The sequence below is a fragment of the Scyliorhinus torazame genome, chromosome 18 (genome assembly GCF_047496885.1).
Source record: "Scyliorhinus torazame isolate Kashiwa2021f chromosome 18, sScyTor2.1, whole genome shotgun sequence".
NCBI classification, from domain to species: Eukaryota; Metazoa; Chordata; class Chondrichthyes; order Carcharhiniformes; family Scyliorhinidae; genus Scyliorhinus; species Scyliorhinus torazame.
This window is the reverse complement of record NC_092724.1, coordinates 12,655,549-12,727,207: the sequence shown is the minus strand read 5'-3', so window position 1 is coordinate 12,727,207 and position 71,659 is coordinate 12,655,549. Positions and strand designations below refer to the sequence as shown.

At 51.1% G+C, this 71,659-nt stretch overlaps 2 protein-coding genes across 2 annotated transcripts; both read left to right on the top strand.

The window, feature by feature from the left end:
- Positions 1 to 1,303: 1,303 nt before the first annotated feature.
- On the top strand, positions 1,304 to 10,255 carry LOC140394948 (WAP, Kazal, immunoglobulin, Kunitz and NTR domain-containing protein 1-like). Its single transcript, XM_072482165.1, has 2 exons — positions 1,304 to 1,578; positions 7,716 to 10,255. Exons 1-2 carry the CDS (start codon positions 1,324 to 1,326, stop codon positions 9,204 to 9,206), a joined length of 1,746 nt encoding a protein of 581 aa, XP_072338266.1. The 5' UTR covers positions 1,304 to 1,323; the 3' UTR covers positions 9,207 to 10,255.
- A 15,411-nt stretch (positions 10,256 to 25,666) lies between these two features.
- On the top strand, positions 25,667 to 47,926 carry LOC140394947 (protein FAM174C-like). The gene is given in 3 exon segments (XM_072482164.1): positions 25,667 to 25,901; positions 25,903 to 26,004; positions 47,800 to 47,926. Coding segments are annotated over 3 exon segments (414 nt in total). The 5' UTR covers positions 25,667 to 25,716.
- The last annotated feature ends 23,733 nt before the right edge of the window (positions 47,927 to 71,659 follow it).

The following is a 71,659-nucleotide window of genomic DNA, read 5'->3' as shown; positions in this document are numbered from 1 at the left end:
CATTGGATTTCCCCCATTTACAGTAACCCCCCATATAACAGTAAAAAACACAAATAGGGAAACCCCCCACCTTAACCCAAACGCCACCCCAACCCCCCCCCCCCCCCCCCCGCCCCTGGGCTGCTGCTGCTGCTGACCTCCTCCTAACCTCCTAACGCTCCGCGAGATAGTCTAGGAACGGTTGCCACCGCCTGAGGAACCCTTGCACAGACCCTCGCAAGGCAAACAATATCCTCTCCAGCTTGATGAACCCTGCCATGTCATTGATCCAAGCTTCCACACTAGGAGGCTTCGCATCCTTCCATAGTAGCAAAATCCTCCGCCGGGCTACTAGGGATGCAAAGGCCAGAATACCGGCCTCTTTCGCCTCCTGCACTCCCAGCTCGTCCGATACCCCAAATAATGCTACTCCCCAGCTCGGCTTGATCCGGGCGTTCACCACCTTGGACATAGTCCTCGCAAAACCCCTCCAAAACCCACCCAGTGCCAGGCACGACCAGAACATATGGACGTGATTTGCCGGGCTCCCCAAGCACCTCCCACATCTGTCCCCCACTCCAAAGAACCTCCAACCTAACCTTTTGGACACTAAGGGGCTATGCCGCTCGGTCAATCCACCTAACCTGCACATCTGTGGACTGTGGGAGGAAACCGGAGCACCCGGAGGAAACCCACGGGGAGAACGCGCAAACTCCACACAGAGAGTCACCAGAGGCTGGAATTGAACCCGGGAACCTGGAGCTGTGAGGCAGCAGTGCTAACCGCTGTGCCACCGTCTTTGGGACGGAGTCAATACCACGGGAACTCTTAACTGGCAGCTCGGTAAGGAATGATGGTGAGGAAAGAACGTTCATAGGGCGAGATGGTGCAAAGGATGCTCATGTGGAACTGAACCATCAGCACAAACCAATCGGGTTGAATGGCCTGTTGCTGCTGTACATTCTGTGCAGTTCAGGGTAAACCCTCAAATCTTACTTTTAGGCAGCAGTAAAAAGTCAGGGAAACATGAAATTTGCTGTTGTATTTCTGGGTGGTGTATCTCATTGTTTATTATTTGAAGGGAATGCTAGGTATGTTTCATTTACCAGCTCCCTGGCTGTGCTGTTCCTAGTTTCACTGACCAGGGCTGAAAGGATGGGCCATAAGGGTTTTTGCTGGGACACTTCCAGTTCATACCGTTTCAATGGACTCTTCTCGGGTTACAATCCTTTATGCTTCATTACCCAATGATCAGCCTTTTTTAAACTGCCCGATTGCTGACTTTCCCCTCACTCTGTCAACTTTAGCAAAGTTTGGGCAACCGTCCTTGCCTTGGGTGTCAACATGCCGGGGTTTGTGCGCAGAGACGCTTCTTGTTTCCCGCTGTGGGGCAGCAGCGGATGGGGCAGTGCTCTGAGCAGGGAGCTCGGAGGTGGCATGCAGCCCAGGGCCCTGCTGATTGCGCTGGGGTTCTTCCCTCTGCTCAGCCTGACACAGGACACCGGGCTCCCCCCAGCCAGCGCCTGCCCAAACCACCTCAACCCAGGGCTGTGGGTGGATGCACAGAGCACCTGCCAGAGGGAGTGCAGCGTGGACGAGGTATGATGGACAAACCCTGTATGTTAGCAGATGCCTGTCTAACAGGTCACTGTGTTGTGAGCAGGGCTGGGTAGGGCACTGCAGGGCTGGAGAATCTGCTCCTGAACTGGTCATTCTCCAGCATTAATCAGTCAGCTATTGTATCCATAGTTTAGCTTTCCTCAGATGTCGGTGGAGAAGCGGTTTGTTTATAATTTGCCATTTGTTATTTTTCACTATTGTAAAACTCACTCTGACTGAGGACACACAGATATGGGGCGCGATTCTCCGCTCCCGCGCCGGTTGGCAGAATCGCCTGGGTCGCCAAATTTTCCCGCGACGCCGGTCCGACGCCCTCCCGCGATTCAGGGAGGCGGCCTGATCGGAACAATCGCGTTTTGCGCGGCGCGGTACAGTGAATCGCCCGAGACAGCCAAAATGCCGATTCACCAGTAACCCCGCGATTCTCCGGCCCGGCTGGGCCGAGCGGCCTGCCCAAAACGGCGGGTTCCCCCCGGCGCCGTCCACACCTGGTCGCTGCCGGCGGGAACAGCGTGGGAACGCTTGGGGGGGGCGGCCTGCGGGGGGGCGAGGAGGGGTCCTGCACCGGGGGGAGGGGCCTCAAATGGGGTCTGGCCCGCGATCGGTGCCCACCGATCGCCGGGCCGGCCTCTCTGAAGGAGGACCTCCTTTCTTCCGCAGCCCCGCAAGATCCGTCAGACATCTTCTTGCGGGGCGGACTCGGAGCGGACGGCAACCACGCATGCGTGGGTGACGCCAGTTATGCGGCGCCAGCCGCGTCATGTATGCGGCGCCGCCTTTACGCAGCGCCAAGGCCTGGTGCGCGTAAATGACGCGGCGCCGCTCCTAGCCCATTATCGGGCCCTGATTCAGTCGGGATAGGGGCCGTTTTGCGCCGTCGTGAACCTCAACGGCGTTCACGACGGCCCGAACACTCTGCCTCCATTTCGGAGAATCCCGCCCCTTCTCTGTCAAAACAGAACAGTTGTTTCAATCTGATGGTACTTTAGCACAGTGGTTATCACTGTTGCTTCACAGCGCCAGGGTCCCGGGTTCGATTCCCGGCTTGGGTCACTGTCTGTGCAGAGTCTGCACGTTCTCCCCGTGTCTGCGTGGGTTTCCTCCGGGTGTTCCGGTTTCCTCCCTCAAGTCCCGAAAGATGTGAGCTGTTAGGTAATTTGGACATTCTGAATTCTCCCTCTGTGTACCCGAACAGGCGCCGGAATGTGGCGACTAGGGATTTTTCACAGTAACTTCATTGCAGCCTACTTGTAACAATAATAAAGATTAATTAAAACCTGCCAGACAGCTCTTCAGTGAGAGAGTGACTGATTTGGAGCTCTATGTTGTCCAGGGAAATTACTGATTAAACTAACATTCCCGAGCAGTGCGATCTATCCAAACTGTCCAGTTTGGGTCTGAGGGATTTATTGGTACTTTTTAATTACAGAGCTTGTTTATTTCCCCTGAACGTTGTTGCTGGTCTTGTGTTTAGCATATGGATAAAGCACTAGAAAGAAAGCGCATTTATATAGCGTCTGTCACAATATGCCAAAGCACTTTACAAAAATAAAGTAATCTTCGAGCACAGTGCCTGTAGGAAATGTGGCAGTAAATTTGCAAACAATGTCCCACAAACCACTGATTTAATCATCAGCTAATCTGTGTTTGTGATGTTGATTGAGAGATAAGCATTAATCATGACACCAGGGATAACACCCTTGCATAAATAGTGTCACGATATCTATTACATCCACCTCAGAGGACAGGTAAGGCCCCGGTTTAAGGTCTTACCCAAGATCAGCCCATCTAACAGTATAGAATCATAGAATTGAATGAAATGAAATGAAAACCGCTTATTGTCACAAGTAGGCTTCAAATGAAGTTACTGTGAAAAGCCCCTAGTCGCCACATTCCGGCGCCTGTTCGGGGAGGCTGGTACGGGAATTGAACCATGCTGCTGGCCTGCCTTGGTCTGCTTTCAAAGCCAGCGATTTAGCCCAGTGTTACAGTGCAGAAGGAGACCATTCAGCCCATCGAGTCTGCACCGGCCCTTGGAAAGAACACCCAACTTAAGCCCACGCCTCCACCCTATCCCCGTAACCCAGTAACCCACTTAACCCTTTTGGACACTAAGGGCAATTAAGCGTGGCCAATCCACCTAACCTGCACATCTTTGGGCTGTGGGAGGAAATCGGGACACCCGGAGGAAATCCACACGGACATGGGGAGAAAGTGCAAACTCCACACAGACAGTCACCCGAGGCCGGAATTAAACTCAGGTCCCTGGAGCTATGAGGCAGCAGTGCTAACCACTGTGTCACCGTGCCACCTTCACTACGGCATTGGATAGTCAACCTGGATTCATGCGCTCAATTCTCTGGGCCAGGAGTTGAGCTCTTAATCTTCTGACTTGGAGATGAGAATGCTAACCACAAAGCCCCACCTGGAGATCTACTCCAATGAAAGAGTTACCATATGAACTCTGTTAGATACAAAGACAATCTGACAGTAGCTGAGGAGAGAGAACGGAACCAATGTTTTGAGCCTGGGTGACCCTTTGTACAAAGACAGGTTGTCAGCATCTGGAAAGAGTAAAACCATCAATTTGAAATGAAATGAAAATCGCTTATTGTCACAAGTAGGCTTCAGATGAAGTTACTGTGAAAAGCCCCTAGTCGCCACATTCCGGCGCCTGTTCGGGGAGGCTGGTACGGGAATTGAACCGTGCTGCTGGCCTGCCTTGGTCTGCTTTAAAAGCCAGCGATTTAGCCCAGTGTGCGGAGTGGCCTTCAAAACTGAAGGCAGAAATAGACACTTTCTCGCATCCGAGTTAGACTGCCAGCTTCATATCACTCTGCGGGCTAATTAGAATTTAATATCAGCAAAGCGTTAGTTAATGGAGCAACACATTTAAAGATTTGTCAATCCCCACCTATGGCTGGCCCTCTCTCCAGCCCCACTGCTTCATACCACACACCCCTCCACAACAATATAAATCTGGTCCTATTTCCAGTGTTCTCCAGCTTTGACAAAGAGTCACCCTGACTGGAAACGTTAGCTCCCTTCTCTCTCCACAGATGCTGTCAGACCTGCTGAGATTGCCCAGTATTTTCTGTTTTTGTTTTAAATTTAAAGGTTTAATCTGTGTCGATTTTTTTTCTGGTTGTGGGCCTGGGAAACACCTTGGGAAGTTTTAAAGCGTGAAATGTGTTTTTGTATGCCATACTTTTAAAAAATAAATTTGGAGTACCCAATTCTTTTTTTCCAATGAAGAGACAATTTAGTGTGGCCAATCCACCTTACCCAGCACATCTTTTTGGGGTGAGACCCACGCAGACATGGGGAGGATGTGTAAACAGTGACCCGGGGCCGGGATTGAACCTGGGCCCTCAGCGCCGTGAGGCAGCAGTGCTAACCACTGCGCCACCGTGCCACCCTATTGTATGCCATATCTACAAATTCTTGAACGCATTGAGGGTGATTTTCATGTTAGCTCTCTGCCTGAACATTTCTCCTTTCCAAGCATATGTCCGGTTCGCTTTCGAAGATTACTATCGAATCTATTTCCACCATCTTTTCTGGCAGTGCATTTCAGATCATTGGGCATGAGTCTGTTTTGTAATCTACTTGAATTTTAATGGATGAACTTAATTAAAAAGCAATATAGGCACATTCTATTGGCCAATATGTGTAAAAAGGCTGCTACATTAACCTACAAAATACGTTAAAAGTGATACATGGGGCGGGGGGGGGGGTACGGCGACACAGTGGTTAGCACTGCTGCCTCATGGCGCTGAGGACCCGGGTTTGATCCCAGCCCCGGGTCACTGTCCGTGTGGCGTTTGCACATTCTCGCCGTGTCTGTGTGGGTCTCATCTCCACGACCCAAAGATGTGCAGGTAGGTGGATTGACCACGCTAAATTGCCCCTTAATTGGAAAAAAAAGAATTGGGTACTCGAAATTTATATTTAAAAAATTTAAATGAGGCTCTTTGTGTGAAAAACCAGGAAGTCCTTTTTCTCACGAGGACGAATAAAAATTTGGGAATGTATTCCCCAGGAGCCCATGGGTGTCGGGTGAACTGAAACTTTTGGAACTGAGATTGATATAATATTATTAATTAAGAAAATCTATGGTGCAAAGACAGAAAATGTAGTGAATTACAGGTGAACCAGGATCCAAATGAATTGTGGAGCAGGTTAGAGGGGCTGAATTACTTTGTGCTGTTTCTCTATTCCAATCGTTCTTTCCCCCTTCCTAACTAACCTGTGCTGAAGCCAGGCATATTCGCCCAATTAGTCTGTTGATCAACTAACTCACCATGCAGACTGAGAATCTAATCTATAAGATTAGGGGGAGCTGGTGATGTAATGGTATTATCACTGGACTAGTAATATAGAGGCCTTTAGGGCAACATGGTGGCACAGTGGTTAGCACTTCTGCTTCACAGTGCCAGGGACCTGGATTCACCCTGTGTCCATGTGGGCTTATAGAATCGTAGACGTTACAATGCAGAAGGAGGCCATTCAGCCCATTGAGTCTGTACCGGCCATTGGAATGAGCACCCTACGTAAACCCCACGCCTCTACCCTATCTCCGTTATCCCCATAACCCAGTAACCCTACCTCCGGGTGCTCTGGTTTCCTCCACAGTCCAAAGGTGTGCGGGGGAGGGGGGGGGGGGGGGGCTAGGTGCAGTGTACTTTCAGAGGGTCATAGAACATAGAACATTATAGCGCAGTACAGGCCCTTCGGCCCTCGATGTTGCGCCGACCTGTGAAACCACTCTAAAGCCCATTTACACTATTCCCTTATCGTCCATATGTCTATCCAATGACCATTTGAATACCCTTAGTGTTGGCGAGTCCACTACTGTTGCAGGCAGGGCATTCCACACCCTTACTACTCTCTGAGTAAAGAACCTACCTCTGACATCTGTCCTATATCTATCTCCCCTCAATTTAAAGGTTTGTCCCCTCGTGCTAGACATCACCATCTGAGGAAAAAGGCTCTCACTGTCCACCCTATCCAATCCTCTGATCATCTTGTGTGCCTCAATTAAGTCACCTCTTAACCTATTTCTCTCTAACGTAAACAGCCTCAAGTCCCTCAGCCTTTCCTCATAAGATCTTTCCTCCATACCAGGCAACATTCTGGTAAATCTCCTCTGCACCCTTTCCAATGCTTCCACCTTCTTAACAATCCTATCAACCTGGGTGGCAACTTTCAGGGATCTATGTACATGGACACCGAGATCTCTCTGCTCATCCACACTGCCAAGAATCTTACCATTAGCCCAGTGTCGGTGCAGTCTTGATGGGCCGTATGGCCTCCTTTTGTACTGTGAGGATTCTATTGTTCTGCGTACCTGAACCCACCACAGCAGATGGTGGGCGTTGCATTCGTTAAAAAAATCTGGAATTAAAAGTCTATTGATGACCATGAAACAATTGCTGCAAAAATACCCATCTGGTTCAGTAATGTCCATTAGGGAAGGAGAATTGCCATCCTTACCTGGTCTGGCCTAGATGTGTTTGACTCTTATTTGCCCTCTGAAACTGTCACCCAGTTCAAGGGCAATTAGAGATAGACAACAAATTGACATCCACATTCAGGGAAAGACTAAAACATTCCTTCTCCTGTGCTTCAAGATCTCACGGGGTCATATTGAACGCACAGGATGATTAAAATAGTGCTGGGTGAACCAGTGTCCTCGGAGGCTATCCACATGCACATTGCTTTGCCCATTATAATAAGCTGAGATGCATTTGGACGCAGGAGCCGGTAGATTTGCACAAAAATGCAAGGGAATTCAGTAGTTATCGAATGATATGTTTTCCACCTGCTTCCAAGTTTCCTTGCTATTATACTCTGCATGTTATGCCTCAATTTCACTGGTCGCAAGATGCACATTTGGAGGAAGTTCCATCCTTTTGGGCTTTACATGATGTTGACAGAGTCTATGAAACTGTTGTAGATATTTAAAGAATGTGTGATGCCTTTGTTTAGTTCTGCTGGATGGTCTCAGTAGATCTATGAAGTGCATCATGAAAAATCACCAATGAGTTTCCATCCAGGGGGAGTATTCAGTCCATTGCTGTTGAAGTAACTGTTGTGTCCATTGCTGATTTCAGAATTGTCAGAATTTTGAGAAGTGCTGCACAAACGTGTGTGGCCTGAAGAGCTGTGTGGCAGCAAGGTTTGCAGACGGCAGCTTAGCGGCCTTGGACATTCCCAAAGAGGCGACGTGTGAGAGGATCGTGTGCACTCAGCAAGGTTCGGAGTGTGATATCTGGGATGGGCAGCCCATCTGTAAGTGCAAGGACAGGTGTGAGAAGGAACCCAATTTCACCTGCGCCTCGGATGGTTTGACCTACTACAATAAATGTTACCTGGATGCGGAGGCGTGCATCCGGGGCATCAGCCTGACCGTGGTGACCTGCAGGTACCACATCATCTGGCCCAACACCAGCCCCCAGCCTTTAGAAACCACAGTGAACCCAACATCAACAACCTCCTTGGAAGATTCCATCCCTCCAGCTCTTTACACCAACCCATTCCACCAGTCTGTCTACATTGGAGGCACCGTGAGCTTTCACTGTGATGTTAGTGGGCGTCCCAGGCCGGACATCACCTGGGAGAAGCAGAGCGACTACCGGGAAAATATCATCATGAGACCTGACCAAATGTACGCCAATGTGGTGGTCACCAATATCGGCCAGCTAGTTATTTACAACACCCAGCAGGAGGATGCCGGGATCTATACGTGCACTGCAAGGAATGCTGCTGGCCTCTTGAGAGCAGACTTCCCGTTATCAGTCATCAGACGAGAGCATTCAGGAGAGAGCACGCCCAGGAAAATCCAGCCTTTCCCATCTGGAGAGTGCTTTAAAGATCCAGACAAGAGAGAATGTGGCCGCCAACACGTTAGATGGTTCTATGACCACAAGAAGGGCAGGTGCTCAACTTTCATGTTTGGTGGGTGTGACGGGAGCAGGAACCAGTTTGAAACATATGAAGAGTGCAGATTGGCTTGTATCAATGAGTCGGTCAATATCTGCACCTTTCCTGCTGTGCAGGGTCCCTGCAAGATGTGGGAGGCTCGCTGGGCCTACAACTCGCTGATGAAGCAGTGTCATGCTTTTGTTTTCGGTGGCTGCGAGGGCAACAAGAACAATTTTGAGAGCAAGGAGGTTTGTGAGGAAACCTGCCCCTTTCCCAAGAGCCAACAGTGCAAAGTGTGCAAGCCCCGTCACAAGATAGTCCCCAGCTTCTGCAGAAGTGACTATGCCATCGTGGGGAGGGTGACGGAGGTTGTTGAGGAGCAAGACTCTGGAGTTGCCAGGTTTACACTGGACGAGGTGCTGAAGGACGAGAAAATGGGACTCACCTTCTTTGACTTCAAACACTTGGAGGTGATAATGATAAACATGGACTGGAACTGCCCCTGTCCAAACATCAACCTGACAGATGGACCCCTCCTGATAATGGGTGATGTCCATGATGGCATGGCAATACTGGATGCTGAGAGCTATGTGCGGACTGTAAGTGACAAACGCATTAAAAAAATGTACGAAATAATTGAGAAAAAGACTTGTGACCTGTTACATCGCTTTCAGGATTAGGTTCAATCACGAAAGCTCCAGATAGGACATCATTTTACAACTAGATTTGGATAGAGAGTTGGGCTTGGTTTTGGGAATTCTTCTGTTTATACGGACATCGTGGTGCTGTGTCCCTGCAAACGTACAAACAGTTCAATCCATACCTGCAATGCCAGTTTTATACTTGTGTGACATAAAAATTTGTTTTTTTAAGCCTGGCACATCTCTGTGTAACTGATACATAGAGCTCGGGGTCATCTGGCTTTTATTGTACACCATAGCAGGGGTGGCTCGGTGGCACAGTGGTTAGCACCGCTGCCTCATAGCGCCAGCGACCCTGGTTCGATTCCGACCTCGGGTGACTGTCTGTGTGGAGTTTGCACATCCCGTGTCTGCGTGGGTTTCCTCCGGGTGCTCCGGTTTCTTCCCACAGTCCAAAGATTGGGTGGATTGGCCATGGTAAAATTGCCCCTCAGTGTCACAAAGGATGGTGCGGGTTGGGATGAGGTTACGGCGATGGGGTTGGCGTGGACCTAGGTAGGGCGCTCTTTCAGAGGGTCGGTGCTGACTCGATTGGCCAAATGGCCTCCTTCTGCACCATAGGGATTCTATCAAAATATATGAAGAATGGACAAGGAGAGATTGTCATTTGCAGAGTAGCTCAGCGAGCGGGAGAATGTTGATATGTGATTTACAGAATCGCTCAGTCGTATTTGTTGCCTTTTTGAAATATAAATCAATTCAACTATCTTCCTCCTCCTGATAAACCAAGTCTCATTGGGTTCGATATCTTATAGACAACCGTCGCCACCCAGTACCTCATCTCAATGGCCATTCTTCACATGTGACAGCCAGCTATCTGGGCTCTCTTATTCTCTCCATTGCAACCTTTCTCACCCCTCTCAATAATCAAGTGGCTGACCTTCCCTCTCTTGGTCCTCCGCGTCTCTACTTGACCCTCGTCTTCCACAATCTGCCTCCTCCCTGTATCCTCGTGGTACCGAAACAGAAAACAAATGTAGTCAATTCTTTTCCAGACCCTCAGAACTGTGTGACTCCCTCCCCCCCCCCCTCCCCCCCCCCCCCAATAATCCTTCCTTCCACTTTCAGGCTCGGAAAACTCTGGTTGGCATCAGCTAATCACTGCTTTCTGTGATTTATCTCAAGTTCCTTTCATTCTCGTCAACCTTGGTAGCATCCTGTCATGGAAAATTTGCGAGCGACAAATGATTTGACTTGGGACATTCAGATGTGGCCTTTGAAGTACAATCTGAAGGACTGAAACATATGCTCTTAAGAACCTTAAAAACACTTAGTTGACTGCGACGCTGTCACATGTGAATACAGAAATGTCCCCCTGCCGCTGAACACAGTTTGAATGAAATGGTCCTTGATATTCCTGAAAAGAAAATCCGAAGTTTAATATTGTGCTCGCTGCAATTATTAAATATATTGCCTTCTTTTAATCTTATAACTGATATGGCACAATGATCCGATTCCATATTCTGTATCGACGCACTATAACATTTTAATCCATTTCATGTTTTGTTTGACGCTTGACGTAACACAATGATCCACTCCATGGTTTGTATCAGTCTTAGTGCAGGTGGTGGGAATTAACGAGGGATTAATTTGAGCTCCTATGAATAGCAACAGACTGACAGCGGAGTTGGGGAGATGTATATTTGCATTGTGTATCTCTGTCTGAATAAAAGAAAAAAAAAAATGCTTATAAAATTGTGTGAGGGTTGCATCTTTTTTTGTCTTTTACCACCTGACTTTCTGGGGACTAATATCAAATGCTTTCAGCAGTGTAATAATACCCGGTGATCCATTCCATGTTTTGTGTAGGACATTTGATGTAACCAATTGATCCAGTCCGTGTTTTATGCACAACACTCATTGGAGTACACTGACCCAGTCCCTGTTTTACATATGACAAGTTTCAGAGACTGAGCAAGGTCTCCAATGATGTTTTGGGGACTACAAAAAAAAAATTTGGACTGTCTGTGCAACAAGTCAGAGGTCAGCCATGCAGGAGATTAACTAGGTCACTCAATGCATCAATTTCCATATATCATACTCGCCTACATGTCCCTTTATGACTATCCCTCCCCCCGGCCACCCTATCCTCCCTCAGCGCTGCCTCTGTGACCTCCTCTGCATTTCCTCTGTCCCGAGTTCACACTCCGGTGTCTACACAACCCTCCCTTTTTTGACCATCTGTGAGCGAGCTTTCTGTGCGCCTCACCCTCACTGGAGCACACAGGCTTGTTCTCTCTCTATCCCTGGCTTTTAAAGATTTTGTTTCAAAACCGACCTATTGGACTATACCTGGTCACCTCTTCATATCTAATATCTTCCGATGCGACTTGATGTTGAATTCTGTTCGATCATCACTCAAGTGAGATGGCTTGGGTCACTTTCCTACATTAAAGATGCTATGTAAATCCAAATTGTTGATGATGTCTCACCTACTTATTTGAAACATTCATACTTCCATCTGTAGGATGTTATTTCTATATTAAAGATGCTATATAAATGAAAGTTTGTTCTCATTTTCGACTGCATTTGAACTGTTCTGGATTGCTTGATCTGAGCCCTTTGTCATAAACCTGCACGGAGACAGCAGCAGACAGTATTCAAAGGACCGCAATTGGTCTGCATCTCTCCCAGTAGCGTCTTTAGAACAGCAGTTTAGATAATAATTTAGTGTGAACAGTTTATGGAGGAGAGACAGATTATAGACGATTGCGAAGATCCCTGAGATATACATATGTTAATGGATATACAGAGAAGTTGATAGGGGCAGACAACCGGATACACACAAGGCATAATCAAAGAAAAACAAAGGTTTAATTGCCCAGACTAGGTGAAAGAAGGGAGGCAGTTACCATCTAGCAGTCTCAGAAAGCGGACAGGTCAGTTTCCAGCCACCAGGCCTGAAGGCCAAGTTTACAGCAAACAAACGTCTAAGTCTGAGAGCCAAGGCAGTACAGTACACCTTCATAACAGCAGATTTAAAATATCTTTGCTGGACCAGGAAAATTTGGTTCCCAGATTTGAGTATCAAATTGTATTGTGTGATAATTCTAGCTGGTTACTCAATTTGGATGTTGTTTGGGGAACAGAGGAAATCTTACAGAGTTCAGGGATCATAGATGTATGTTGTAACAAGGGGTACGTTCTACAGAAACTGTGTGTGTTTAATAATACATACATCTTAATTGTGTGAGAGTATAGTTGTCCAGTTTGCGTATATTTGCCTTTTCTTTACTTTGATAAATAGTCTTTAGTAATGGTGACCCAACGACTGGGATATTTATTCCCACTGGGGCTTCTCTTGTCTTGTCCCACCACTGAAACAAAATAAAACTATACACCCCTGCGAACCAGTGCTCCGAGTTGGGATAACCTCGCAAATAACATTGGTGTGCTTCATGACAGAAAATTGGGGACTCGTGTCCGGAATCTTCAAAAGGCTTCATTCCTTGGGTGCAGGGAATTTGTGATTACTGAACATAACAAGAGTGAGAAACAAGTGGAACCAAGTAAGAATACGCTATATTAAGTAAGAAGGCCGCAGAAAATGGCTCTTGATCTAACTCGATCTGGATGTGGACAATGTGACCATAGCAAGTTTGAAAAATGTGCCTAAAGCCAAACTGATGGAAGAAGCAGAAAAATTGGAAGTAATCCTATCTACAGGAGCTAAGAATGTTCCCAATGGGTAACAATTATTATGTACTATTTATTAAAGTAAAGAAAAGACAAATACACACAAACCAGACTATTCTACTCTCACACAAGAGTAGAGTATTGACCAGAAAAGGTACAGCAACTAAGCCCACCCAAGATGGCCACCGAGCTAAATCACAAAGAAAACAAAGAAAAACCTGCAGGCACCATTAGAAAACTACCCCCCCCCCCTTGCCCTAAGATACTGGCACACCCAAAGACGCATACAAATAGAAGCAAGCAAACACAAACACCAACAACTAAAATCTACTTCGAACCAACCTACTCTTAAACAAAACAAGAAATCTAAGCTCATTACCTAAAAAATTACAACGAGCTGCAGTCAACCCTTCAACACTGCTGCCGTTAGCTAACTCTTACATCAGCAGGGAGACTCCCAACTAAAGTAAAGAAAAATGGTTACAAACACCATAATGCTAAAACCAATAAACCATTGTGCTCCATCAGGGAGCTATATATTGTCAAACCAATCGGAACAGAACTCCACATAAAACTAAACCCCATACCTAAGCCCAAATTTAAAATTCAACCCCAAAAGTAAACAGGGAACCCCGACAATGTAACAAATCAACATGCCTGTCCCCAACACCCCAAAATAACAATCACACCATGCCCAATTCATTTTTCTTTTCTTTTTTAAATTTAGAGTACCCAATTATTTTTTTCCAATTAAGGGGCAATTTAGCGTGGCCAATCCACCTAACCTACACATCTTTAGGGTGTGGGGGCGAAACCCACGCAGATACGGGGAGAATGTGCAAACTCCACGCGGACAGTGACCCAGGGCCGGGATTCGAATCCGGGTCCTCAGCGCCGTAGGCAGCAGTGCTAACCATTGCTCCACCGTGTCGCCCCAACTAATTTTTCTTAACAAATCAGTCAACCTCTCCCAGCACATCAAATAAATAGTCCATTTCCTCGAAAGTCACTCCAAGCCGCCCCGGGTACACTACACCGAACTGGACTCCACTTTTGTACAGGGCGGCATTGGTTTTGTTGAACGTAGTGCTCGTCTTTGCCAGCTCCACTCTCACGTCTTGGTAATACCTGATGGCGTGGCCTTCCCGTTTGAAGTCACGACGTTCCTTCACCCATCTCGGAACCCGCTCTTTCTCTTCGAAGCTATGGAACTTCACTTCACTATGGATTCTCAGGACAAGGCCTCTGCCGGAATATACAGTGGGCTCGGCCAGCTCAGGTGGGGGCGTGAATCCACCCTCCCCCACCATCCTCCCGAACATCTCTGCAAAGTACTCTGTGGGTGTTGGACCTTCCATGCCCTCTGGTTGCCCTATAATTCTAAAATTTTGGCTCCTGAACTGATTCTCTGAAACATTTACCTTGGCCGCCAATGATTTATTCGCTTCTGACACCAAATACATCACTGCTTCCAACGCAGCAATCTGATCACCGTTTCTCGAGAGGGCCACCTCCATCTCTTTCATCGTGGGTCCATGGGCTTTCACAGTTTCATTGGTCTTCTCCAGAGCTACTCGAATGGGGGCCAAGGCATCCTCCATCGATTTCCAGAGCTCCTCCCACACCACCCGCCAGTGTTTGGCAAATTCCTTCGCCAAGGTACCTGAAAGCATCTCGGCTGTCAGTGGAGTGGCTGGAGCCCCAGGGGCTGCCTCCGCCATTTTATCTGTCGTTGAGCTTTGTGAGGCCTCTGACTTCGTCGACAAACTTTCACTGTCCGTCTTTTTATCCCTGACCTTTCTGGTCATTCCACTCCTAGAGGATCCTTATCCCATTAATTCTGTGGGTTTTCAAAAGAAAATACCCCCTAAGACTGAGAGAAACGGTTAAAAAGTGTAGTACCGTCATGGTGGCTGTGTCGTGCGCGTCTTCCCCCTACATAAGTCCACCCTTGGAGGAGAAGGTTGAGAGGAAATGTTTTTTTCTTAAATATTTTTATTCTCCTCTTTTTTCACATTTTCTCCCAGATTTGCACCCACCAACAATAAACAATAAGCAGTAACGGATACAATGTCAATCCCCATGTCAACGACAACAATCCCATCCCCCCCCACCAAACCTCCAAACAGCAGCCCGCATGTTAACATAAACAAATAACAAAAATAAATCAGGAATCACCCATAACCACCATTAACACATACAGTTCCCCTCCCCCCAACCCTCCCAACGCCCCCCCCCCCCCCCCCCCCGCTAATGTTCGATGTTATCCAATTCTTGAAAGTGCATAATGAATAATGCCCATGAATTGTAGAAACCTCCATCCTTCCCCTTAGTTCAAACTTAACCTTCTTAATAGTTAAGAATTCCAATAGGTACCCCCGCCACGAGAGGTTGCTCTCCATCCCAACAGGATCCGCATTTGGGCGATCAACGAGGCGAAGGCTACAACATCTGCCTCCGCATTGTTTCCAACCCCAGCTGATCTGCCATCCCGAATATGGCCACCCGGGGGCCCAGGTCCAGTTTCACTTGCACCACTTTAGAGATTATCCTAAAATTCTCCTTCCAGTAATCCTCCATCTTTGGACAGGACCAAAACATATGAATGTGATTCGCGGGGGCCCCCTCGCAACGCTCACACACATCTTCTATCCCCTCAAAGAGCCGGCTCATCCTTGCCCTTGTGAGGTGTGCTCTGTATACCACCTTCAGCTGTATCAGCCCCAACCTCGCGCACAAGGTGGAGGCATTTACTCTCCGGAGCACCTCACACCAGAACCCCTCCTCCATAACCTCTCCCAACTCTTCCTCCCACTTTGCTTTGATCCCTTCCCGTGGTGCCTTCTCCTCTTCCAAAATAGCCCCGTAAACCGCCGACACTACCCCCTTCTCCAGTCCCCCTGTCGCCAGCACCTCTTCCAGTAATGTGGGTTGAGAGGAAATTTGATGGAGGTGTTCAAATTCATGAGGGGCCTGGACAGATTGGAAAGGGAGAAATTGTTTCCATTGTGAAAGAATCAAGAAGACCCAAAGGGCACAGATTTAAGGCACGTGGTCAAGCCATTGGTTAGCACCTAGAATGCACTGTCTGCATGTGTGGTGGAGGTTGGTGCAGTTGGGGCATTCAGGAGGGAATTGGATTTATGTCTGGAAAAGAAAAGTGCAGGGTTGGGGAGAATGTGCAAACTCCACATGGACAGTGACCCAGAGCCGGGATCGAACCTGGGACCTCGGCGCCGTGAGGCAGCAATGCTAGCCACTGCGCCACCGTGCTGCCCTTCAAGATATTTGATCATGGGAAGGAAGGAACGTTATAACTTTGTCCAAACTAATCTCTTCATCTTCATCACCTGGCATCCACATGTAGACACTTGCTAGCATGGATGGCAATTAAGATTAGGAATCACAGTTGGCATTTGAACCCAGGGGCACTGAAGGCGTTACCTACTGGATGTCAGGTGAGAACAGGATCAGTTCTGGCAGTGATTCCCTCCCCATTGTTGTAGGTGTTCCTCAGGAGGCCTCACTAAGAGGTTAACAGGCTCGTAAGGTTGAACGGTACAGTTTATTGATAACACCAACTGTAAATATATGGACAAAGAATAGCCCAAACTAGTAACTAACTCCATGTTCTCCTCGACTCTCTCCATGCAACTCTGTTGCCTGTCACGTATCTTTCTACATCATACTGTGGACTGTACTGTTTCGATTTGATTGATTATTGTCACATGTATTAGTATACAGTGAAAAGTATTGTTTCTTGCATGCTGTACAAACAATGCAGACCGTACATAGGGAAGGAAGGAGAGGCTGCAGAATGTGATGTTACAGTCATAGCTAGGGTGTAGAGAAAAGATCAACTTAATGTGAGGTAAGTCCATTCAAAATTCTGATGGCAGCACGGTGGCACAGTGGTTAGCGCTGCTGCCTCATGACGCTGAGGTCCCTGGTTCGATCCCGGCTCTGGGTCACTGTCCATGTGGAGTTTGCACATTCTCCCCGTGTTTGTGTGGGTTTCGCCCCCACAACCCAAAAGATGTGCAGGCTAGGTCGATTGGCCACTCTAAATTGCCCCTTAATTGGAAAAATGAATTGGGTGCTCTAAATTTATTTTTAAATATAAATAAAAATCTGATGGCAGCAGGGAAGAAGCTGTTCTTGAGTCGGTTGGTACGTGACCTCAAACTTTTTTATCTTTCTCCTGGCGGAAGAAGGTGGAAGAGAGTATGTCCGGGGTGCGTGCTGGCTGCCTTTCCGAGGTAGCGGGAATTGTAGACAGAGTCAATGGACGGGAGGCTGGTTTGTGTGATGGACTGGGCTACATTCACGACCTTTTGTAGTTTCCTGCGGTCTTGGGCAGACCCATACTAACCTTTCTTTTCCAGTTCCACACTAACTCTTGCTCTGCCGAACACCCTTATACTTCACCCCCCCCCCCCCACTCCTCATCACTCCCACAGACAAATATCCCACCTAGAAGGGGAATCATAGAATCATGCAGCCCAAGCCATTCATCCCACTACTTCTGTGCTAGCTCTTTGAAATAGCGATTCAAATTTCCCACTCTCCTGCTCTCTCTCCTTACAGCCTTTCAACTTTTCTTGCCCTTTTAAAAATAATTTTTCCAATTAAGGGGCAATTTGGCGTGGCCAATCCACCAACCCTGCACATCTCTTGCCCTTTATTTAAGTATTTATCCACATCTCTTTTGAAAGTCACTATCCCAACAATCTTTCAGGATGTGCATTTCCAGATCATCATAACTCAGGGTTAAAAAAAATTACTCCATCTGGGTCCCGAATGACTTTGAACAGAGGCGGCCTCGCAACATTAAGGAAAATACAAAGTCACGTCCAGAGTGTCGTGCCACCCTGTGGCAGGGTGCGGGATTACACCACTGAATTACGCTGAGCTCGCAGGGTGAGGATCTTGACAGCTAGAGGGCAGTCCAATCCAGGTTAAGGATGGTCCTTGACTGTCGTGGAGTATGTTAACTGCCTGTCCTGTGTTGGAGAGGCCACAGATAAAATAAATGGGGCAATGCGTTTGTGTCTGAGTGTATTTGCAGTGGAGAATGGAGGAAATATTAGACACTGCATTACAATTACAGAATTACAGGATTATAACGATACCGAGATTTATGATCGATATTTCTTCAGTCAATGGCATCTCAAACTTCCTGAATATTTTTGAATCCATCCACTCTGTGCCAATCCACCTAACCTGCACATCTTTGGGTTATGGGGGCGAAACCCACGCAGACACGGGGAGAATGTGCAAACTCCACACGGACAGTGACCCAGGGGCCGGGATTCGAACCCCGGTCTTCAGCGACGCAGTCCCAGTGCTAACCACTGCGTCACATGCCACCCTGTCGGCAATATTTTTAACTGCCCACTCCTTCCCCTCTCCATGGCAACTGTCCGAGCCTGGACCAGTCTGCCCACATACTAGCCGCCAGGCTTGGAGCCTGAGGTGGGCTTCCAACCACAATAATAATAATCTTTATTGTCACAAATAGGCTTACATTAACACTGCAATATTGTGAAAAGCCCCTAGTCGCCACATGCCGGCGCCTGTTCGGGTACACAGAGGGAGAAGTCAGAATGTCCAAATGACCTAACAGCACGTCTTTCGGGGCTTGTGGGAGGAAACCGGAGCGCCCGGAGGAAACCCACGCAGACACGGGGAGAACGTGCGGACTCCGCACAGACAGCGACTCAAGCCACGAATCGAACCGGGGACCGCTGTGAAGCAACAGTGCTAACCACTGTGCTACCGTGCCGCCATGAGTCTGTGCCATCCCCACTTGTAACATCGCCCGCCCTTGCCCCTGTCTCAGTTCATCTGTTGCTGGAATCCTCATTGCTGCCTTTGTTTTCCCTGAATCTGAGTATTGCCCGTGCTTGGCTGGGGTTTTCCGTCCCGTGGCAGAGACGGCTCGTCATTGGACGCTGGTGGGGTCTGCCAGTCTCGCCGAAGTCAATGACCATTTGCATTGCTCATCGGCCGTGCCACGGGGGGGGGGGGGGGAGTTGCATTCGGAGGGACCAGAGTATCCCACGAATGGGAAAGGCTGGGAAAATCCCGCACCTTGCCATCCCATGTCCTATCCTCTATGAACCCGACACTCACCAAACTCCGCTGCCTGTATCCTAACTTGGGCGGGTTTAGCTCAGGGCGGGTTTAGCTCAGTGGGCTAGACAGCTGGTCTGTGATGCGGAACAAGGCCAACAGCGCGGGTTCAATTCCCGTGCCAGCTGAGAATTCTGAATTCTCCCTCTGTGTACCCGAACAGGTGCCGGAATGTGGCGACTGGTGGCTTTTCACAGTAACTCCATTGCAGTGTTAATGTAAGCCTACTTGTGACAATAAAGGTTATTTTTTTTTTTAACAAACAATTTTATTGAGGTATTTTTTGGCATTGTAAACAGTTACAGATTACAGAAATATGCAAACATCAGCGGAAAACTAACAGTTCAACCAAACCATAATGCACATGCCCGCTCCTCTCCCACCTACACTCCCCGCCTGTTTATCCCTCCTACTCTACCCTAATCTCCCCCACCCCCCCTGCTGACGCTCACTCTCCCCGCGAAGAAGTCGATGAATGGTTGCCACCTTCGGGCGAACCCCAGTACAGATCCCCTCAAGGCGAACTTGATTTTTTTCCATACCCAGAAAACTTGACATGTCCGAAAGCCATAGTCCGGTCATCGGAGGTTTTGAGTCCCTCCATGCCAGCAGTATTCGCCGCCGGGCTATTAGGGAAGCAAAGATTCGGTGGGGGGGGGGGGGGGAGGAGATTCGGTGGGGTGGGAGGAGATTCGGTGGGGTGGGAGGAGATTTGGTGGGGGGGGGGGGGGGAGAGATTCGGTGGGGGGGGGAGATTGGTGGGGGGGGGAGAGATTCGGTGGGGGGGGGGAGGGAGATTCGGTGGGGGGGGGGAGGGAGATTCGGTGGGGGGGGGGAGATTCGGTGGGGGGAGAGATTGGGCGGGAGAAGATTGGGGGGAGAAGATTGGGGGGAGAAGACTGGGGGGGGAGATGATTGGGGGGGAGATTGCGGGGGAGATTGCGGGGGGGGGGAGATTGCGGGGGGGGGGAGATTGCGGGGGGTGAGATTGCGGGGGGTGAGATTGCGGGGGGTGAGATTGCGGGGGGTGAGATTGCGGGGGGGAGAGATTGGGGGGGAGAAGATTGGGGGAGAGATTGGGGGGGAAGAAGATTGGGGGGAGAAGATTGGGGGGGAGATTGGGGGGGAAGATTGGGGGGGAAGATTGGGGGGGGAGAGATCGGGGGGGAGATTGGGGGGGAAGAGATTGAGGGGGGGAGAGATTGGGGGGGGAGATTGGGGGGGGAGAGATTGGGGGGGAGAGATTGGGGGGGAGAGATTGGGGGGAGATTGGAGGGGAGATTGGGCGGGGGAGATTGGGGGGGGCAGAGGTTGGGGGGGAGAGGTTGGGGGGGGGGAGAGGTTGGGGGGGAGAGGTTGGGGGGAGAGATTGGGGGAGAGACTGGGGGAGAGACTGGGGGGAGAGACTGGGGGGGAGAGATTGTGGGTGGAGAGATTGGAGGGGAGATTGTGGGGAGGGGAGATTGTGTGGGGGGAGATTGTGGGGGGGAGAGTGTGGGTGGGGGAGATTGTGGGGGGGGAGAGATTGGGGGGAGAGATTGGGGGGGGAGAGATTGGTGGGGAGAGATTGGTGGGGGAGAGATTGGTGGGGGGAGATTGGTGGGGGGGAGATTGGCGGGGGGAGATTGGGGGGAAGAGATTGGGGGGGAGTGAGATGGGGGGAGATGGGGGAGGAGATTGGGGGGGAGATTGGTGGGGGGGAGATTGGGGGGGAGAGATTGGGGGGAGATGGGGGGGAGAGATTGGGGGGGAGAGATTGGGGGAAAGAGATTGAGGGGGGAGAGATTGGGGGGGTGAGATTGGGGGGAGAGATTGGGGGGGAGATTATAGGGAGATTGGGCGAGGGGGAGATTGGGGGGGGCGGAGGTTGGGGGGAGAGGTTGGGGGGAGAGATTGGGGGGAGAGACGGGGGGGAGAGATTGGGGGGGAGATTGCGGAGGGGGAGATTGTGGGGGGGGGAGATTGTGTGTGGGGGAGATTGTGGGGGGGGAGAGTGTGGGTGGGGGAGTTTGTGAGGGGGAGATTGTGGGGGGGGAGAGATTGGGGGGAGAGATTGTGGGGGGGGGAGATTGTGTGGGAGGGAGATTGTGGGGGGAGAGTGTAGGTGGGGGAGATTGTGGGGGGGAGATTGTGTGGGGGGGAGATTGTGGGGGGACAGTGTAGGTGGGGGAGATTGTGAGGGGGGGAGATTGTGCGGGGGAGAGATTGGGGGGGAGAGATTGGTGGGGGGAGATTGGTGGGGTAGATTGGTGGGGGGGAAGAGATTGGGGGGGAGATTGTTGGGTGAGATTGGGGGGAGATTGGGGCGGAGATTGGGGGCGGGCGATTGGGGGGAGCGATTGGGGCGTGAATGGGGGGGGAGAGATTGTGGGGGGAGATTGGGGGGGCGATTGGGGGGGGTTGAGAGATTTGGGGGTGAGAAGATTGGGGGGGAGATTGTGGGGGGGAGAGATTGGGGGGACAGATTGGGGGGGAGACATTGGGGGAGAAGATTGGGGGGAGAAGATTGGGGGAGAAGGTTGGGGGGAGAAAGTTGGGGGGGAGAGATTGGGGAGGGGAGAGAGATTGGGGGGAGATTGGGGAGAGAGATTGGGGGGAGAGATTGGGGGAGAGAGATTGGGGGGAAGATTGGGGGGAAGATTGGGGGAGATTGGGGGGGAGATTGGCGGGAGAGATTGGGGGGGGGAGATTGGGGGGGAGAGATTGGGGGGGGAGAGATTGGGGGTGGAGAGATTGGGGGGAGAGATTGGGGGGAGAGATTGGGGGGAGAGATTGGGGGAGAGATTGGGGGGGAGAGATTGGGGGGGAGATTGGGGGGGGAGAGATTTGGGGGGGGAGAGAGATTTTGGGGAGGAGATTGGGAGCGGGGGATTGGGGGGAGAGATTGGGGGGGAGATTGGGGGCGCGATTCGGGGGGAGATTGCGGGGGGAGATTGCGGGGGGGAGATTGCGGGGGTGAGAGATTGGGGGAAGAGATTGGGGGGAGAGATTGGGGGGGGAGAGAGTTTGGGGGAGAAGATTGGGGGGGAAGAAGATGGGGGGAGAAGATTGGGGGGAAGATTACGGGGGGAGATTTGGGGGAAGATTGGGGGGGAGAGATTGGGGGGGGAGATTGGGGGGGAAGAAGATGGGGGGAGAAGATTGGGGGGGAAGATGGGGGGAAGATTACGGGGGGAGATTGGGGGGGAGATTGGGGGGAAAGATTGGGGGGGAGATTGGGGGGGGGGGGAAGAGATTGAGGGGGGGGAGAGATTGGGGGGGAGATTGGGCGGGGGGAGATTGGAGGGGAGATTGGGCGGGCAAGGTTGGGGGGGAGAGGTTTGGGGGAGAGATTGGGGGGAGAGACTGGGGGGGGAGAGATTGTGGGGGGAGAGATTGGGGGGGAGATTGGGGAGGGGGAGTATGTGGGGAGGGGAGATTGTGTGGGGGGAGATTGTGGGGGGAGATTGTGGGGGGGGAGAGTGTGGGTGGGGGGAGATTGTGGGTGGGGGAGATTGTGGGGGGGGAGATTGTGGGGGGGGAGATTGGGGGGAGAGATTGGTGTGGGGGAGATTGGTGGGGGGGAGATTGGCGGGGGGAGACTGGGGGGGGAAGAGATTGGGGGGAAGAGATTGGGGGGGAGATGGGGGGAGATTGGTGGGGGGTGCGATTGGGGGGGAGAGATTGGGGGGGAGAGATTGGGGGGGAAATTGGGGGGGGGAAAGAGATTGAGGGGGGGAGAGATTGGGGGGGTGAGATTGGGGGTGAGATTGGGGGGGGGGAGATTATAGGGAGATTGGGCGGGGGGTGTTTGGGGGGCAGAGGTTGGGGTGGAGAGATTGGGGGGGAGATTGGGGGGGAGAGATTGGGGGGGAGATTGCGGAGGGGGGAGATTGTGGGGGGGAGATTGTGTGTGGGGGAGATTGTGAGGGGAGAGAGTGGGGGGGGGAGAGATTGGGGACGGGGAGATTGTGGGTGGAGGTTATGTGGGGGGGGAGATTGTGGGGGAGAGTGTGGGTGGGGCAGATTGTGGGGGGGGGGAGAGATTGGTGGGGGGAGATTGGCGGGGGAGATTGGGAGGGGAGATTGGGGGGGGGAGAGATTGGGGGAGATTGTTGGGTGAAATTGGGGGGGTGATTGGGGGGGAGATGGGGTGGAGATTGGGGGGTGGGCGATTGGGGGGAGAGATTGGGGGGAGAGATTGGGGGGGTGAATGGGGGGGGGGAGAGATTGTGGGGGGGAGAGATTGTGGGGGGAGATTGGGGGGGTAATGGGGGGAGAGGATTGTGGGGAGAGATGGGGGGTAGAGATTTGGGGGGTGAGAGATTGGGGGAGAGAAGACTGGGGGGAGATTGTGGGGGGGGGGGAGATTGTGGGAGGGAGACTGTGGGGGGGGGGGGAGATTGTGGGGGGAGAGATTGGGGGGACAGATGGGGGGGAGAGATTGGGGGGAGAGATTGGGGGGAGAGATTGGGGTGTGAGATTGGGGTGAGAGATTGGGGAGAAGATTGGGGGGAGAAAGTTGGGGGGGAGAGATTGGGGAGGGGTGAGAGATTGGGGGGAGAGAGATGGGGGGGGTGAGTGATGGGGGGGAGAGATTGGGGGGTGATTGGGGTGGGGGCAATTGGGGGGGAAAGATTTTTTTTGCGGGGGAGAGATTTTGGGGAGGAGATTTGGGGGCGGGGGATTGGGGGGGAGAGATTGGGGGGGAGAGATTGGGGGGGCGATTGGGGGGCTGGGGAGAGATGGGGGGAGAGATGGGGGGAGATTGGGGGGGAGAGAATGGGGGGGTGAATGGAGGGGAGAGATTGTGGGGGGGCGAGATGGGGGGAGAGAGATTTGGGGTGTTGAGAGAGTGGGGGGGAGAAGATTGGGGTGAGAAGATTGGGGGTGAGAAGATCGGGGGGAGAAGACTGGGGGGGGGGAGAAGATTGCGGTGGGAGAGATTGGGGGAAGAGATTGGGGGGAGATATTGGGGGGAGATATTGGAGGAGAAGATTGGGGGGAGAAGATTGGGGGGGGAGAGATTGGGGGGGGAGAGATTGGGGGGGAGAGATTGGGGGGCGAGATTGGGGGGGCGAGATTGGGGGGGAGAGATTGGGGGGGCGAGATTGGGGGGGAGAGGTTGGGGGGAGAGATTGGGGGGGGACAGATGGGGGGAGAAGATTGGGGGGAGAAAGTTGGGGGGAGAAAGTTGGGGGGGAGAGATTGGGGAGGGGAGAGAGATTGGGGGGAGAGAGATTGGGGGGAAGATTGGGGGAGATTGTGGGGATAGATTGGAGGGGGAGATGGGGGAGAGATTGGGGGGGAGAGTGATTGGGGGGGAGATTGGGGTGGGGGAAATTGGGGGGGAGAGATTTGTGGGGGGAAGATTTTTTTTTTGGGGGGGAGAGATTTTGGGGAGGAGATTGGGGCGGGGGATTGGGGGGAGAGATTGGGGGGAGAGATTGGGGGCGATTGCGGGGGGGGGAGATTGGGGGCTGGGGAGAGATTGGGGGGGAGAGATGGGGGAGATTGGGAGGGAGAGAATGGGGGGGAGGAGATTGGGGGGTGAATGGGGGGAGATATTGTGGGGGGGTGAGATGGGTGGGGGAGAGAGATTGGGGGGCGATTGGGGGGTTGAGAGATTGGGGGGGAGAGAATGGGGGGGAGGAGATTGGGGGGTAAATGGGGGGGAGATTGTGGGGGGGGAGAGATGGGGGGGAGAGAGATTGGGGGGGGGCGATTGGGGGGTTGAGAGATTGGGGGAGAAGATTGGGGTGAGAAGATTGGGGGTGAGAAGATTGGGGGGGGAGAAGATTGGGGGGGAGAGATTGGGGGGGGAGATTGGGGGGTGCGAGATTGGGGGGGGCAAGGTTGGGGGGGAGATTGGGGGGGGATGGGGGATGATGCGGGGTGATGGGGGGGAGAGATTTGGGGGGGAGAGATTTGGGGGGGGATGGGGGGAGAGATTGGGGGGGGAGAGTTTGGGGGGGTGGGGGGGGGATGGGGGGGAGAGATTTGGGGTGGGGGTGGGGGGAGAGATTTGGGGGGGGATGGGGGGGGGGGAGAGATTTTGGGGGGATGGGGGGGGAAGAGATTTGGGGGGGGATGGGGGGGGAGATTTGGGGGGGATGGGAGGGGATGATGGGGGGGGGATGATGGGGAGGGGATGATGGGGGGGGGATGATGGGGAGGGGATGATGTGGGGGGGGGATGATATGGGGGGGGGTGTGTTGGGGGGGAATGATGGGAGGGGGAATGATGGGGGGGGTGATGGGGGGGGTGTGATGATGGGGGGGGGGATGATGATGGGGGGGGGTGATGGGGGGGGATGATGGGGGGGGGGATGATGGGGGTGGGGGGGATGTGGGGGGGGGTGATGGGGGGGGGGATGATGGGGTGGGGGGGGGGATGATGGGGGTGGGGGGGGGGGGTGATGATGGGGGGGGGTGATGATGGGGGGGTGATGATGGGGGGGGGATGATGGGGGGGGGGGTGATGGGGGGGGGGGGTGATGGGGGGGGTGGGTGATGGGGGGGGGGTGATGGGGGGGGGGGTGATGGGGGGGGGGGGGGGTGATGGGGGGGGGGGGGGTGATGGGGGGGGGGGGGGTGATGGGGGGGGGGGTAGATTTGGTGGACCCAGTCTCCGGGCCCCGGTTGCTGCCCGGAGCGGTTTCCCGGCCGCCCCTTTCCGCCGGGGCGGGTGTCCGGTCAGAAGGTTCCCCCGGAGCGCGGAGCCGGCAGCTTCCGGCAGGATGAGGCTGCGCGGCGGCAGCGACATTTCCCCGGCCCCGGGCTCCCTCCTCCTCCTGGCTGCCGCTCTCTGCCTCACGCTCGCGCTATCCGACGCCACCGTCCATCCCACCCCGTCTCCGCCGCCCAGCACCGCTACCGCCAGGAGCTCGGCGCCCCACAGTGGCTCCGGCTCCCCCCCGCCCCCGCCAGCCCGGATACCCCGACAGGTCGGTGATCCGCCGGGCCCTGTGGGTGCTGCTCGGCATCAGCGCCCTCGGCGTGTTGTACTTCATCATCCGGAGCATCAGGTATGGACACGGGGGGAGGGAGGAGGAGGAGGGGGGGGGGCAGGTATGGACACGGGGAGGAGGGGGGGGGGCAGGTATGGACACGGGGAGGGAGGAGGAGGGGGGGGGGCAGGTATGGACACGGGGAGGAGGAGGAGGGGGGGGGGCAGGTATGGACACGGGGAGGAGGGGGGGGCAGGCAGGTATGGACACGGGGAGGAGGGGGGGGCAGGCAGGTATGGACACGGGGAGGAGGAGGAGGAGGGGGGGGGGGCAGGCAGGTATGGACACGGGGAGGAGGGGGGCAGGCAGGTATGGACACGGGGAGGAGGAGGAGGGGGGGGGGCAGGTATGGACACGGGGAGGAGGGGGGGCAGGCAGGTATGGACACGGGGAGGAGGGGGGGGCAGGCAGGTATGGACACGGGGAGGAGGGGGGGGGGGGCAGGCAGGTATGGACACGGGGAGGAGGGGGGGCAGGCAGGTATGGACACGGGGAGGAGGGGGGGGGCAGGTATGGACACGGGGAGGAGGGGGGGGCAGGCAGGTATGGACACGGGGAGGAGGGGGGGCAGGCAGGTATGGACACGGGGAGGAGGGGGGGCAGGCAGGTATGGACACGGGGAGGAGGGGGGGCAGGCAGGTATGGACACGGGGAGGAGGGGGGGGGCAGGCAGGTATGGACACGGGGAGAAGGGGGGGGCAGGTATGGACACGGGGAGGAGGGGGGGGGCAGGCAGGTATGGACACGGGGAGGAGGGGGGGCAGGCAGGTATGGACACGGGGAGGAGGGGGGGCAGGCAGGTATGGACACGGGGAGGAGGGGGTGAGCAGGCAGGTATGGACACGGGGAGGAGGGGGGGGCAGGCAGGTATGGACACGGGGAGGAGGGGGGGCAGGCAGGTATGGACACGGGGAGGAGGGGGGCAGGCAGGTATGGGACACGGGGAGGAGGGGGGCAGGCAGGTATGGACACGGGGAGGAGGGGGGCAGGCAGGTATGGACACGGGGAGGAGGGGGGGAGCAGGCAGGTATGGACACGGGGAGGAGGGGGGGGGCAGGCAGGTATGGACACGGGGAGGAGGGGGGCAGGTATGGACACGGGGAGGAGGGGGGGGCAGGTATGGACATGGGGGGAGCAGGTATGGACATGGGAGGGGGGGGCAGGTATGGACATGGGGAGGGGGGGGACAGGTATGACCATGGGGAGGGGGGGCAGGTATGGACATGGGGAGGGGGGGGGCAGGTATGGACATGGGGAGGGGGGGGGCAGGTATGGACATGGGGAGGGGGGGCAGGTATGGACATGGGGAGCGGGGGGCAGGTATGGACATGTGGGGGGGGCAGGTATGGACATGAGGAGGGGGGGCAGTTATGGACATGGGGAGGGGGGGCAGGGATGGACACGGGGAGGGAGGGAGGAGGGGGGCAGGTATGGACACGGGGAGGGGTGGTAGGTATGGACACGGGGAGGAGGGGGGGCAGGTATGGACATGGGGAGGAGGGGGGGGGCAGGTATGGACATGGGGAGGAGGGGGGGCAGGTATGGACATGGGGAGGAGGGGGGGCAGGCAGGTATGGACACGGGGAGGAGGGGGGCAGGTATGGACATGGGGAGGAGGGGGGGCAGGTATGGACACGGGGAGGAGGGGGGCAGGTATGGACACGGGGAGGAGGGGGGGCAGGTATGGACATGGGGAGGAGGGGGGGCAGGTATGGACAATGGGGAGAGGGGGGGGCAGGTATGGACATGGGGAGGGAGGAGGAGGGGGGGCAGGTATGGACACGGGGAGGGAGGAGGAGGGGGGGGCAGGTATGGACACGGGGAGGAGGGGTGGCAGGTATGGACATGGGGAGGAGGGGGGGCAGGTATGGACACGGGGAGGAGGGGGGGCAGGTATGGACACGGGGAGGAGGGGGGGCAGGTATGGACATGGGGAGGGGGGGGGGGCAGGCAGGTATGGACACGGGGAGGAGGGGGGGCAGGTATGGACACTGGGAGGAGGGGGGGCAGGTATGGACACGGGGAGGAGGGGGGGCTGGTATGGACACGGGGAGGAGGGGGGGCAGGTATGGACACGGGGAGGAGGGGGGGCTGTTATGGACATGGGGAGGAGGGGGGGCAGGTATGGACATGGGGAGGAGGGGGGGCAGGTATGGTCATGGGGGGGCAGGTATGGTCATGGGGAGGGGGGGGCAGGTATGGGGAGGGGGGGCAGGTATGGTCATGGGGAGGGGGGGCAGGTATGGTCATGGGGGGGGCAGGTATGGTCATGGGGAGGGGGGGCAGGCATGGACAGGGGGAGGGGGCAGGCATGGACAGGGGGAGGGGGGCAGGCATGGACAGGGGGAGGGGGGCAGGCATGGACATGGGGAGGGGGACAGGTATGGGAAGTGGGGGCAGGTATGGGGGGGCAGGTATGGGGGGGCAGGGATGGGGGGCAGGTATGGGAGGGGGGGGCAGGTATGGGAGGGGGGGGCAGGTATGGGGAGGGGGGCGCAGGCATGGGGAGGGGGGCAGGTATGGTCATCGGGAGGGGGGGCAGGTATGGTCATCGGGAGGGGGGGAGGTATGGACATGGGAAAGGGGGGCAGGTATGGACATGGGGAAGGGGGGGGCAGGTATGGACATGGGGAAGGGGGGGCAGGTATGGACATGGGGAGGAGGGGGGCAGGTATGGACATGGGGAGGTGGGGGCAGGTATGGACATGGGGAGGAGGAGGGGCAGGTGTGGACATGGGGAGGAGGAGGGGCAGGTATGGACATGGGGAGGAGACGGGGCAGGTATGGACATGGGGGGGGCAGGTATGGACATGGGGAGGAGGGGGGGCAGGTATGGACATGGGGAGGAGGGGGGGCAGGTATGGACTTGGGGAGGGGGGGCAGGTATGGACATGGGGAGGGGGGGCAGGTATGGTCATGGGGAGGGGGGGGGCAGGTATGGTCATGGGGAGGGGGGGCAGGCATGGACAGGGGGAGGGGGGGCAGGCATGGACGGGGGAGGGGGGCAGGCATGGGGAGGGGGGCAGGTATGTGGGGGCAGGTATGTGGGGGCAGGGATAGGGGGCAGGTATGGGGGGGGGCAGGCATGGGGAGGGGGGGCAGGTATGGTCATGGGGAGGGGGGGCAGGTATGGTCATGGGGAGGGGGGCAGTTATGGTCATGGGGAGGGGGGCAGGTATGGTCATGGGGAGGGGGGCAGGCATGGTCATGGGGAGGGGGTGCAGGTATGGTCATGGGGAGGGGGGGCAGGTATGGTCATGGGGAGGGGGGCAGGCATGGACAGGGGGAGGGGGGGCAGGCATGGACAGGGGGAGGGGGGGCAAGCATGGACAGGGGGAGGGGGGCAGGCATGGACATAAGGAGGGGGGAGGTATGGACATAAGGAGGAGGGTGGAGGTATGGACATAAGGAGGAGGGGGGAGGTATGGACATAAGGAGGAGGGGGGTGGTATGGACATAAGGAGGAGGGGGGTGGTATGGACATAAGGAGGAGGGGGGTGGTATGGACATAAGGAGGAGGGGGGTGGTATGGACATAAGGAGGAGGGGGGTGGTATGGACATAAGGAGGAGGGGGGCGATGGACATAAGGGGGGCGATGGACATAAGGGGGGCGATGGACATAGGGGGGCGATGGACATAAGGGGGGCGATGGACATAAGGGGGGCGATGGACATAAGGGGGGCGATGGACATAAGGGGGGCGATGGACATAAGGGGGGCGATGGACATAAGGGGGGCGATGGACATAAGGGGGGCGATGGACATAAGGGGGGCGATGGACATAAGGGGGGCGATGGACATAAGGGGGGCGATGGACATAAGGGGGGCGATGGACATAAGGGGGGCGATGGACATAAGGGGGGCGATGGACATAAGGGGGGCGATGGACATAAGGGGGGCGATGGACATAAGGGGGGCGATGGACATAAGGGGGGCGATGGACATAAGGGGGGCGATGGACATAAGGGGGGCGATGGACATAAGGGGGGCGATGGACATAAGGGGGGCGATGGACATAAGGGGGGGCGATGGACATAAGGGGGGCGATGGACATAAGGGGGGCGATGGACATAAGGGGGGCGATGGACATAAGGGGGGCGATGGACATAAGGGGGGCGATGGACATAAGGGGGGCGATGGACATAAGGGGGGCGATGGACATAAGGGGGGCGATGGACATAAGGGGGGCGATGGACATAAGGGGGGCGATGGACATAAGGGGGGCGATGGACATAAGGGGGGCGATGGACATGAAGGGGGGAGGGTGTGAGAGAGGAGGAAGGGAGTGAGAGGAGGAAGGGGGATAGATGGAGGGAGGGGGTGAGAGGAGAGGGGGGGAGAGGGGAGGGGGGGGCAGAGAGGAGGAATGGGGGCAGAGAGGAGGAGGGGAGAGAGGAAGAAGGGGGCAGAGAGGAGGAAGGGGGGCAGAGAGGAGGAAGGGGGGCAGAGAGGAGGAAGGGGGGCAGAGAGGAGGAAGGGGGGAGAGGAGGAGGGAGGGAGAGGAGGAAGGGAGGGGGAGAGCGGAGGAAGGGAGGGGGAGAGAGGGGAGTAGAGAGGAGCAAGGGGAAGAGAGGAGGATGGGGGGGAGAGAGGAGGATGGGGGGGTGGAGAGAGGAGGAAGGGGGGGTAGAGAGGAGGAAGGGGGGGTAGAGAGGAGGAAGGGGGGGTAGAGAGGAGGAAGGGGGGGTAGAGAGGAGGAAGGGGGGGTAGAGAGGAGGAAGGGGGGGTAGAGAGGAGGAAGGGGGGGGTAGAGAGGAGGAAGGGGGGGAGAGAGGAGGAGGGAGGGAGAGAGGAGGGGGAAGAGGAGGGAGAGGAGGAAGAGGTAGAGAGGAGGAGGAGGAAGGGGGGAGAGGAGGAGGAAGGTGGCTGAGGAGGAAGGGGGAGAGGAGGAGGAATGTGGGGAGAGGAGGAAGGGGGGGAGAGGAGGAGGTGGAGGAAGGGGGGAGAGAGGAGGAAGGGGGGGAAGAGAGAGGAGGAAGGGGGGGGGGGGGAGGAGGGAGGGAGAGAGAGGAGGAGGGGAATGGGGCAGAAGGAAAGCCTGGCAGGAACAAGGGACTGGAGAAGATTGGGGAGGTGGAGCTGGAAGAGGGTGGGACAGATGTACAGAATGGAGTGAAGGGCTGGGGAAAGGGATACAATGTTACGAATCATGGGGGATATAGGTGTCCAGTTGAAATACTCTGGGTGGCAGCTGGGAAACGGGTCAGTGGGGCAAATGGGAAATTGGAAGATTGGTGCCTGATCGAAAGGGAAGAGGGGTGAAGGAAGTGACGCAAAAGATGCTGGACCTGGGAGGCAGGTGGGCAAGGGGTAAGAAAGAGTAAGACTGACCTCAGTGATGGGATTGGTCTGGGTGGAAAGAAGAGGTTTTAAATATGTATAAATACCAGAGTTGACAAATCTTGAAATTAATTTGGGAGGAAATGGTTTAGACTGTCAGCATTTGTCAAATGTTACTTTGGAATGAGGTGCAATTTAACTTATTTTATTGGCACCTCACCTGAATACAGAAATAATTGTGTGTGTTTAAACAGTTAGGCTTTCCGTCTCACTTTGTTTATATACAAATATTCTGCATTCCTCTTTACAAAGTGTACCTGTAAATGTAGCTGTGGGTTGTGTGCAGGATGTGTTTGCTTGTAATTTCCCTACCACTGACGTAAGGCTCACCGGCCTGTAGTTCCCGGGATTATCCTTGCTACCCTTCTTAAACAAAGGAACAACATTGTCTATTCTCCAGTCCTCTGGGACATCACCTGAAGACAGTGAGGATCCAAAGATTTCTGTCAAGGCCTCAGCAATTTCCTCTCTTGCCTCCTTCAGTATTCTGGGATAGATCCCATCAGGTCCTGGGGACATATCCACCTTAATATTTTTCAAGACGCCCAACGCCTCTTTTTGAATCTCAATGTGACCCAGGCTATCTACACACCCTTCTCCAGACTCAACATCCAGCAATTCCTTCTCTTTGGTGAATACTGATGCAAAGTATTCATTTAGTATCTCGCCCATTTCCTCTGGCTCCACAAATAGATTCCCTCCCCTGTCTTTCAGTGGCCCAACCCTTTCCCTGACTACCTTCTTGCTTTTTATGTACGTGGAGTGAGCGGGGTGGGAGGGAAGGGGAACGAGAGGAAGCAATAGGGTGGCGGGCTTGTGGAGGAAATATTGGGGTGGCTGCAGTAAGTGTGGAGGGGCTGCTCTGCGTGGTGCCGGGGAAGGGGGAGCAGGTAAATGGAGGGGGAACATGAGGCTGAGGAGATGCTGGGATAAATGGGAAGAGGGCTTTGTGGAATGAGAGCAGGGAAGGTGGCTGGGGAACGGGGCAGTAGAAAAGCCTGGCAGGAAAAGGGGACTGGAGAAGATTGGGGAGGTAGAGCTGGAAGAGGGGGGGGGGGGACAGATTGTAGCCACCTAAAATGGCTGATTCCCGATTAGAATGGTCAAACCCCGATCTAAAATGGTGAACGAAAGAGGCTGATGGGAAAATCAGCCAACAGGACTCAAACGGACAGCTGCACGTAAAACAGTGTATTCGGCTCCGGGGAAGTCAGCCCAGACCGATACCTGAAGCCATCAACATCACAACAACCCAGCCATCTGCATATTAAACAGCCATCCCCGGGAACAATTGCTACACATGAGCAACATAAAGCCGATCCAGACCTTTCGGCGCCAGCAGTGGCTGTGACAAAGGAAAGTAGACGACCACACCCAGATCAAGGAATCGCCCCATTATTGGAGCATATCGAACCAAGTGATTGGGACCAAGTCCAATCACTTGGAACCAGGTACGAGGTCCGCCCCGAGAGGCGGGAAGCCCCTGGGAACTATAAAAATAGGGGCCAAGTTTAGATCGACCCTTCTCCTGCTCGCAGCCTTCGAGACCCTTCGACAAGGAAAACAAGTAAGTCTTACTCCAGCGATCGCTACCAGATAGGTGCTCCAGACTATCGGCTCGTACCAGCCTTTTGAATCCCGCAGGCCAGAACCAATTCGATAGACCGTTCGTTTCCCTGACCTGGTGGGCCATTTCCAAAGTTAAGTATTGGCCTTTAGTGGGAGGTAGTAGTCTAGAAATAGGATTATTGTATAAGTATTTATTGCTGTATATAATAAATGATCGTTGATTTAACTTTTACTAAGCGGTGTGCTGCATTATTAATCATTACTTGAGCTTGAACCACGTGGCGGTATCCGAAAGATACCTGGTGACTCGTGAGCAAAGGTGACAGAATTAGAGCTAATAAAACTAAGGCTAATAAGAGCAACAAGATATCTTGAAATTGATTTGGGAGGAAATGGTTTAGACTGTCAGCATTTGTCAAATGTTACTTTGGAATGAGGTGCAATTTAACTTTTTTTATTGGCACCTCACCTGAATACAGAAATAATTGTGTGTGTTTAAACAGTTAGGCTATCCGTCTCACTTTGTTTATATACAAATATTCTGCATTCCTCTTTGCAAAGTGTACCTGTAAATGTAGCTGTGGGTTGTGTGCAGGATGTGGATGTGTGTTTGCTTGTTCATCGGGTGTACGCTGAAAATTAGAGTGTTCGGGAGGCCTGCCGTTATGGCAGATCTGGAGGAGATAGAAATAAGATGGGCATGAAGAAGATAGAGATGTTGGAAGGAAGGTACAGGGGAAATGGGGGGCACAGGGCAGCACGGTGGCACAGTGGTTAGCACTGCCGCCGAAAGCTCCAGGACCCAGTTTCAGTTCTGGCATCGGGTGACTGTCGGTGCGGAGTCTGCATGTTCTCCCCGTGTCTGCTTTGGGTCTCTTCCGGTTGCTCCAATTTCCGCCCACAGTCCAGAGATGTGCAGGTTAGGTGGATTGGCCATGCTGAAAATTGCCCTTAGTATCCAAAGATGTGTAGGTTAGGTTAAGGGGTTATTGGATCAGGGCGGGGGAGTGAGCTTGAGTGGAATGCTCTTTCAGAGGGTCGGTGCAGACTCAATGGGCCGAATGGCCTCTTTCTGTACTGTAGGGATTCCATGAAAAAAATTTGAGGGGACTGGAGGATTGATAATAGAGGAAGTTATGCATTGGTTTTGATCGTAGCAAAAAATATTAGTAAAATCAGATCTTCAAGCCTGTTTATGGAACTGAGCTGTTTGCAAATTTTCTACCGTCTTTGCTTGCTCAATAAGATGGGGTACACCTCATGACTCCCGGTGACGGCGGGCGGGAGGCGGCCGCACAATGGAGGGCTCCCGGTCGGCAACGGCATTTTCGGGGCTTTAAACCCGGTCCCAGGGTCCGCGGAGGCGGCAGAAGAAGTGAGAAGGCACGGAGGAGGCACAGTGAAGACACAGGAGGAAAAAAGGAACAAAGAAAAATGTCGAGGGTGAGCAAGAAAACGGCCGAACAAAAAACAGCTGGAGGTCCGTCGGGGAGTGGTAAGGTCACCAGGAAAAATGGAGGCTGGAGCACCAGGGAAGGCCGCACTGCTTACGGCTGAAGAAATTACTAAGGTGATGGCTGCGGAATTTGAAAAGCAGTTGGCGCAGATTGCGAAATGCATGGAGACGGTGAGGAAGGAGATGAGGGAGGTTTTGAGTGTGCTGGTGGAGGAGGCGGTTTCCCTGGTGAGGACGGAGGTGGCGAGCGCAGTGGCGGAGGTGCGAGAGCAAGGGGAGGCGCCGAAGGAAGTGGAGGAGACGTTATTGCAGCACGGTGATCAACTTGCCTCGATGGGGAAAGAGATGCGGAAGGTGATGGATACTAACAAGGATCTGCGAGGAAAAATGGAAGACCTGGAAAACAGATCCAGGCGACAGAATTTGAGGATTGTGGGGCTGCCCGAAGGAGTTGAAGGACCGAAGCTGACTGAGTACTTTGCCGCGATGCTGGCAAAATTATTGGGGGAGGGGGAGGATCCCTCCCGATATGAACTGGATCGGGCTCATCGGTCGTGGAGGCCTATACCAAAGGCGAGTGAGCCGCCAAGGGCAGTGACTCTGTGCTTCCGTAGGTACAGTGTGAAGGAGAAGGTCCTGAGCTGGGCCAAGCAGAAGCGGGTGGTGCAGTGGGCTGGAGCTGGTATACGTGTATACCAGGACTTTACGGTGGAGCTGGCAAGGAGGCGGGCTGCCTTCAACCGGGTGAAGAGGGGAGAATCTGTCTAGATTAAGGGTGACTACGGGTAATCCCTGATTCCTTTTTGCCTTTTGTTTATGTAAACATGCGGGTTGAGGTTTGGGGGTTGGTGGGTAGATGGGATCGTTGTTATTATGGGGACTGACATATCTTGCTGATTATTGTTTATTGTTGATGGATGTAAATGTGGGAGAAAATGTGTAAAAGGAGAATAAAAAAAATTATTTAAAAAAAAAAAAAAAAGATGGGGTACACCTCGAAGTTACCCATTGCTTGACAAATCCGTTGAGACTAATGTGATGGGTGTTATATAAATCTTTCTCCCGGTGTGCATACAGTGTTGTATCTGCTTCCCATTCAGCAAGAAAGTGAACTCACTTAATCTTTGCAGCTCTTGTGCTACCTCTCGCCTGAATGTCCTGGAACTGCTAGTTAACATAGTGCACATTTTATTCAATGTAATTTGAACCTGATCTGCCATCTTGGTACTGGTGATCTCACTTGATATGTTTTCACCCTTTTCTGCTGGTGATGTTCAAAAGCCATGTATGGAACCGGCAGCTTTATATGTTTATATTCCACATCTTGGCTAAATGTTTTAGCTTAAAATATGCCATGACTTTTTCAGTTCCCAGGGTGGCGCAGTGGTTAGCACCTCACGGCGCCGAGGACCCGGGTCACTGTCCGTGTGGAGTTTGCACATTCTCCCCGTGTCTGCGTGGGTCTCACCCCACAACCCAAAAAGATGTGCAGGGTAGGTGAATTGGCCACGCTAAATCTCTCCTTAATTGGACAAAAAGAATTGGGTACTCTAAATTTATATTTTAAAAATTGTATGTATGTATCAGTTCCCTTTCTGAATGTTAATTGTCTTTAAGTATGAATCGAATGCAACCAATTTGCATTCAAAAGCTAAATTTGTTCTGTTGGGTTGTAAAGTGTTTCAGCTTTGTCTGTTGTTACCCTTTGCAATGAGGTGTAACGGAATTTGTTTTTCAAAGGTTGCTGGAGCTAATGTTTATTTAACTGCGATGTAAAATGATACCGAATAAGCATTGATTGTTTGGAAAGAATATCAGGCACTTTGAAAATGTCAGGCTCCCACTTCAAAAAAGGGAAGTGGATAAACTCACCAACTAGAAGCCAGTCCGCCGGACGTCAGCAGCCTTTTGGAGACAATAGTGCAAGACAAGAATCAAGACAGATGGATTAATATGAAAGCAAAAGACTGCGGATGCTAGAAATCTGAAATAAAGACAGAAAATGCTGGAAAAATTGAACGGGTTTGGCAGTGTCTGTGGAGAGAAAGAGTTAATGTTTTGGGTCTGCATGACTTTTTCAGAGAACCTGGATTAATGTGTGTTAATGAACCAGCGCAGATTTGTTAAAGTGTTTGACTATCTTAATCTTTAAGTTCTTTGAAGTAATGGAGAGGGTTAGTCGGTACTGTGGTTAGTGGGTACTGTGGTTGGTGTCGTGTATATGAACTTTCAAAAGAAGTTCGATAAAGCACCACAGAATTTATTTCCTCAAAATTGAAGCAATGGGGACTTTGTGGATATGAAATTGACTGGGGACAGAAAGCAGTGGTGAAGAGTTGTTTTTCAGACTGGAGGAAAGTATGTACAGTGTTGTTCCCCGAGGTCAATATTCAGACCGTTGCTGTTTCTCCTGCCTTCTCCTCATAACCCCTGATCCCCTTATCAATTGAGAATCTATCTATCTCCTTCTTAGACACTCAGTGACTTGGCCTCCACAGCCTTCTGCGGCAATGAGTTCCACACACTCACCACCTGATGAAATCCCTCCTCGTCTCAGTTTTAAACGATCGTCCCTTCAGTCTGAGGCTGTGTCCTTGGGGTTTAGTCTCTCCTACTAGTGGAAACCTTCTCCGTGTCCACTCTATTTAGGTCTCTCAGTATTCTGTAAGTTTCAATGAGGTCCCCTCTCATTCTTCTACACGCCATAGAGTACAGCCCCAGGGTCCTCAGCCGCTCCTCATATGACAAGCCCTTCATTCCTGGTACCATTCTTGTGAACCTCCTCTGGACTCCCTCCAAGGCCAGCATATCCTTCCTTAGATACGGGGCACAAAACTGCTCTCACTATTTCAAATGGGGTCTTACCAGAGCCTTATACATCCTCAGCAGTACATTCCTGTTCTTGTATTCCAGCCCTCTTGAAATGAGTGCTAATGTTGCATTTGCCTTCCTAACTGCCAATTGAAACTGCATGTTAACCTTAAGAGAATCTTGAACTAGGACTCCTAAGTCCCTTTGTGCTTCGGATTTCCAAAGCCGTTCCCCATTTAGAAAATAGTCTATGCCTCTATTCGTCTTACCAATAATAATCTTAATAATAATAATCGTTATTGTCACAAGTAGGCTTACATTAACACTGCAATGAAGTTACTGTGAAACCCACGCAGACACGGGGAGAACATGCAGACTCCGCACAGACAGTGACCCAAGTCGGGAATCGAACCTGGGACCCGGGAGCTGTGAAGCAACAGTGCTCTCCACTGTGCTACCGTGCCGCCAAGGTGCATAACCTCACACATTTCCACATTGTATTCCATCTGCCGCTTCTTTGCCCACTCACCAAGCCTGTCCAAGGCCTTCTGCAACTTTCCCGCCTCCTCAGCACTACCTATCCCTCTACATAATCTTTGTATCATCTGTAAACATTGCAACAATGCCCTCAGTTCCATCTTCCAGATCATTAATCTATATCGTGAATAGTTGTTGTCCCAACACTGACCTCTGTGGAACACCACTAGTCACCGGCTGCCATCCTGAAAAAGCCCCCTTCATCCCCACTCTCACTTCTGCCAGTCAGCCAATCCTCTGGCTATGCCAGGATCTTACCCTTGACACCATGGACTCATAACTTATTTAACAATCTCCTATGCGGCACCTGTTTCCTAGTGGACTCTACCACAAACTGCTCCACAAATTCCTTTCCTTGGGATCCGCTACCACCCTGATTTTCCCAGTCAACCTGCATTTCGAAGCCCCCATGATTATTGTGATAATTGCCTTTAGAATCATAGAATTTCTATGGTGCAGGCGGAAGCCATTCGGCCCATCGATTCTGCACCGAACGAACACTCCACCCACACGCACACCCTCATCTACTCCGCCCTATCCCCGTAACCCAATAACCTCCACATCCCTGAACACTAAGTGCAATTGATCACGGCCAATCCAGCTAACCCGCACATCTTTGGTTGCCTTTTCTATCTCCTGATTTACTTTCTGCCCCTCATCTTGTTACTGATAGGGGGCCTCCAGGGTCTATTTTCCTTTGCGATTCCTCAATGCTACCCACATAGATTCTTTTTTTCAAAATATAAATTTAGAGTACCCAATTCATTTTTTCCCAATTAAGGGGCAATTTAGTGTGGCCAATCCACCTACCCTGCACATCTTTGGGTTGTGGGGGTGAAACCGACGCAAACACGGGGAGAATGTGCAAACTTCACACGGACAGTGACCCAGAGCCGGGATCGAACCTGGGATCTCGGCGCCGTGAGGCAACAGGGCTAACCCACTGCGCCATCATGCTGCCCCCACATAGATTCTATGCTTTCCAACCCAATATCGTTTCTTGCTATAATTTCATTTCATTTTAACTAACAAGGCAGCTTCGCCCCCCTCTGTGCTTCAGCCTGTCCTTTCAATAGGACATATATCCTTGGATGTTTAGATCTCAGCCCTGATCCCCTTGCAGCCACGTCTCTGCGATGCCCACAACATTATACCCGTCAATTTCAATGTGTGCTGGAAGCTCATTTGCCTTGTTTATACCGGGTGCATTTACCCTCAGTCCTGTGTTGACTGCTCCCTTTTGCATAGTTGCCCCCTTATCTGCTGTGCCATTCCTGCTGTTTTCCATATTCTCTGTTCTATTGTTCTGGAAACTTAACCCCCCCCCCCCAAACAACTTGAATGGCTCACTGTATCAAGGTGCTGTGGTCAGTTTGTTCACCCTCGCCACAGTCGCCGCTCTCATTCATAGAGGGGGCAAGAATCTCAAACCTGTTGGACAAGGACAAGGACCGAGGCTCCTGAAACCCTACCCCCTGGAACCCTCTACCTAACTTGCTCATAGTCGCACCCTCCTCTCCCTGATCACTGTCCAAATTCAAGGTACTTGAAGGTAACTAAAACACAGCATCAAGGTAACTCCCCCCACCCCCAATGTGTCGCAGTGCCCGAAGCTCAGACTCCAGCTCATCAACTCTGAGCCAAAGTTCCTCAAGCAACCAATGATTACTACAGATGTGTTCACTAGGAACCACAATGGGGTCCGCTAGCTCCAACATCATGCAGGAACAGCACATCGCCTGGTCCTGCATCTCTATTTTATTTGACTAGTTTTTAATTTGTGTTTATTCTAAATTTCCAGCTGGTTTTTAGACTTTCAGAGCTGTACATTTTTTCCTCATTTTCCCTTTATACATAGAATCCGGACATAGAATCCCTACAGTGCAGAATGAGGCTATTCGGCCCATCATGTCTGCACCGGCCCTTAGAAAGAGCAACCTACTTAAGCCCACACTTCCCCGTAACCCAGTAACCCCTTTTAGACTCTTAGGAGGCAATTTAGCATGGCCAATCCACCTACCCAGCATATCTTTGGCTTGTGGGGGCGAAACCCACGCAAACACGGGGAGAATGTGCAAACTCTACACGGACAGTGACCCAGAGCCGGGATCGAACCTGGGACCTCGTCGCCGTGAGGCTGCAGGGCTAACCCACTGAGCCACCGTGCTGCCCCAGAACTGGTTTATTAACTGCCCTAATTTACCCCCCTAGCTAGTCCCAAGAGCAAAGAACAATACAACACAGGAACAGGCCCTTCGGCCCTCCAAGCCTCGACCGGTCTGAAGGATTTTCAAATTTCCACCAGCATTTGTAATCGAGTAAGATGTAGTAAAATTGATCTGGAACTTGCTGTCTGCAGCGTGGTGGAAACAGATTCAGAACTTCCACATGGGAATTGAATAAATGATTGAAAAGGCAAATTTAAAGGTTGTGGGGAAAGAGAAGGGGAATGGGACTAAGGGATTACTCTGAGCAATCAAGATGTAGCACAAACATACATGATAGACCAGAATGGCTCCTCTGTGCTGCATCATCTTTGATTCTATAAATGGCAGCGCGTGTGTGACTGTTACTATGATTTTCCATTTTAATTAATTGTGTGCTTTTTGGCATGAAAAGTAGTATTGCGAATGTTCCACTCTTTATATCTAGAGGACTAGAATACAAAGGAGTATAAATTAAGTTTCAGCTTTATGAAGCCCCGAGTAGACCACGCTTGGAGAACTTTGAGCAGTTCTGAGCACCACACCGTAGGAAGGATAGAGTGACCTTGGAGGGAGTGCAGCATGGCTTGACTCACAGAATCACAGAATTGTTACTGTGCAGAAGAATGCCAAGTGGCCCATCATGTCTGTATCGGCTCTCCAGAGGAACATCATTACTTAGTGCCATTCTCCTGCCTTTTCCCCGTTCTCCTGCCTTTTCCCCGTACTCCTGAACATTGTTTCTATTCAAGAAATGATTGCACTGTTCTATACCATTTACAAGGCCTCAGATACTAAAACAGTCTGTGTCCGTATCCAGCAAGATCTGCGCCTAATTCAGGCTTGGGCTGATAAGTGGCAAGTAACATCCGTGTCACACGAATGCCAGGCAATGGCAATCTCCAGCAAGAGAGAATCGAACCATCTCCCCATGACATTCAATAGCATTACCATTACCCACTATCAACATCCTGGGGGTTACCATTGACCAGAAACCGAACTGGACTAGCCATGTGAATACTGTGGTGACAAGAACAGGTCAGCGGCTGGGAATTCTGTGCCAAGTAACTCCCCTCCTGACTCCCAAAGCCAGTCCACCACCTACATGGTTCCAAGTGTGATGGAATACTCTCCACTTGCCAGGATTTGTGCACCGCCAGTGAGATCCCCATCAAGTCACATACCATTCTGACTTGGAAATATATCGCTGTTTCTTCACTCGTCTCCCGATGTAACACGCTGTGGCGTTTCTACAATGCATGGACTGCAGTGGTTCAAGAAGGCAGCACGCCACTACCTTCTGAAGGGAAATTAGGGGTGGGCAAGAAATGCTGGCTGAGCCACTTATATGAAAGGATTTTTAAAAGCCCTCAATTTTCCTGCCTGCTCCCCATATCCCCTGATTCCCGGGTTCGATTCCTGCCAATGGAAATCTGGAATTAAACGTCGAATGAAGACCCATGAAGCCATTTTTGATTGTCGTAAAAGCCCATCTGGTTCACTAATGTCCTTTAGAGAAGGAAATAGAACATGCAGTGCAGAAGGAGGCCATTCGGCCCATCGAGTCTGCACCGACCCACTTACGCCCTAACTTCCACCCTATCCCCGTAACCCAATAACCCCATCTAACCTTTTTGGTCACTAAGGGCAATTTAACACGGCCAATCCACCTAACCTGCACGTATTTGGACTGTGGGAGGAAACCGGAGCACCCGGAGGAAACCCACGCAGACACGGGGCGAACGTGCAGACTCCGCACAGACAGTGATGCAGCGGGGAATCGAACCTGGGACCCTGGCACTGTGAAGCCACAGTGCTATCCACTTGTGCTACTGTGCTGCCAATCTGCTGTCCTTACCTGGTCTGGCCTACATGCGACTTCAGACTCACAGTAAAGTTGTTGACTCTTAACTGCCCTTTGAAATGGCCTCGCAAGCCACTGAGTTCAAGGGCAATTAGGGATGGGCAATAAATGCTCGCCTTGGCAGCAACGCTCACATTCCATGAACGAATAAAAAATGATTTATTGCCATATGGTTTAGTGCATAATCCATTCAACCGGAGCCCGTTTTTGCCCCTTATTCATCTTTGTGCCTGGACTGTGTCGTTTTCAAACTCAATACAGAATTCATTTGCGTTGCGATCTGTATTTTTTCCAGTGGATCTTTCACTATGAGATTACTAACTAACCCGGCCTCATTAGAAGTTTCACCTTTTTGGGAGTGGAATTAGGAAGCACTTAGCACAAAAGAGTGGTAATAGTTTGTATTTGCTGCACTTTGTATTTGCTGCACCCAATGTGATCTGCTCTACATTGGGGAGACTAAATGCAGGCTGGATGACTGCTTTGCGGAACACCTTCGCTCAGTCCGTAAGCCTGACCCCAATCTTTCTGGTGCTTGGCATTTTAACTCAGCACCTTGCTCTCATTGCCGCCCGTCTGTCCTTGGCCTGCCGCAATGCTCCAGTGAAGTCCAACGCAAGCTGGAGGAGCAGCATCTCCTCTTCTGATTGGGCACGTTACAGCCCTTGGGACTCAACATTGAGTTCAACAACTTTAGACTGTGACCTTTCTCCTCCATCTTAAACCCTTTAAAAAAAACATATCCCATACATTTATTGTCTCAAAGCAATCACCCCCCACGCGCGCACATACATTGGTCTCTTGTTCTTAAGTTTTCTACAACTTGTTTCAATCTCTCCCAGCTACAGTTTAATATCCATCACATTTCTCCATCACTTTTGTTCTGATGAAGTCAGCCGTTAACTCTTTTCTCTTCCGAGAGATGCTGCCAGATCTTCTGAGTTTATCCAGCACTCTCTGTTCTTGTGGAAACGTTTGTGACTTCAGCAACTGATGCTAGATCATTTGTTAATTTTAAACCAGAGATTGATGGCTTTATGTTTTTTTTTAAGAGAATTTAGAGTACACAATCTTTTTTTCCTAATTAAGGGGCAATTTAGCGTGGCCAACCTGCACATATTTTTGGGTTGTTGGGGTGAGGCCCACACAGACACGGGGTGAATGTGCAAACTCCACATGGACAGTGACCCGGGGCTGGGATCGAACCCGGGTCCTCGTCACCTTGAGGCAGCGGTGCTAACCACTGCGCCCCCATGCCGCCCTGATTGATAGCCCTATTCCAACCAAAGATAGGTCCAGCGCGGTGGCGCAGTGTTTTAGCACTGCTACCTCATGGCGCCGAGGACCCAGGTTCGATCGTGGTCCCGGGTCACTGTCTGTGTGGAGTTTGCACATTCTCCCCGTGTTTGCGTGGGTCTCACCCACGCAGCCCAAAAGGATGTGCAGGGTAGGTGGATTGGCCACGCTAAGTTGCCCCTTAATTGGGGAAAAAAAGAATTGGGCACTCTAAACATATTTAAAAATAAACAAAGATACAAAGGCATATGGAGTTAGTTGGCAGGTTAGCCATGATCTCATTAAATAGCGGGATAGGCTTGAAAGGCAAAAAAGCCTCCTGTTTCTATATTCTGTAGACTGCTACTCCGAGGCAGTGTATGCAATCTCCTTGTCAATAATTCCCAATTTTAAGTGTGGTTTTCAGCTTCCCATCCTGTTTCTTTGAGGGAGGGGGGGTTGCTATTGGAAACCTATCTAAATCTGATTGCACCTGTGATTTGTAAACTTAACTTGATTCTTCTAAATTGGCAGAGCATTTTCAAAGATAAAAGTTAAATGCATGCACATTCTTTCTAAGCAGCATTTCTGGGGAATATGCTGCTAAAGTCGGTCCTGCTTATTTCATTTTCAATGACATTCTGAAAGGGAATGTGGCGCTGTGGGGGAACAGTTTTCGTCCTTGATGTCACTTGAAAAGGATTGCACACTAAATGTCTGCTCCCAGGCTACCTCTAACCAACACTTCTAAAAGCACAAGAACAAAGGAAGAGCAAGAGAGACAGCAGTCGGAGTAGCATTTTGTGGTAATTTAGATGAATACAGTTCCCCTTTAATCTGCTAATTATATTCCGGGTTGTAGTCCATAAGGGTACGGAATACATTTAACCATTAAGGAATAATTAGTCACTGTAGCTGAACAGGGAGAGCTACCAGTGTGGGCCCTGGAAGAGCAAAACAGGTTTGTGTTGATGCTTTTTTATGGGTTTTGATCCTAATCCTACATATAAACAGCATTTCTGCTTTTAAATTGAGGGCAGGATTTTCGTCTCGTCAGAAAGTTGTGCATTGGAGCCTTATCCCAGGCCCAGATCTTGCCGTACTGAGGGTGTGCGGCATTGTCAAAGCTACTGTGGTTTGTATGTGGGCGTCTAAGATTCCATTGCCCTATTTATCTTGACCGAAAATCTGCCAGTGCCATATATCCATGTGATAATGATTTCCCACATAACAGCCGTTACACTTCAAATGACTTCTTAACTGTGAAGCACTTTGAGATATGGTGCACTGTATAAATCTGTCTTTATTTTGGGCTTCTGGGGTTTATCTTTTTATCGTTGATAATGTGAGAGGGTGCCTAAGTGAGTGTGAGCACTTGGTTGTGCTCGGTGGGGAAGCTGCTGATCTTCAGAGAGGAAATAAAGGTTTTCTTAAGCTTTTCATTAATTAAATGCTGCAATCACATTGTATTGTACAAGTCAGGGAGCTCAGAATATAGGCAAAAAGGGTCTGAAATACTTAGAATCATAGAATATACTGTGCAGAAGGAGGCCATTCGGCCCATCGAGTCTGCACCGGCTCTTGGAAAGAGCACCCTACTTAAGCTCACACCTCCGCCCTATCTCCGTAACCCCACCTACTCTTGTGGACATGAAGAGGCAATTTAGCATGACAAATCCACCTAACCTGCACATATTTGGACTGTGGGAGGATACCGGAGCACCCGGAGGAAACCCACGCAGACACGAGGAGGAAGTGCAAATTTCGCACAGTCACCTGAGGCCGGAATTAAACCCGGGTCCCTGAAGCTGTGAGGCAGCTGTGCTAACCACTTCATGCAATGGAGCCGTTTAAATGTAGTTCACTCTTTTAGTCCAGCCCGGTGCTTTGATTGTTCTGTTCCAGCGCAGGACTGAGAGAGTGCTGCACTCTCAAAGGTGCCGTCTTTCGAATGAGACGTTAACCTGAGGTCCAAGTCTGACCTCTCAGACATGAAAGATCGCATGGCATCATTTTGGAGAAGAGCAGATGAGCTATTCCCGGTGTACGGACCAATGCCTATCCCTCAATCATAAAATAGATGATCGGGTCATTCTCCTATTGCTGTTTCTGGGAGGTTGCTGTGAGAACATTTGCTGCACCGTTTCCTATTTTGCAAGTTACTATGCTCAAAATTATTCCATTGGCTGCAAAGTGCTTTGGGACACCCTGTGATGTATTGAAAGGTGCTGTAGAAGTCCAAGTCCTTTTACTTCGCACAGCAGAATTTACATAGTACTTACGCCACAGAAACTGGTGTATGCTGGTGTTTTAGGTTTGACACAAACCACCCCCACCCCTTTTCATCACACCCCAATACATCCTCCTATATCCTTCTATTCTTTCCCCCCCTCATGTGCTTATCTAACTTCCTCTTAAATGTATTTCTGCTATTCACCTCAACCGCTCCTTGTGGCAGTGAGTTCCACACTCGCCGGGTATTTCTCTTGCATTCCGTTATTTGGGTTTGTGTGTATGATGCCTGAAGTGTGACTGTCCTTGGAACTTTGACACACTGGCCAATTGGCTGGCCCGTGCTTAATCGGAGGAGTTTGTATAGTATTTAGCTGTGTTGTAACAGACGGAGGGAACTTACAGTGCTAACCTCTGGAAAAGCAAGAATAATAGGCATTTTTTCCCCCCCAAGTGGTTGTATCCATTGTGGCTAAAGTCAGAATAGACATTAGTTACTGTTGCGGCAATAGCCATTCATTGCAGTGGGCCGAGGTAAAACGGCTTTATAAAATGAAAATAAGCCATTAACTTGCAACGTCTCAAAACAAATTTTTATCTTTCGCTTCATTTTCAGTCATCGCATGCCATGCCACAGAAGGAGGCCATTTGGCCCATCATGTGTCTGCTTGCTCTTAGAAAGAGCTACTACCTGATTAACTTTGTGTTGCATATTTCTTTTAGTAATTAAGTAGAACTGCCTTCATTTACCTTGTCTAACAATGGATTTCTAGCCAATTTGTTATTTTGCATTGCGAGAACGTTTAAAAATGAATTAGGAGCCCATTTAGCTTAAGTAACCCAAAGCGTTGAAGCCCCTAATGAGGCAATTAAAGCACTTAAATATTCTGTTTAGCATTCGTGTTTTAACCTTCAGTCCGCACCATTAACATTTGTGTTTAACAGAAGAATGTAATGTGCCACGTAGCATCTATTGCCAGGGCTGCTGTTTCTGCTCTACCAAGGCGAGACAGTGAGCGGGAGATTGCATAATGTTACCGACCATGCGTTTCACTGCCATCTGTTACTTTATCTCAAACTGCCTGCAGCTTTCTGTTTTTAAAAAAAAAAGAAGTAACGTGTGAGAAGCCAAAGACCCATAATGTGTTCAACAGGGCAATTGGAAAGAACAGACAAGGCAGATCAAATGTTGATTGCATGATGGCATGTCCACGTTTAAAAAGAAAGTCTTGAGTTGCTATAGCGCCCTTTACGAGTTGCTATAGCGCCCTTTACAACATCGGGATCTCTCCGATTGCTTGACAGCCAGTGAAGTACTTTAGAAGCCTGGTCCCTGCTGTAATGTAGCAATTTTGGTAGTCAATTTGAGCGCAGCAAGCTCCCATAAACAGCATTGTGAAAATGACCCAGATGACCTGTTTTTAATTCCGTTGATTTGGGGGATAAATATGTGCCAGCAGATTGAGGACTGCTGCACTGATCTTCTTTGAAAAAATGCCACGCGATGGTGGCACAGGTCCGCGATTTTAAAGTTTCATCTGAAAGCTGGCACCTCTGAAAGTATAGCACTCCTTCAGTACTGCACTGCAGTGCCGGCCTGAACTTTGTGCTGAAGTCTGTGGGACTTAAAGCCGTAACTTTCTGACTTGGAGGGACAATTTACTGAGCCAGGATAGATTGCAGATGAAGCTCTGAAATTCAATGGTTTTGGATCCAGGAAAAAAAATGAAATGGAATAGGAATAAGTTGAGATGAGCCTTGTTTTGAATATACAAGCAAAGGAAGAGCAAGTGAAAAGGGCGAGAGTGACCTGGAGCTTGGAATAATTGGTGACAAGATAGCACTTTATATTTGAAGATGAAATTGGTGTTAGAGCAGGAAACTGACATTGCTTTACAACCGAACATATATAAATCCATAGAATCCCAACAGTGCAGAAGGAGGCCATTTGGCCCATCGAGTCTGCGCCGACCCTCCGAATGAGCGCCTCACCTAGGCTCGCTCGCTCCCACCCCATCCCCGTAACCCCATCTAACCTGCACATCTTTTGGCCTCCTTCTGCATTGTATGTTCTATGTTCCATTTTGGCTTTGCCAATCCACCTAACGCACACATCTTTGGACTGTGGGAGGGAACCGGAGCACCCGGAGGAAACCCTCGCAGACAATGGGAGAATATGAAAACTTCACACACAGACAGTCACCCAAAGCCGGAATCGAACCCAGGTCCCCGGCGCTGAGGCAGCAGTGCTAACCCACTGTGCCACCGCGATGCCGCTTACCCACCCTCAATACTCGGGAATTTTTTACTTTCCTGAAGGGGCCGGGCTGTCGAGTCCTGCCTCAGAGAGTAGGGTTGCTCCTTTTGGCCTACTTGGCAAACCCATTATAAATTAATCCAAACATGTTTTGGTATCAGTGCATCAAAAGGGAAGATTTCCTTCACGCAATATCCTGCCTGATGTCAATCCAGATCAGCAAGCCAGTAAGGTCACTTTATTCATAACAAAACTTTTTATCCCTTAGGTTAAAGAAGACTCAAAGAAAGAAGTATGGCCTGCTTTCTTCATATGACGACCATGTGGAGATGGCTCCAATGGACACTGACGATGACGACACAACTTTATTCGAAGTGAAAGGCATGAGGAGGTGAGATTTGTGTAATTTACCGACTGGGGCAATGTGCAGTGTTCAAAGTATTTATATCGTGTTTATGGTCTGCCTGGGCTCCTGGAAAATTAATCCTTCAGCTGCTTGTCAAGTGTTCAAAGTGCATGCTTTCTTCAAAGTGTTCTCCTCCCTAAATGCTTCTAATGCCCAGTATATAAAGCAAAGTTAGGAAGACCCACGAGAGGCATTAACCAGTGCAAGTCACCTGCTTTCGTTTCTGAGTGGCAGTGTTCTCACACTGCTCCATCTTGGCAATTAGGTACGACCCTGCCCACTGTGCCACAGTGATGATCCAAGCCTAAGGCTAGGTGCGCAGGAGAGCATCGAAGCTGTGATGTGAGGGTTTGAGGATTCGATAGGACCCTTTGTCCTTGACAAACTACATTTCAGAGGGACACTCATAAGCATACACAGTGCACATAATGCGATAGAGCAAGTTAAAAGCCAAAATAAAGCTTCGAGATTTGCCCTGTCAATAGGACAAGAGTAGGTTCAAGATTTAGAAGTGAACCGTATAGGATGACTGCAAAGGTATTCCTCGACAGGGCAAGTGATCAACAGATAGAACAGGCTTGCTGGGATAGGGGTTGACTGGCAGCTTTCACCAGAATCAGGAAATGGGGCTTGTTTAAGAAACCTGCTGTGGTAACGCTGGGAGGGTAAAAGCAAATGTGATGAAAGGCTGTCGACTACCAATTTATCTATCTGGCATAGCTTTTAAAATGTTATTGTTGACTTTTGACATCTTGAACAGTTTTTCAGAAGATGTATTTTTAAAAGGTATTCGGCAAGATAATACCTGCGTGCAATATTTTTGTAATGTATTTGATATTTTGTGTTCGGTGGACAGGATGTGCACCCTAGGTTCATGTGTTGCTGATGCATCACTGCACCTGCACTCGTGTGTGCACGCATGTGGTAACTTTACTTACGCAGCATACTAGTGTTTTAAGTGAGTATAAATGATCGTATTAAATGGTGGAGCAGGCTTGACAGCTGAAAGGCCAATTGCAGAACGGGGCATAATTTTCATATTGTTGTGAATAACAAAGTTGAAATTCAGCCCAGAAGCATGACGAAGGTTTGTGCTGGCTGTAGGAACCTTGAATGAAATGGGTTTAGCAGCCTCCGTCCAGTTTCCAGTGCACATTGACCCAAAACACAGCTCTGTCCTGGATTTCACACTCAAAAGAGGCCACAAGAGATCTTGTGTGTGGGGACGGCGAGGTGCACACAGTAGGATTCTTGAACGGTTTGGACAGGCCACAGGGAGCCAAGGAGAGTATCAGACATGCCTATACCTGACCAGCTAGAGCTCTGACATCTGATGCCTGAAATTGGAAGTGTGCTATTTACTAGAATTCACATGGTTGAATCATCACAATGGTATCAGTGCTTAGCATTTAGATGAAAGGGGTGGGGAGGTCACCTTTAATTACAGTGCGCTGACACATTGTTCTCCTGCTTTCTCTTTCAATCTTCACAGGAGCATTAACCACACTGCTTCACAATCTTGCTGACTTTCCAGCCACTACAAATGCTTCGAGACACTTCACCGCTTCGCTGTGAGTTTTCATGGGTGTTCTCACCCTGTTCTGTTCCGTTCTTACTGCAACCCTCTGTACTACTTTCTCTAACTCCTCCCCTTGTTCCCAGCTTCCCATTAACAAAATGCCTTTTCCCAATTCCTCGACAGACCCGACTGCAAAATACCACTGAATATAGGACTGAAGGAAATTCTTCTTTCACGGTAGCATAGTGGTTAGCATAATTGCTTCACAGCTCCAGGGTCCGCGGTTTGATTCCCGGCTTGGGTCACTGTGCGGAGTCTGCACATCCTCCCCGCGTCTGCGTGGGTTTGCTCCGGGTGCTCCGGTTTCCTCCCACAGTCCAAAGATGTGCAGGTTAGGTGGATTGGCCATGTTAAATTGCCCTTAAGTGTCCAAATTTTCCCTTGGTGTTGGGTGGGGTTACTGCGTTATGGGGATAGGGTGGAGGTGTGGGCTTGGGTAGGGTGCTCTTTCCAAGAGCTGGTGCAGACTCGATGGGCCGAATGGCCTCCTTCTGCACTGTAAATTCTATGATTCTTTGGCTCGAGCTGTCGTGAGGTTGAGGGAGGGAAAATAATTAAGCTGGGTTCTCGATATTTTGGCGATTCTGAAACCTGGACAAAGGCCCATGGTAGTACAGGGTAATCTGCTTAGAAAGAGCAGCGGAGAAGAGGTTGATGAAGTAAGAAGTGGGGTTTGAAAGCCCCTAGAATATAGGCGGAAAGGGAGTCTGAGAGAGGTTAACAGAGTTAGACAGATTTGGGGGCAGGTGGCAACAGGGAGTGAAGAACCCAACCAAATCAGCCACGATCTTATTGAATGGCAAAGCAAGCTCAAAATGAGTGAATGGCCTATTCCTGCTCCTAATCCCTTAATTCCTGTGTAAGGGGTTGTTGTTGTGAGAATAATCTTTAATCTGAGAGTGAATTTACGCTTGGGCAGTATCACCATTTACATGTTTTAATTGTCACAAAAGCCATTTTTTTTAACCCTCTTCCCTATGTCCTCTCTGAAATTAAAGTTTATCCTAAACTCAGCTCTTCCCATACAGGTTTGTGATTTTTATAACATAATAATAATCTTTATTGTCACAAGTAGGCTTACATTAACACCGCAATGAAGTTACTGTGAAAAGCCGCTAATCGCCACACTCTGGCGCCTGTTCGGGTACACAGAGAGAGAGTTCAGAATGTTCAATTCACCTAACTAGCATGTCTTTCGGGACTTGTGGGAGGAAACCAGAGCACCCGGAGGAACCCCACGCAGACACGGGGAGAACGTGCAGACAGTGACCCAAGCCAGGAATCTAACCTGGGACCCTGGCGCTGTGAAGCCACAGTACGAACCACTGTGCTACTGTACCTCTCGAATAATGAATATCCCGCCTTGCTCCTCCAGCATTAATTTAAATGGCAAAAGACCAAAAATAGGACAATTTGTCAGTGTTTCACAGACAACTTTAGCAACTCCGGGTATTTCGTCCTTGACAAATTAATGGGTTATTTACATGCTTGAAAACAGGAACATTAAATTTGCCATTATTTTCCCAGCAAATTTTTGGTCATCCTCCTTTTGACTTGTCACTTGCCTGGTAACTTAAAATTTCACTAAAACTAACGTTTTTTTGGGCGGGGGGTAGGGGGGTGGGTGGGAGAAGAGAGACTGCAGGGAGGACTGGACTGGGGGAATTTACAGCCCCTGTCTGAATTTAGTTCGAGTTTGCTGTTGAATACCACGTGTTCAGCTTTAGAAAAGATTGTTTACTTTGCGGCCTCCACGATTTTGTGACAAGGTGATATATTTCACAGAAGTTGCTTCTCATTGGCATCCTGCAGTTTGCACTGGGTATGAATTCGAATGAATAATTATTTCTTCAAAGGTGTTTCCAGCAGATTTCTGCACCTTGCTTTCGGCAAATTATCAGTCATTGGCCAGTTTCCGAATGTTTTAAGGAGGAAGTCTAGACTATACACCACCCGTATTTGAATGGTATTTTCCTTCCTTCCTCGGAACATGTCACCGGGTGCCAGCCGACTGCAGTTGGTTCCTGTGCTCAGTGGCAACACTCTTACATCTGAGTCTTATGTTTTTGACCCTGGTACCTCGAAAACATGGATCCTGCGATCCCACAAATCATAGAATTTACAGTGCAGAAGGAGGCCATTCAGCCCATCGAGTCTGCACCGGCCCTTGGAAAGAGCACCCCACCCAAGCCTATACCTCCACCCCAACCCCGTAACCCAGCAACCCCACCTTTTTGAACGCTAAGAGCAATTTAGCATGGCCAATCCACCTAACCTGCACATCTTTTGACTGTGGGAGGAAACCGGAGCACCCGGAGGAAACCGACGTAGACACGGGGTGAACGACAAGCCAGACAATACAGAGTAAGCGGGTGACGGGTTCAAGTCCTTCCCAGAAACTTGCCATGGTGCCTGAGTATAAGATAGGGGACAGAAAAGAGAACAAACTCGAGGCAGTTGTTTCTTGCACCTGTTCAGCTCTGCACTGACTGCTATAAAACTTACAACCAGTACGTCGCAAACTTTTAACCAATTGCCACAGAGTTCAACTGCTAACATGGGAATTTACTGAGTTTAGTTTTCACCTTTATTACAGTAACCACACTCCTTTGTGCTCGGATTGTGGGTTATAGATTCACACACAAACTGTTGCCCTTGACCAGCAAGTTTTGCAGAGCTGGAAGTATGCAGCTTACTTTCTGAATCCGGTTTAGTTTGTCAAAGTACAGACGTTTAAACAGAGACCAAAAGAGAATGATGGATAGAATTTGATGTCGTTACTAACCACCTTTTATTTATTTTTATTTGCAGATAATAAGCACCCCAGGGACATATGGTGAATGTGACTTGTTACTTGTCATGCAGTTTTCCGAATGTTCAACCTTCCCGTCATTTGCTAATTACTTACCAATGACTAGCTGAATATATTTGTACAGTTCTGTCTGCAACGGGACAGGCAACTATTCCAGCACAACCAAAATCTTCATTTTCCACGAACCGAAGGAGACCTGCTGTTTTGGGGGAACTTTTACTCTTGGCATTATTGTGATTTCTGTGCCATTTCCTGCAATTCATTCAGAAAGAAGTTAATGAGTTAAGGGCCGCCTGGACTTTTTTCTAAAGCTTTCTGCCTCAGAACAAGTAGGACTAGCAAACTTTAAAAAAAAATGTATTTCGTTGCTGTAATGAAAGTGTTTACATTGACACTGTTGCTCTTTAAATTTAAAGGAATGATTGGTCTTAAACCACTTTAGGTGGATAAGCTTACCTGCATACAACATTGATACAGTGACTGCTCTATTAACATGCTATGGTGCCTTGTGAGGGTGTGTGTGGGGGGGGGGGGGTGCTGTGGAGGCGTGAAAATGAGACTCGTGCCTCCTGTGGCACCTAAGATCATCTGCTCAGTTGACCCTGAATTCTGAGGCAAAGTAAAATAGGGTCCATTGGTTCCCCCTCCCCCCAGCCCATGACAAAGATGCAGTGGGGACCCACAGAACACTACAACCATAACAGCACATTCCCTGAGCCTGACTGTCATGTTTAATGCACCTTTTTAAAAAGGTCTCTGCTAACTGGAACATTAATTTTTAAAGCGAGTCGTGTAGCATCGCTCGCTTAAACTCAAAGGGAGCAATTAACTACATGTCTTTGGTTGTTGTTCAACATTGGATGCTACTTAACCTTTTGCATTACCATTCCAGCTGCTTCTGGGCACTGTGGAATTTCCTTGGACTTGGGGAAAAGAATAGGCAAGCGCGCCCCTCTTTCTCTGGCACCAGTAGAAAGCAAAATTTGAATTGTGTGGCAACTCCTGAGGGCTAAATCAAAAACGTAAAACAAGTGTGCCTTGGTTCCTGCCACATATGGCGAATCAATATGTTTAGGTGACTAGCTTTAGCCAGCAGCAAGAGACACATCAATTTACCATTGGGCTCCAGTTTTTAAATGCTAATGCACATTTAAAATCTACAGTTGCGTGGGACCCTGCATGTGGCTGTCAGACATGCTATTGGAACGTGACTCGAGACCTATTTCTCTGTTTAAGTGAGTTGAATTCAGGCATATGTGCCGTTCTCCCACATTGTGCGAGCTTGTCGGGACTGTGAAGCCTTTTATATGCCTTTAAGCAACAACACAAAAGTTACAATTCAATGCCATCCTTTTTGTTTACTTGTTTATTAAAAAGTAATTTTTTTTGTGAATGAAACTGTGTGTGGAGCTTTTATAGTATGACCGCAAAGCCATTCTTAAGGTACGTTGACCTAGAGAGCCTCCCAAGATTGCAGTCCTGGATAGCACAACAATAATAATAATTTTCATTGTCACAAGTAGGCTCACCTTAACACTGCAATGAAGTTACTGTGAAAATCCCCTGGTCGCTACATTCCGGCGCCTGTTCGGGTACACTGAGAGAGAATTCAGAATGTCCAAATGACCTAACAAGCACATCTTTTGGGACTTGTGAGAGGAAACCGGAGCACCCGGAGGAAACCCATGCAGACACGGGGAGAACGTGCAGACCCGAACCGGGGACCCTGGTGCGTGAAGCAACGGTGCTAACCACTGTGTCACCATCCCGCCCGTGGATTACCCCTCCGATCCTTGAGAAACTGCCTATTTCATTCCCCTAGGACTTTATGGAACATCACCGTAGACAGGCAGGAAACTGCTACCGAGGGGAGTAATAAGTGGGAGGAGTTGTGCCAAGAGGAGGTGTGTTTAAACCTGCCAGGTGTTTTTTGGGGGGGAGCTGTAGCAGGAGGCACCAGTGGCCGTTGGGGCAGAAGAAGGGAGTGTGACCGTACAGAATAATTTGAAGGGAATAGAGGAGAGAGCAAGCGAGGGAGCACACCTCCCTCTCACCATCCTTCCGAGTGAATTAGGTGACGATGCCATTCTTTCTCGTTAAAGATAAAAGACTCAGAACTAGGCCAAGTTAACTAAATTTCAAAAATAACATTGGAGTTATAATGATACGTACCAGGTGAAAGCAGGTGCAAAGAGCAGACTTTACTTGCACTTTATAAAATGAGCTTGTATGTAGTCTGCCTTCGCTTAAGTTTCGGATTGAGGTCTGATTGTTTTGTGTTGCAGGAAACTTTGTGCAAAGATTTTGGGAAAGAACAAGGTATTCAAACCAAAAATGATGCCTTTATCTATTTTAAGAAAAAGTTTTGACACTCAAAATGTAGACCGAGGCAAGGAATGCTCCTTTCAATCTAATTCAGCAATTGGTTCAGGCCACAGTTTCCTAGGTCGTGATGTTGATTGATATTTATTGTCACATGTAATGAAGTACAGCCAAGGGAATGTATACAGTAGACAAAAGAATAATCTACAGAGTACATTGACAAATGATACATGAATGAAATGAAAATCACCTATTGTCACAAGTAGGCTTCAATGAAGTTACTGTGAAAAGCCCCTAGTCGCCACATTCCGGCACCTGTTCGGGGAGGCTGGTACAGGAATTGAACCGTGCTGCTGGCCGGCTTTAAAAGCCAGCTATTTAGCCCAGTATGCTAAACCAGCCCCTATCAACAAACAGTGATTGGATATAGTGCGAAACAAGGGCCAAACAAGAGCAGCATAGGGCGTTGTGAATAGTGTTCTTACAGGGAATGGATCAGTCCGAGGGGAGTCATTGAGGAGTCTAGCAGCTGTGGGGAAGAAGCTGTTCCTATGTCTGGATGTGCGAGTCTTCAGACTTCTGTATCTTCTGTCTGATGGAAGGGTCTGGAAAAGGGCAAAGCCTGAGTGTGAGGGGTCTCTGACAATGCTGTCCGCCTTCCTGAGGCAGCGGCCGGTGTAGACAGAATCAAGGAAGGGGTGGCAAGCTTGTTTGATGTGTTGGGCTGAGTTCACCACACTCTGCAGTTTCTTGCGATCTTGGGCCGAGCAGTTGCCATACCAAGCTGTAAAGCAGCTTGTTAAATGCTAAATGCAAACATGTTAAATGCAAAATATATGGTTATATTGTGCAGAAAGAGGTCACAGTGGCTAGTGGTTTATGGAAAGAAATAGCATTTATTTCTTTCAGAATATGAAGGGATCCAAGCTTCATAATTACTGTTTGCCAAAATGTAATGGATTTTTAATTTTAATTTCTGGTCATCCAAGGTGAGGTATATGTCAGATCTGTGGATGGTGCCTTTCCCTTTTCAAGCATTTGTAAGCTCAGAAGGCCACATCTACACGCAGAGTAAAACACCCGTTAACCTTCCCTGAATAGAAACGGACAATGGCCCTTACTGTACCAGACTGACAGTGTTGTTCCCATTTCCCACACCCGTCACACCTCTGCCCTCTTGCCCACATCCTCTTTCACTGCCAAATTAAGGACCATTGTGTGTGTGTTGGTAGGCCTGCTATATTCACCAGGAACTGGATTGATACAGCCCAGGCTCATTACACACAGGATCCTTTGCAGACAGAGGAAACTTTCAGCCCCACATCCCTCTGAAGTGGGTTTATAGCTGAGAGTACAAAATATTTTTAACACGTGCCGTTCACCGTGTTTTTTGTTGTCCCTGCTGCATCAGTGAGAGCGTTAACCTATTCACGTAACCAAGTTTGATCCTTTGTTGAAACAGAGGATAAAGGAGCCCCTGCAAATCGATTGGACAGCCGAGGTGAATTAGTGCACATTGTGGCTGGGCTCACATCTGCCCGATTAGGTTGGCAATGTTGCTTTCCAGTTCTCTGCAGATCACCGTCAGTCACACAGCCCATTCTGCAACCCATTCATTGTCCTCATTAATGGAGCTGCACGGCAGGCACAGTCAGCGTGTGATGGATATGTTGGCCTCCCGGTGTTCTCTTCTCCGATGCCAGTTGGCCTGCTGTGCATTTCAAGCTTTTTCTGCTCCGATCTGCGGCTTCCAACATTTTGTTGTACTGTGTTTCTGAGCCAGTGACCGGACGGTGACCTTGCTGGAATTGCATCAGCAAACCGTGTAACCTCACTGCCAGTTTTACTTTGAGGTTTGTTTTTGTAAGTGTCAAATGTTTACAACTCATAGAATCCCTACAGCGCAGAAGGCGGCCATTCGGCCCATCGAATCTGAACCGACCCTCCGAAAGAGTCCTCCACCTAAGCCCACTCCCCCTCCCTATACCCGTGCCCCCGTACATTGATCGTGGCCAGCCCACCTAACCTGCACACCTTTGGACTGCGGGAGGAAACCGGAGCACACGGAGGAAACCCACGCAGACGCGGGGAGAACGTGCAGACTCTGCGCAGGCAGTCACCCAAAGCTGGAATCGAACCAGGGTCCCTGGCGCTGTGAAGCAACAGTGCTAACCACTGTGCCGCAGTGCTGCAGTTAACTGATCCTCGCTGGGTAGCAGTGGGGCATGTACGGTTGACCCGAGTTGCCCTGGGCAGAAGAAAGCTTAGTCAAGGTTCCCTCTGGATAAACCCATACGGTGTGCCGGAATGAGGGTAGCTGTCACGTCTTCTGCAGTCGAATACGCTGCCTGTATGCACCATTTATATCTATTGTAATGGGGTTGGTCACTTGGAGGGGATGGGTTGGGGTAAGAGTAGTGACGTCGAAAACACATTCGCTTTTTTTTGGTAAGTATTTTATTGAGGTATTTTTGGTTTTACAACAACAACAAAGTAGACAATGTACATGAATCTATAAACATAGTGCAAAAGCCGTCTCCCTCCCTTACAGGTCCCACCTTTATTAACCCCCTACTCTAAGCTAAACTAACCCCCCCCCTTTTGCTGACGATTAATTTTCCGCAAAGAAGTTGACGAACGGCTGCCACCTCCGGGCGAACCCTAACATTGACCCTCTCAGGGCGAACTTAATTTTCTCCATACAGAGAAAGCTAGCCATGTCAGATAGCCAGGTCTCTGACTTCGGGGGCTTTGAGTCCCTCCAAGCTAGTAGTAGCCGTCTCCGGGCTACCAGGGAAGCAAAGGCCAGAACGTCTGCCTCTTTCACCTGGATTCCCGGGTCTTCCGACAGCCTGAAAATCGCCACCTCTGGACTCGGTCCCACCTTTGTTTTTAACACCGTGGACATGATATCTGCAAACCCCTGCCAAAGTCCCCTAAGCTTCGGACATATCCAGAGCATGTGGACATGGTTCGCTGGTCCTCCCGCACATTTTGCACACCTGTCTTCCACCCCAAAGAATCTGCTCATCCGGGCCACTGTCATGTGAGCCCGATGAACGACCTTGAATTGTATCAGGCTGAGCCTGGCACATGTTGCGGACGCGTTGAGTCTACTCAACGTGTCTGTCCAGAGACCATCCTCTATCTCTCCTCCCTGCTCCTCCTCCCACTTGCGCTTCAGCTCCTTGGTCTGCGTCTCCTCTGACCCCATAAGTTCCTTGTAAATGTCAGAAACGCTCCCTTCTCCTACCCACCCTCTGGAAACTACCCTCTCCTGAATCCCCCGAGGTGGTAGAAGCGGGAAGGTTGAAACCTGTTTACGTAGGAAGTCCCACGCCTGCAGGTACCTGAATTTGTTTCCCCTCGCCAACCCAAACTTCTCCAGCGCCCTCCAACACATTCGCTTTTTGCACCATAGTAAACAGCGAGCGGAGCAATTCTTCAGCCTTGGCCGAGGCATCATTAATGCCACATCCTGACAAGAGTTGCACATTAAGGCAAGGAGCAGGCTGGACAAATACATGCCAGATTACTCTAATTTACGTGCTTGTTTACAGTAGAGCTGCACTCAGTCCCAGATGGTACCTTCTACCTATGTTTTGAGATCAGCTGAGCAGTAGAAAATCAGCAAATAACACCGAGGCATTAAGGAGGCAGCTAAGCGTTTGCACCGCGAGAAGGAGAGTGGGAACATTAGTCAGTCTAAAGATTTATGGATTATTTTATGTCCTTGTACTAATTGAGCAAGGAAAAGAAAGTAAAATTTGAGTACTTGACGGAAGTGTGAATGACTCTGTGTGACGGATGACTTAATGCTACATCACCACTTCTCCCTCAGAGTATCGAAGTTGGTTTAGCTTTGGGCCCGCAGAAAATATCGTGTTTATGACCTCATGCCTGCCTGTTAAATTCTGAAATGCCTAATGTGTGTTTTGGAGAATTTAATGAAATGAAATAAAAATCGCTTATTGTCACAAGTAGGCTTCAATGAAGTTACTGTGAAAAGCCCCTAGTCGCCACATTCCGCCGCCTGTTCGGGCAGGCTGGTATGGGAATTGAACCGTGCTGCTGGCCTGCCTTGGTAATTTATTTTTGATCTTTGTTGGTGTGTGAAATGCCACTCGTGTTCAGAAGGTGAACCTTGGGCTCCAGGGAACACCTGCATGTCCTCGAGAGAGGCAGAGCCTTTGGATTTAAAAGTGGTGTCTCGCTCTCATTCTGCAACAACTGCACGAATTTGCTGATCTCAGCCGGTGCAATTGCATGGGCCAGAGAGGGGCTCTTGCTCTTGAAGGGCCTTCGGTTGGCTTCCGCTGGGAAGTGCTTGTGCGATAATTGGGCAAGGTTCAGGGTCAGGACTGTGATTTTCCATCCTTTGCAGCAATCATTGATTTTTAAAAAAATTTAGTGTACCCAATTCATTTTTGCCAATTGGAAATGGAAATCGCTTATTGTCACAAGTAGGCTTCAAATGAAGTTACTGTGAAAAGCCCCTAGTCGCCACGGGAATTGAACCGTGCTGCTGGCCTGTCTTGGTCTGCTTTCAAAGCCAGCGATTTAGCCCTGTGCTAAACAGCCCCTGTTTAATTAAGGGGCAATTTAGCGTGGCCAATTCACCTAACCTGCACATCTTTGGGTTGTGGGGGCGAAACCCACGCAAACACGGGGAGAATGTGCAACTTCCACACGGACAGTGACCCAGAGCCAGGATCGAACCTGGGACCTCGGCGCCGTGAGGCAACAGGACTAACCCACTGTGCTGCCCCACCAATCATTGGCTAGCTTGTCGATGACTTTCCTTTCTAGGGAACCACAGGAAGAATGGTCACTTGGGATGAGCGCCTGTGAACCAGCGCATTGTCGGTCCTTTCGTGGGAAGAACATCAGTGACGCAGTGAATGAAGATCTCGACAATGATCGAGGGAACTAGCCTGCGTGGTAAACGCTGGACTTGAATAATTTGTCCTTCCTTCAGCATCAATGCATTTCTCTTTATTCCACATTGTGGAATGAATCATGTTCCAAAACAGAGAGAAAGCAAACTTCACGTCATAATAACAATCCATTGTGGTCTAGGGTGTGAAGTGCTCCATATGATGCCCCAGTGGGTCGTCCCGTTTCACATTGTCCCTGGTTCAATAGTGCTCTTGTTCAGCCAAATGTTGAAGAGCTGGTAGTTTGGATGGGTGAGAGAGCAAGCCGGGTTTTCTGCAGAACCAGCTCCTCCTCGTTTCAGAGGCTTGTGTGCTGTCGCTCCTTTTCCTCACCAGTTTTGCGCATCCAAGAAATCCTGAGTACAAGACTTAAGGAGGTCATGTCGAATTTGTATTACAAGACACTAGGTAGGCCTCAACTGGAGCACTGCATCCCGTTCTGGGCGCCACACTTGAGGAAGGATGTGAAGGCCTTGGAGAGAGTCCAGAGGAATGATTCCAGGGATAAAGATCTCGCTAAGAGGACAGGTTGGTGAGCTCGGGACTGTTTGTTTTCCTTGGAGAATAGAAGGCTGAGGTGTGACTTGATATTCAAGAGCCTGAGGGGTTTGTGCAGGGTAAATAGTGAGAAACTTCCCACTCAAAAGAGCTTCAAGTGGGGGGGGGGCGCACAGATTCAAATTAATTGGCAAAAGGAAAAGTGATGAGAGGAGAATCGCCCAGTTTGTGGTTGGCATCTGGAATGAGCTGAAAGATTGGTGGCGGCAGGATCAATCGAGGTATTCACAAGGGAATTGGATTGTCCTCTTAAAAGACAGAATGTGCAAGGTTGCGGGGATAAGGCAGAGGAGTCAATCATAGAATTTACAGTGCAGAAGGAGGCCATTCGGTCCATCGAGTCTGCACCGGCCCTTGGAAACAGCACCCTACTTAAGCCCGCACCTCCACCCTACCCCAGTGACCCCACCTAACCTTTTTGGACACCAAGGGTCAATTTAGCATAGCCAATCCGCCTAACCTGCACATCTTTGGACTGTGGGAGGAAACCGGAGCACCCGGAGGAAACCCACGCAGACACGGGGAGAACGTGCAGACTCCACACAGACAGTGACCCAAGCCGGGAAACGGCCCTGGAGCTGTGAAGCAACGGTGCTAACCACTGTGCCACCGTGCCGTCCAAGAGTGGGACTCGATAGAATGCTCTTTAAGAGAGGCGGTGCAGACTCAATGGGCAGAATGGCCTCCTGCTCTAGTGATTCTGTGACTTAAACAGTAAAGACGAGAAGGATCTGTGGTGAAAAGAAATTGCTGAGCCCGTGAAACGTTTTAATAGTTTGTGGGTGAATCTATTTGGCTGGGAGTGGCGTACCTAATAAGGATTCGGGACTCTGATGGCGAGTGCATTTGGGAAGTTAATGATTTTCAGCTTGGGTTTGTTTGTCTCTCCCTGCCATCTGTTTTTGCAATAGGTATCTTGACATTAGAAATCAAACAACACGAGGTGTAAATAGCCATGAGGACTTCGAACTAACCTTGGAACCGAGGATTTATATTACATAAAAATAGCTGGTTTGGATTTGGATTCCCTGCCACCTGAATTAAGGAAGCGTTTACACCTGAAACAACCAATGGCCCATCCCTTTCCTCGAGTCTTGTGCCTCACCTGCTGACTGTCTCCGAACCGTTTGTTTCCCATTTCCAGTGTTCTCTGCCTCTGTCTCTGCCGCCGGAAAACATGCTGGGGGAAGGGGTGGGGTTTGGAACATCCGGCCCAAATGAATAAGAAGCCCAAATACCGGACAGTTCCTCGCCCCTAAGTACCACCCAGCGCCACGCCCATGCTCCCACCAGTGGCATCACGGAGAAGGCTTTATCAGTGAGGAGCGGAGCAAGAGTTCAGTTCGAAATTGGATCTCTTTTACTATAGGGAAGGCAGCGGCATACTGGTATCGTCGCTGGGGCAGCATTCCAGAGGGCCAGGGTAATGCTCTGGGGTCCCGGTTTCGACAATGGCCCTGGGTGACTCGTCTGTGTGGAGTTTGCACTCTACCCGTGTGTGCGTGGGTTTCCTCCGGGTGCATCGGTTTCCTCCCACAGTCCAAAGATGTATATGTTAGGTGGATTGGCCGTGATAAATTGCCCCTTAGTGTCCAAAGGTATGCAGGTTAGGTTATAGGGATAGGGTCTGTATAGTGGGCCTAGGTAAGGAGCTCTTTTGGAGGGTTGGTGCAGACTCAAAGGACCAAATGACCGCCTTCTGCACAGTAGGGGAGCAGAAACAAAAGTCTAACGATGGCCATTGTCATGAAAACCCATCTGGCTAAACAAAATCTGACCTACAAGTGACTCCAGATCCACAACAATGTGGGTGACTTGTAAATGCTCTCTGGGTTGGGCAATAAATGCCCATGAACAATTTGAAAAACAATACGGAGAGGCAGGTAATTTTCTCGCTTTCTCCTCTTCCAAAATCCATTCAAATGGCAGTGAAAGTGACAATCAGCTTAATGAGGCACCAATCTCAGCAATGATGCCTTTGATCACCTTGCTGCCACAGTATTTGAAAACCTTCCGAGTGAACTACAAAAAGCAGAGGCCGTCTGTTCGATCATAACTGGCGTGGCAAAGTGAAATCCAGCACCCAGTCAAACCACGACAGAGGGGCAAGGAGCCACAGCTTAAAACTGGCGAGAAGCACTTTCAGGACTTTATGTGGCCCTGGCTCTTTACTGCGAGTCGATGAATGGCACAAAATCCTGGGTAGGATCGTGGAGCGGCCCTCGATCAGGAAATGGTTCGGTGGGCTGAAAGCAGTGGTGTGGGATGAGGATGCAGGGCGGCAGAGTGGTTAGCACTGCTTCCTCACAGCGCCAGGGGGCCAGAGTTCGATTCCGACCTTGGGTGACTGCGCGGAGTCTGCACGTTCTCCCCGTGTCTGCGTGGGTTTCCTCCGGGTGCTCCGGCTTCCTCCCGCAGTCCAAAGATGTGCAGGTTAGGTGGATTGGCCGTGCTAAATTGTCCCTTAGTGTCCAGGGATGTGAAGGTTACATGGGGATTGGGTGGGGGAGTGGGCCTAGGTAGGTTGCTCTTTCAGGTTGATGCAGACTCGCTGGGCCGAATGGCCTCCTTCTGCACTGTAGGAGTTCTATGGATCAGCAGCAAATTATTCCCCAACCCCCTCATCTGTATCTGAGCAGAGAATAGCCTCCTTCTTACAACTTGCCTTGTTCGAACATCCTTTGGGAGATGGGCGTTTCCTGACTCTGCAAAGTACAGGGCGCCCCTCCCTCCCTCACCCATGTTAGAAACATGACCAGGTCACTCTTTGAAATGATTTATACTCACCAAGTACACAAAGTGTCAATACAGGATAAGTCCCCCTGTTGACACCAGCAGCCCAGTGATAGCTCACCTGATTGCCCCTCAGGGGTTATTGAAACGTATGTGCAACCTGTCCTTTTCCTCTTGCAGTTTAGAATTCACCTGTTGCTGCTCTTGTCACAACAGTCTGCCTGCTGGTGGTTCCATTGATGTTCCCTGGTGCTGTCTATTCACGAGAATGTGAGAGTTACCTCTCGCTCTCCAACACTCTCACTCATGCGCAAACCCCATGGGCTGGATTCTCCGAAGCCCGATGCCGAAATCGGGAACGGCGATCGGTCGGAGAATGGCTCCTGACGCTGGAATCGGAGCAGGCGCCAGTTCGACGCCCGGTCGCGATACTCTGGCCCCCTCCAAATCGGCGCCATCGGGCGGCGCGCCATCGCGACCCTGTTGGTATGTCATTAGCTGGCCCCGCCGATGGGCTGAGTACCCGATGGCGCGGGCCACACGTGGTCCCAGCAGTCGGGAGCCTGGCGTGCCAGCTGCGGAGAGAGAGAGGGCATGTGGACAGTGTCCAGTGTCGCCACACTCGGCCGAGATCTGTGCTGCTGGCTGGGGGGGGGAGGGGAGTGGTGGAGGCTGGCACGGTAGCATAATGGTTAGCACAGTTGCTTCACCGCTCAAGAGTCCTAGGTTCGATTCCTGGCTTGGGTCACTGTCTGTGAGGAATCTGCACGTTCTCCCCGTGTCTGCGTGGGTTTCCTCCGGGTGCTCCGGTTTCCTCCCACAGCCCAAAGATGTGCAGGTTAGGTGGATTGTCTATTCTAAATTGAAACTGCGCAGAGTGACAATGAGCCACCTTACCTGTGTTTGATGGAGATTCACCTGGAAGATTCTATTGCATCTCCATTGAGCCAAGCTGACTCACTCATTATCGGTGCCTTTACCACAGTGGTTAGCTCTGTTGCGCCACCGATCCATGGTCCCAGGTTCGATTCCTGGCTTGGGTAACTGTCTGTGCGGAGTCTGCACGTTCTCCCCGTGTCTGCGTGGGTTTCCTCCGGGTGCTCCGGTTTCCTCCCACAAGTCCCGAAAGACGTGCTGTAAGGTGAATTGGACATTCTGAATTCTTGCTCTCTGTACCCGAACAGGCGCCGGAATGTGGCGACAAGGGCATTTTCACAGTAACTTCATTGCAGTGTTAATGTAAGCCTATTTGTGACACTAATAAAGATTATTATTATTATTACTGTTGACTCTGCCTATATTTGCTCAGAACCACTGCTGGACCTGCTGTTGGTTCACACGCCTCCCCCTCCCCCTTCAGAGGAGCCCCACCTTCCCCCAAGAGGGCTGTCATTAGATCAGTACGGATTTGAATGCCTACCAGACAGCAGATATCAAGATCCCCTCGAGAGTAGCACAGCCCCCCATAAAATACCCCAGATATGGCAGCTCACTCTCCAACGTCAGGACACTTATCGCGTGTTCGCTGCCTCCAACCATAAATTACAGTCTGTCCCCTGTAAGGAATGAACTTGGAAAAATATCACTTTATTTTGAAAAATATGAATGGGGAATATTATCTTCCAAAGCACAAGTCCTTGGATAGTGTCACTAGTTTCCAGTGAGCTCTCTGTTTAATACTTTTTAAGGAGAACTGGTAATGAGTCCTGCTTTAATTAGACACTTCACGTTTCAGTCTTAATTGGGTTTATAAATTGTACACACACAATATTACCTTCCTCCCATCAGACTCTAAACTTGGTCCATGGGCCGCATTAAGATTTTTATTTTATTTAGCCCATTAGTTACTTGCTATTTTGTAATTTAACTTAGCCATCAAAAGCGTAACACCAGTGCAACACCCCATGGTTCTTCACAGAGGTGAGAGGAATGCCTTCAGCATTGCTCACCCTGTCCCTGTCCCCCACCCCCAACAACATGTATCGAGGTGGGAGAGAGAGTAGGGGAACATGGGAAATTTCAGAGCAGGAGTTGACACGTGCATTTAATTAACAGCAAAGTTGCCATAGTCCCAGGTGACCATAGGCTGCTTTCCCCTTTGAGGGGGAGAGCTGACTGGTGGTTTACCCTGAGGATCACCAAACCTCAGGTGAGGGGCAAGCAGGGGAATAACCTCAGTCGGTAGGGGAATTGAACCCGCGCTGCTGGCCTCGCTCTGCGTCACAAACCAGCTGTCCAACCAACTGAGCTAAATTTAATTACTGATGAGTTGCCTGGGTTATTGGATGACATACCATTAGAGGCCACAGAGGGGCAGCATTGCACTGTACAGCTCTGGTATCAGCCTGGGTTTAAGGCTATGCGTTAATCGTGCTTTTAAATTTTAAGATATTCAGAACCAACATCTTGATGCTCCCACCCCCATACCCACTTGACCGTGAAGAACCATCTATTATACCTTTGTGTGTCATTATATCAGAATTGGGGAGCTGATGTTTGCAGTTCAATTATGGGGTATATTGCTCCAAAGAAAAGTCAAAGTTTGAGAGAGGAAAGGATTCATTTCATGACAAGATTTTTTATTTCAAGGTCATTGACTGAAGCTTTTAATACATGGGGTGAATTTCCTGTGGTGTGGTCCATAGTTAATTATAGGAGTGTGAAAGGCTTCAGAGACTGGGCCCAGAGTGCCATCTCCTGGCCAGTGTCTGCAACTACACCATTAATTGCAATTGTTTACATAGAACATAGAACATTACAGCGTAGTGCAGGCCCTTCGGCCCTCGATGTTGCACCGACCTGTGAAACCCACTCTAAAGCCCATCTACACTATTCCCTTATTGTCCATATGTCTATCCAATGACCATTTGAATGCCCTTAGTGTTGGCAAGTCCACTACTGTTGCAGGCAGGGCATTCCACACCCTTACTACTCTCTGAGTAAAGAACCTACCTCTGACATCTGTCCTATATCTATCTCCCCTCAATTTAAAGCTATGTCCCCTCGTGCTAGACATCACCATCCGAGGAAAAAGGCTCTCACTGTCCACCCTATCCAATCCTCTGATCATCTTGTATGCCTCAATTAAGTCACCTCTTAACCTTCTTCTCTCTAACGAAAACAGCCTCAAGTCCCTCAGCCTTTCCTCATAAGATCTTTGTTTTCCATATCGGTTTCCATTCCACACGGGCAGCGTGTAGAGTATTGATATGGAAATGTGTTGTGTTATGGGTTTGTTTGGTGTCTCATTGGTGAGATCTTGAGACTTGTAAGTTTAGAGGTGAACCATTTATTGGTAATCCTTAACTATGAGTAACTATGGCGGTAGCACGGTGGTTAGCACTGCTGCCTCACAGCTCCAGGGACCCGGGTTCGATTCTGGCCTCGGGTGGCTGTCTGTGTGGAGTTTGCACTTTCTCCCCGTGTCTGTGTGGGTTTCCCTCGCGCTGTCCAACATGTGCAGGTTAGGCGGATTGGCCACGCTGAAGTGCCCCTTCGTGTCCAAAAGGTAAGGCGGGTAACAGGGGTCGGGTGGAAATGTGGGCTTAAGTCGGGTGCTCTTTCCAAGGGCAGGTGCAGACTTCAGCACTGCAGGGATTCTATGAGCAAGATCCCAGTTACTGCCCAGCTATTCCCCACAGCCTATTATCATTTAAAAATTTGTTCATGCGATGCCCCCTTTATTGCCCACCCCTAATGTCCTTGAAGGGGCAGTTAAGAATCAACCCCATTGCTGTGGGTCTGGAGTCACATGTAGGCCAGACCAGGTAAGGACGGCAGATTTCCTTCCCGAAAGGACATCAGTGAACCAGTTGGGTTTTTACAACAATCGGCAATGGTTTCATGGTCATCATTAGACTTTTAATTCCAGATTTTTATTGAATTCAGTGGGGGGATTTGAAGCTGGGTCCCCAAACATTACCAGTCCAGTGACAATAGCACTCTGCCAATTTTCTCCCTTGACATGTAAGTTTTGGCAGATCCTGTAGGGGACAGGCATTTGACTAACTTACCCAAGTGTACGTTATTCCAGAGTGAGCAAAGCCGGTCACTGTCAGCAGGTCATTCGATTGTGGCGGGCATCACAGGAGAGCTCCAGCTGGTCCTCACCTGGTCTGCACATTCCAAAAGGGCAGGAGACGCGGGGAACCATAACAGATCTGCCTCCTCCGCTCAACCTGACTCAACCTCCTCCCCTCATCCTGAACCTCCTCCCCTCAACCTGACTCAACCTCCTCCCCTCATCCTGAACCTCCTCCCCTCAACCTGACTCAACCTCCTCCCCTCAACCTGAACCTCCTCCCCTCAACCTGACTCAACCTCCTCCCCTCATCCTGACTCAAGCTCCTCCCCTCATCCTGAACCTCCTCGCCTCAACCTGACTCAACCTCCTCCCCTCATCCTGAACCTCCTCGCCTCAACCTGACTCAAGCTCCTCCCCTCATCCTGAACCTCCTCCCCTCAACCTGACTCAACCTCCTCCCCTCAACCTGAACCTCCTCCCCTCAACCTGACTCAACCTCCTCCCCTCAACCTGACTCAACCTCCTCCCCTCATCCTGAACCTCCTCCCCTCAACCTGACTCAACCTCCTCCCCTCAACCTGAACCTCCTCCCCTCAACCTGACTCAACCTCCTCCCCTCATCCTGAACCTCCCCTCAACCTCCTCCCCTCAACCTGAACCTCCTCCCCTCAACCTGACTCAACCTTCTCCCCTCAACCTGACTCAACCTCCTCCCCTCATCCTGAACCTCCTCCCCTCAACCTGACTCAACCTCCTCCCCTCAACCTGAACCTCCTCCCCTCAACCTGAACCTCCTCCCCTCAACCTGACTCAACCTCCTCCCCTCAACCTGACTCAACCTCCTCCCCTCATCCTGAATCTCCTCCCCTCAACTTGACTCAACCTCCTCCCCTCATCCTGAACCTCCTCCCCTCAACCTGACTCAACCTCCTCCCCTCAACCTGAACCTCCTCCCCTCAACCTGACTCAACCTCCTCCCCTCAACCTGAACCTCCTCCCCTCAACCTGACTCAACCTCCTCCCCTCATCCTGAACCTCCTCCCCTCAACCTGACTCAACCTCCTCCCCTCAACCTGAACCTCCTCCCCTCAACCTGACTCAACCTCCTCCCCTCATCCTGAACCTCCCCTCAACCTCCTCCCCTCAACCTGAACCTCCTCCCCTCAACCTGACTCAACCTCCTCCCCTCAACCTGACTCAAACCTCCTCCCCTCATCCTGAACCTCCTCCCCTCAACCTGACTCAACCTCCTCCCCTCAACCTGAACCTCCTCCCCTCAACCTGACTCAACCTCCTCCCCTCATCCTGAACCTCCCCTCAACCTCCTCCCCTCAACCTGAACCTCCTCCCCTCAACCTGACTCAACCTCCTCCCCTCAACCTGACTCAACCTCCTCCCCTCATCCTGAACCTCCTCCCCTCAACCTGACTCAACCTCCTCCCCTCAACCTGAACCTCCTCCCCTCAACCTGACTCAACCTCCTCCCCTCATCCTGAACCTCCCCTCAACCTCCTCCCCTCAACCTGAACCTCCTCCCCTCAACCTGACTCAACCTCCTCCCCTCAACCTGACTCAACCTCCTCCCCTCATCCTGAACCTCCTCCCCTCAACCTGACTCAACCTCCTCCCCTCAACCTGAACCTCCTCCCCTCAACCTGACTCAACCTCCTCCCCTCATCCTGAACCTCCCCTCAACCTCCTCCCCTCAGCCTGAACCTCCTCCCCTCAACCTGACTCAACCTCCTCCCCTCAACCTGACTCAACCTCCTCCCCTCAACCTGACTCAACCTCCTCCCCTCATCCTGAACCTCCCCTCAACCTCCTCCCCTCAACCTGAACCTCCTCCCCTCAACCTGACTCAACCTCCTCCCCTCAACCTGAACCTCCTCCCCTCAACCTGACTCAACCTCCTTCCCTCAACCTGACTGAACCTCCTCCCCTCAACCTGACGCAACCTCCTCCCCTCAACCTGACTCAACCTCCTCCCCTCATCCTGAACCTCCTCCCCTCAACCTGACTCAACCTCCTCCCCTCAACCTGAACCTCCTCCCCGCAACCTGACTCAGCCTCCTCCCCTCATCCTGAACCTCCTCCCCTCATCCTGAACCTCCTCCCCTCATCCTGAACCTCCTCCCCTCAACCTGACTCAACCTCCTCCCCTCAACCTGACTCAACCTCCTCCCCTCAACCTGAACCTCCTTCCCTCAACCTGACTGAACCTCCTCCCCTCAACCTGACTCAACCTCCTCCCCTCAACCTGACTCAACCTCCTCCCCTCAACCTAACTCAACCTCCTTCCCTCAACCTGACTGAACCTCCTCCCCTCATCCTGAACCTCCTCCCCTCAACCTGACTCAACCTCCTCCCCTCAACCTGAACCTCCTCCCCTCAACCTGACTCAGCCTCCTCCCCTCATCCTGAACCTCCTCCCCTCATCCTGAACCTCCTCCCCTCAACCTGACTCAACCTCCTCCCCTCAACCTGACTCAACCTCCTCCCCTCAACCTGAACCTCCTCCCCTCAACCTGACTCAACCTCCTCCCCTCAACCTGACTCAACCTCCTCCCCTCATCCTGAACCTCCTCCCCTCAACCTGACTCAACCTCCTCCCCTCAACCTGAACCTCCTCCCCTCAGCCTGACTCAGCCTCCTCCCCTCATCCTGAACCTCCTCCCCTCACCCTGAACCTCCTCCCCTCATCCTGAACCTCCTCCCCTCAACCTGACTCAACCTCCTCCCCTCAACCTGACTCAACCTCCTCCCCTCAACCTGAACCTCCTTCCCTCAACCTGACTGAACCTCCTCCCCTCAACTTGACTCAACCTCCTCCCCTCAACCTAACTCAACCTCCTTCCCTCAACCTGACTGAACCTCCTCCCCTCATCCTGACTCAACCTCCTCCCCTCAACCTGACTCAACCTCCTCGCCTCAACCTCCTCCCCTCAACCTGAACCTCCTTCCCTCAACCTGACTGAACCTCCTCCCCTCAACCTGACTCAACCTCCTCCCCTCAACCTGACTCAACCTCCTCCCCTCATCCTGAACCTCCTCCCCTCATCCTGAACCTCCTCTCCTCAACCTGACTCAACCTCCTCCCCTCAACCTGAACCTCCTCCCCTCAACCTGACTCAACCTCCTCCCCTCAACCTGACTCAACCTCCTCCCCTCAACCTGAACCTCCTCCCCTCAACCTGACTCAACCTCCCCCGTCAATCTGAACCTCCTCCCCTCAACCTGATTCAACCTCCTCCCCTCAACCTGAACCTCCGCCCCTCAACCTGACTCAACCTCCTCCCCTAAACCTCACTAAACCTCCTCCCCTCAACCTGACTCAACCTCCTCCCCTCAACCTGACTCAACCTCCTCCCCTCATCCTGAACCTCCTCCCCTCAACCTGACTCAACCTCCTCCCCTCAACCTGAACCTCCTCCCCTCAACCTGACTCAACCTCCTCCCCTCATCCTGAACCTCCCCTCAACCTCCTCCCCTCAGCCTGAACCTCCTCCCCTCAACCTGACTCAACCTCCTCCCCTCAACCTGACTCAACCTCCTCCCCTCATCCTGAACCTCCCCTCAACCTCCTCCCCTCAACCTGAACCTCCTCCCCTCAACCTGACTCAACCTCCTCCCCTCAACCTGAACCTCCTCCCCTCAACCTGACTCAACCTTCTCCCCTCAACCTGACTCAACCTCCTCCCCTCAACCTGAACCTCCTCCCCTCAACCTGACTCAACCTCCTCCCCTCAACCTGACTCAACCTCCTCCCCTCATCCTGAACCTCCTCCCCTCAACCTGACTCAACCTCCTCCCCTCAACCTGAACCTCCTCCCCTCAACCTGACTCAACCTCCTCCCCTCATCCTGAACCTCCCCTCAACCTCCTCCCCTCAGCCTGAACCTCCTCCCCTCAACCTGACTCAACCTCCTCCCCTCAACCTGACTCAACCTCCTCCCCTCAACCTGACTCAACCTCCTCCCCTCATCCTGAACCTCCCCTCAACCTCCTCCCCTCAACCTGAACCTCCTCCCCTCAACCTGACTCAACCTCCTCCCCTCAACCTGAACCTCCTCCCCTCAACCTGACTCAACCTCCTTCCCTCAACCTGACTGAACCTCCTCCCCTCAACCTGACTCAACCTCCTCCCCTCAACCTGACTCAACCTCCTCCCCTCATCCTGAACCTCCTCCCCTCAACCTGACTCAACCTCCTCCCCTCAACCTGAACCTCCTCCCCTCAACCTGACTCAGCCTCCTCCCCTCATCCTGAACCTCCTCCCCTCATCCTGAACCTCCTCCCCTCATCCTGAACCTCCTCCCCTCAACCTGACTCAACCTCCTCCCCTCAACCTGACTCAACCTCCTCCCCTCAACCTGAACCTCCTTCCCTCAACCTGACTGAACCTCCTCCCCTCAACCTGACTCAACCTCCTCCCCTCAACCTGACTCAACCTCCTCCCCTCAACCTAACTCAACCTCCTTCCCTCAACCTGACTGAACCTCCTCCCCTCATCCTGAACCTCCTCCCCTCAACCTGACTCAACCTCCTCCCCTCAACCTGAACCTCCTCCCCTCATCCTGAACCTCCTCCCCTCAACCTGACTCAACCTCCTCCCCTCAACCTGACTCAACCTCCTCCCCTCAACCTGAACCTCCTCCCCTCAACCTGACTCAACCTCCTCCCCTCAACCTGACTCAACCTCCTCCCCTCATCCTGAACCTCCTCCCCTCAACCTGACTCAACCTCCTCCCCTCAACCTG

What these genes read in the sequence shown, in the direction of transcription:
- LOC140394948 (XM_072482165.1), top strand. Translation starts at nt 1,324, where the DNA reads ATGCCGGGGTTTGTGCGCAGAGACGCTTCTTGTTTCCCGCTGTGGGGC. An exon ending in GGGAGTGCAGCGTGGACGAG is followed by an intron (nt 1,579 to 7,715) that starts GTATGATGGACA and finishes TGCTGATTTCAG; the next exon opens with AATTGTCAGAATTTTGAGAA.